Source organism: Toxotes jaculatrix, chromosome 17 (assembly GCF_017976425.1).
Source record: "Toxotes jaculatrix isolate fToxJac2 chromosome 17, fToxJac2.pri, whole genome shotgun sequence".
Classification (NCBI taxonomy): Eukaryota; Metazoa; Chordata; class Actinopteri; family Toxotidae; genus Toxotes; species Toxotes jaculatrix.
In genome coordinates this window covers 23,365,060-23,437,148 of record NC_054410.1, presented here as the reverse complement: position 1 = coordinate 23,437,148, position 72,089 = coordinate 23,365,060, and the positions used below count along the sequence as shown (strand labels likewise).

Below are 72,089 nucleotides of genomic sequence, written 5' to 3'. Positions count from 1 at the left end.
AGAAAGGGGAAATAGATAGCCTGGCAATGTCCAAAATACAAAAATATGAGTCTTACTGTATGTGGAACCAGTGCTAATGCCAGACATGTTGCACAGAAGCGGTGGATTGAAGGATACACTATTGTTTGTCAGGAAATAGTTATTCCCTCTAAAACCACAAATTGTTTTTACATTTCTGCGTTGTATTAAACAAATAGGATATGTGTTAATCAGGTAATTGCCATCTGTGTTGGCAAATATATATTTTAAAATTTTTTGAGAAAACCAGGCTAGCAAAATTTAGAAATTTTGAAAAAATTTACTCTGAAATGAAAAATTAGCTCTAAAATGACCAATTATCATTCAGGGTGTTGTAAGGTCTCTGCAGCCCTCACCCCTTTTGGAGGTGTGAAAATGCAGAAAATATCTAACATTCTGGGAACATTTCGAAAACTTGCTTCAGAAAACATTTTATGAATGTTAGGGTACAATGTTGGAACAATGGTAGTGAAAACATTTTAAAGAATGTTGTACCACTCTGAGGCCATAATGTGCACATCTGCTCTCCTCAAAGCCACCAGACTCCTTTGATAAAAACAGTAATTTTACAGTCACACAATAACACAAACACATTAATGAGGTGATGCACGACATCATTCGCACTCTAACTTAACAGAGTAAAGAATTTTGTCAGATTTTGAATAAATCCCCTCCAAGCACATAGAGTACTGATCAAACCTCCCACAGACTGCCATGTTAAACTGAGCTCTGAAGTTTGTGCCATAATCAGAGATGATGGAGCTAACGCTGCGACAACTCCTATACCATAAACAGAAGGTATACTTAAAATACACAAGTGTCTTTGTTGTTGTTGAAGCCTTGTGACTCTCGTAGTGAAAAAGATTTGGACCGGACATGTACTTTTTGAGCTATGAGGGCATTTTTGATGACAAGTTTTGCCTTATAAGATACTTTCTGCCTAAAGACAAACAGTGGTTTGCCTTTGAATTTCTCCCAGGGGTCCCCAGTCACCACAGCAACCTTGACTCAACTGCTGCTGGGTGAAATTAGATGAAGCTGACTCTGACTGTCTAATTAGACTGATTAACTCTCAGTCTCTCTCCACACTCCTTTAGTAGGAAGAACGGGAGGACACATTATTTTTCATACTTATTGCTCTGGATGGTGACTGAGGCCTCCCCTCTTTGTCAACAATGACTCAGGAGTTGCTGGGCAGAATTACAGCTGACTCTGACTCTGATTGGTTAATTAGACTCATTAACTCTCATAGGGACCATTTTTACTGTCGGCCATCTTGCCCTCTCCTAGCAGGAAATATCAAACAGCAGCATTAAGGCAGATCAACACAGACTGCTGATGATATTAACAAGGCCTTGATACCTTTAGTAAAACCGGTCATGGTTAGGTTAAGTCTACAGGGCATGAATGAAAGCCCCTGTCATGTCCTCTGTAGTGATTCAAACTGTGTGTGTGTGTGTGTGTGTGTGTGTGTGTGTGTGTGTGTGTGTGTGTGTGTGTGTGTGTGTGTGTGAACCTCTGTGATACAGTTGCTGCCATCAGTGTTTGTACTGGTTATATTATGACCCATACCACTGTGAAGTAGGACTATTAGTGCCTCAGATAACATCACTTATAGTTCTTCAGGTACTCCTGACTGAGTGCTCCCTCACATCCACTTGTACAAATACCCAGCATCTGACAGTTGATTAACCTGGATACACACTAAGCAGCAGGCACACTCACAGTTTCTCCAGAAATTTTCTAGTTGGTGTTTTAAAACTAGTTGTAACATAATTATATCTTAACTTAATACTAGTACTCTCACTCTCAGAGTGTCACTTCTTTCAAAAAACTAAACAAGACAAAACATCATGCTGCTTTTTATTTGCTTTATTTAACCTACATAGGAGAGATGCCTTGCAAAATGTCATTGTGCCTAAGTATAATGACAAGAAAGATTGTTGTACTCTATTCTAATTTTTCAGGGCACTGAAAATAAACATTTATCATGTAAATGAAAAAATCTGGGTAAAATAAGCAGAAGTAGTTTCAGTTTCAGCCAGAACTTGAAGACAAAGTGAGATTTATACATTTTAAAACTGGGAAATATAATAGCTGACTTTGAATATGACGAGTCTCATGCCAAAAACAGTTAGCAACTATTCTGAACGCTGTTCACAGACTTTATTACCAGGCCTTTCCTTCAACCTGCTACTTTCTATCCTCTCTGACCCCCGCCACCACCCCCAAACCTCCATCTCCGTCTCTCTGGTCTTCCTCCTTGTTATGGTGTGATGGCCTGTCAGGAGATGCAGCTGAGAGGGCAGAGAGACGACAAAATCAGCTCAGATCAGACCTGATCTCCTCACACACACACACACACACCCAGGCACAGCGGTGTGCTGACCAGTGAGCGGTGAAGAGGCCCAGTGTCGGTGTCTCACCTCATCTTCATCAGATCTCCCAGCCCTGACCCAGAATCCTCCAGACCTGCCACCCCAGATCCCTATGTGTGTGTGTCTGTGTGTGTTCTTCCTGTGACCACATCCATGATTACTGTGGCCCTGGCTGTTCAGGTGGACAGAGTGTGTGTGACATGATGGCTTCTGGCACAGTGGGCTCTCCTGCCCAGCAGCCTGACTGTCAGGCCATATATCTGAAGAGAGCAGAAGAATGGAGGGATGCAGAGAAAGACAGAGGATGGAGGAAAACGCAAGAGGAGATGAAAAATAATGAGCTCACCTTAAAGTCACTACTGTATCTTATGTTAGTATATCTTCTGTCCCTGGATCAGAGGACATTGCAGGTTCCTCTCCTTCTGTACCATGAACACTGTTAAACAAATTCACAAAATGCTCCTTCAGCTCCTTCTACTTCTTCAGCTCCAGTGCACCTGGACATCATTCAGCATTAGTGGGAATCAGATTTCCTTCTTGTTTATTTGTCAAAGAAATGATTCTCTATTCACATTTTAGGTGCAGCATGACATCAGGGCCAGCACTTGAGGATGTAAGCCAGTAGGAAACTCCAAATATCAGTAAATCTGGCCCTCTTATCAGCCCCAAGGTTTATAGCTGATAAGAAACACCACATTTGGGTTTGATCACAACAAACTCAGTGTACTCAGCAGCACGTTTTGTTCACTGCCTCTCAGTACAACATCTACTTGTCAGTAATGCTGTGCAAAGATGGTTCATGAATTTCAAATTTTCGAATAGTCATTTTGTTATAAGAAAATCGAATTGTTTATATGACTGTGGTCTTAAGAATATTCTGTCATTTTTGCATTACCACCTCTAGAAGGTTCTTTTGAGGAATGGTCTAAGAGTCATGTAAAGAAGATGAGATTTAGCCATGTTCCTGGTTGGTGTGTTTGGTGTTTACTGCAGTCAGTGTAGAATGATGTTGGTGTGCATGGAAGTTGTTTTAAAATGTAAATGGAGTCTTTGAGTATGCGTTGGCTCATATGACATGTATGTTAATGTGTGCCAGTTAGTTTGTGAAAAGAAAATATCTGAGAATATGCACACCATGGCCTACAGGTGACTGCATGTGACTTCAAAACTATGACATATCCCTTTGAAAATACATGTGTTTTATGCTGTGACAGCTCTATCCGTACCCCCAGTGTCCTCCAAAGTGGACTTTGTTGCTCTTTATTCTCACCTGACTTCCTCCTCTGCTCCTGTCACAATCACTACAGCTGCTGGAGGTCACCTGACAATAAAAACCCAACTTTTGGTCATTGTGACCTGCTTGCTATGAGCTATTCTGTCTGCCAATGGTATGAAATCTACCTGCACTAGAGATGCTGGGGCAGGGGGCTGCCTATAGAGGCACCCGGGGAGCTGGGGTGAATCTGTGCCTTGCTCAGGGGCACCACAGCCATGGTCGCAGAGGCAGGGGAGGCGCGTCTCCTTCACCACCATCGTATCCGTTCTTTTGCGCCTGGTCGAGGGATCGAACCCACGACCCTACGATCTCAGGCCGGTCCAAAGTCCAAAGCCGCACTCTTAACGTACTGTGCCCCCAAATTTTGATAAAGAATGTAGATATACTGATTTATGCCTCTGCCTATGTCACTGCTCACAAGCAACTATACAATACCTGCTTAAATACGGCCAAAGATGGCTGTCTGATTCTGAGATGGAGGGCTCAGGCTCACACTCAGCCGACGTTGGCTCTGGGTTCATGTTGATGTCACATGTCGTTTCTTCTTGCCGGAATCAGGCCAGTCCACTAGCTTGTGCTGCTACCAAATCATTGGACTTATTAGAGCCACCTGATTGCAAATCCAAAGTATGCATTATTATTTTTACTAAAGTAAAGTACAGATACGTACTTAAGTAGTACTTCAGAGCTTAAGTACAGTAACAAAGTACAAATACTTTGTTACATTCCACCACTGAGTAAAACAAGAGTGAACTTTGGAAGGGTGTTCCACTGTATGGAGAGGATTCAGAACCAACATTCCATTGGCATTATATATATATATATATATAACAAAACCTGCCTACTGATGAATACTGGGTATTTTACTCTGCCTTGATCATAGAACTGCTGTAGTTACACTGTATATACAAAGCAATACTTGATGTTATTACTGCCATCATGACAATTTCAATTTACCTCTTTTTTGATATTTTTGTGTCCCGTGTTGTTGGTAGTCGCTAGACTCTGAGGAAAATGGGAAGTGATGGAGACTTTGCAACAGTAATTTGCCCATTTAGAAATACTAGGGGGGAACTGTTGTCTATTGCCACTTTAAAAATGCCAGTGCTGTCTAATTTCATCATTTAAGTAAATATATATTTTCATGAACTGGCTTCAAATTCACAAAAAGACAAGGGGAGACCACACAAACATTTAGGTTGTTACTAAATTAAATTTATTTAATGGATAAATATTATTAATAGAGAAATCAGTACAATCAGTGGTGTAGTGAGTGTCTGCATGTGTGAATGTGTAGGATATAAAATGGTCTAACAGAAAATAAAATTCCCAATCAAAAGTCTACATGCTGGATTGAGAGGAAGGGGGAGCGCCAGCCTCTCCAGCCTTCTTTTAGGGCTGAGTGAAACTCAGCTCAGGTGTGACTCAATCTGGAGGACACCCCCCTGCTACTCTGATTGTCTCCTGAAGGAAAGGAAAAAAGGAAGAGAACACAGGAAACAAACCAGGAACCACAGAGTAGGAGTGTTGTTTTATATCAGAATATGTTAAATCAATCAATCAATCAATCAATCAATCAATGAATCACTGAATGTTAAAAATGTGGTAGGCTGATATAATGAAACGTGGCAGCAGCAAAAAAGTACCAAAAAAAGTATCACCAAACTGTAACATTTAGTACTAGTAAAGTACATAAAGGTCACAAAAACTTCACCATTAAGTCAAAGTAGCATAAAGATTATCAAACAATCAAATGACCAAAAATAAGGAAAAGAACAAACAACAACTTTCACTGCACACTCAGCAGAAGTCTTGGAATCTTTCAAGTCGCTGCTGTAACAATGTCAGAGGCTGATGAAGTGGGATATGGATTAAGGCTTTTTGTTTAAGATACCTTTATTGTTTATGTCCAATAGGAAGACACAATGACCAGAAGAGGGCAGTGGAGGACAGTTAACAAAGCAGAGCTGCTTAATTAACCAAGGCTGAGAGAGCGACAGAGAGAGAGAGGGGGAGGGAGACAGAGATAAACAGAGACAGAGGGACAGAGAGAGACAGAGATAAAGAGAGACAGAGGGACAGAGAGAGAGAGAGAGAGAGAGAGAGAGATGGACAGAGAAAGTTTATTTGTCACCATTTCCAGTGACAACATAATAAATTACATGAATACATACATAATATATTTATATAGGTAGCCAAATTTCATCAATACCTGTGGCAGAGGGACAGACACACACACACACACACACACACACACACACTCCTCTGCCTCTCTCCCCTGCTCATATACACCACCATCTTTGCCTGTCCTACAACAAAGTTCAATAGCTGACATTTGTTCTTCAGCTGATGGGTGTATTTAGAACCACAAATAAAACCCTGTTTTAGAAAAACACAAACAGAACTGTCAGACGAGTGAAGAGAACGAGTTAAACACCAGGGGCAGGAACGTAAACTACAGAGATATTGAGTTCACTGCTAAGCTGGTTAAAGGAGGTTTATACAAAGGATCTAAGGCCAGATGAGTGCTCCATGGGATGTCACTGCGCCCATTCAGTTTACTCTTATTCAGCCATCACTAGTGGTTCCTAGAGTCTCCAAAAGTACAATAGGTGGCAGATCCTTCAGTTATCGGGCTCCTGTACTGTGGAATCATTTCCCAGTTTGGGTCTGGGAGGCAGGATAAGGGTGAGTACAATGTGGCATCAGTGCACAATCACAGAAGTCAGTTAAAAGATAGAAGTTAATTTCTAGTTATCTTATGTTTCCAGTGTTTCAGTAACTGATTGATGACTCATGTAGATGTTGGCTGAACAGTTGGGCCAACAGGATCGTTCAACTGAGATCCAGCCAGCTCAACCACTTCAGAAAAGAAGTCCTGCAGTATGAAGTAGTCTGGACAGAGTGGGCAGTCCAAAAGTCCGCTAAACAGAACTGGCCTCTGTAGGAGCCAGTACAGAGAGTTAGTCTGGTCCTGGTTCTGCTTCCTCAGCAAAGATCACACTGAAAAAGGCTGGTAGAGATGTTCAGCTTCTTAGAGTACATCAAAAACAGAGACAAATCCAGTCCCAGACAACAAAACCACTGCAGGATGTGGCAGGATAATGTTTTCCACACCAGGTCTAAAAGTCCAATGAGCAGAGAATAAACTGAAAGCAGCAGACAGCACCCCTGCTGGTAAGATGGACCAGACCCTGTCCACTCTCCTCCTTAGGAAGAAGCACAACACTCTGAGGTATCCTGTGCAACCTGTCTGTCCCAGATTATAGAGCCACTGCTGCATCAAGGAGAGTGAAACAGTCTTTGTCTATTTTTACTCTCCAGACAAGGGAAAACTGGGGGGGCATCCATCTGTGTGATGTCCAGGCAACGTGACCTGACCAGAGCTCCCTCTGCTGCAATGCCCAGCAGGTTGAGCAGAGCTCACTTTTAAGATTTGTGCAAATCTGAAAGCCCCCAGTCTCCTGTAGAACCTGCTAAGGTTTGCGGTTCTGCTATGTGGGTTCCTAGGCCCATCATAGATGTGGTTATGTCTGGTGACAACTACAGCCCCTGCCTCAATGCTGTGCTCTTGAGGCCACAGAGACTGAAACCCTAACTCCATGTCCCCCTTCTGATCAGGTGAGTGACCTTTCAACCAAACAGGGTGCCTTGAACCTCTAAAATCTGTGCTGTCATTCAACTTCAGACATCTGCTCTACATCAAATGGGTCCAGCCAGACCAAATGTCTCTGTCACACGTGTGTTCTGTGATTCCAATCACCTGGTCCATGTTTCCGAGCCGCTCACTTCTCCTCAGCATATGGTGCCTCGGAACCACACACCGTGATGCCAAGGTAGGATGATAACTCATGCAAGAAAAACACCAAATCTGTCTTCGCCCAGAAACATCTGGACAAAAACGAGGAAAGATCTAAAGCCTATTATGACCAAAAAGCTTCCACTCAAACAACTGAAAGAAACAGAGCAAGCATGGATAGACTTAATGGGACTTCCCCATTGGTCAGGGCCCCATGTGATGACAAACAAACTCTTCCCCATCGTGCACTGGACAGAAAGAACAAAACTTGTTCAGGACTTGCAAAAAGTTTATATCAAAAAATAAATAAATAAATATTGATTGCCTTGTAAAATTGAAACAGGCTGATCTATTAAAATTCTTTTAATAACTTTTTATCTTGAGAGTGCATAGATTCTGTGTGCAAAATTTTGTGCAGATACAGCCTAGGAGGAGTTTGTAAAAGAAGGTTTTGCATATTTCACAATTTTGTGAAAAAAAAAAAGAAAAGAAAGAGCCAAGCATGGACCACATGGACCAGAACTAGCTGAGACTGCAGCATAAAGACAAGAACTATCTAAAAGTTTTTCTTTAGTGTGAGGGTTTTCAGTCAGCTTAGAGTGAGGCTGAGCTGGATGCTGATATGGATTCTTTAGTTTCCTCTCAGTCGTGGGCTCACAAACAGAGTGGTTACTCTTTAATGACTATTAAGAAGTTCCTTAAGAACACTAAAGGAGTCAGGCATAGTAAAATTGAAGATGTGTTCCCTGATTTGGAGCTCTTCCTTGATTCAGTGAGGGGTTTTCACTGGTCAGGAGACTTACTGTCTAAAAACAGAAGTTCTGAAGCCTCACAAAACAGAAGATGATGAATAGGTCTTGTAATGATTCCAATTTATATTTTATTTGTTTGGTCACATTTGTTTCACTGCTCCTTCTCTGTGCTATGGGTGATATAAGAATATTTCACCTATCTATGTTGCTCTGCAGAGCATGCATGGAGAGTGTCAAGTTAAGTAAAGCCAAGTCAGTTTTATTTCTATAGTACCAAATCCTAACAAAGTTATGTCAGATTACTTTTCAGATGGAGAAGGTCTAGACTGTACTCTTTATACCATTATTTACAAAGACATTTCCCATTTCATCCCATGAGCAGCACTTGGTGACAGCGGAGAGGAAAAACTCTTCTTAGCAGGCAGAAACCTTGAACAGAACTGATCTCATGGCGGGCAGCTGTCTGCCTCCATCAGTTGGTAGAAAATTCCATGTCTGATATTTAAAATGCATCTCAAAGTGGCACCAACTGGCCCTGGCTCATCAGGAGACACAGCCATGCAAAGCTGTGTGTCATCAGCATAATTATGGAAGCTGATGCTGTGCCTCCTGATGACATTTCCAATTGGCAGCATGTAAAGGTATAAAAGTGTAGGACCTAAAATTGAACCTTGAGCAACACCACAATGCATTTTAGAGCTTTTAAATGAACATTCATCCATGCTTACGAAATAGTCAGTAAGGTGAGGTTTGGAGCAATTATAAACAGGAACAGAGAGACCAATCAGAGTGTGAAGTATGTCTAAAAGAACCCAGTGATCTACAGTATTAAAGGCTGCACTTATGTCAAATAGTACTAATACAAGATTTTTCAAATTGCTATTGGACCTGAGGTCTTTCAGTCCTGCTGTTAGCCACATTCTGCTCTGATCATGAAACATTTTCCCATTGCTTTATGGATTGTTGTTGGTTGCTGCCACTGTTCACAGTATTGGAGAATCTTTTTGGATTGTTTAGTGAAAGTTTTTGCGCATTGATATTCATTATGGTTTACAGGTATTCTCAGAAGAACAGAGAGAAATGCCAGCTCTTTCATTTCATTCTATGGAGAGCTAAGATGGCCACATATCTTGGCAGTAAAGCAGAATACAAAGATCTGCAGATAATGAAACAGTGTTTGTCAGTATGTTGAGGACTCTTTTAAAAACAGATTTGAAATATTACAGACTGGTGAAAGATCTAGAAAGATTTTCTACTGATGGTGTTATAAAGACATGGAGAATGAACTGATCTTTAGGAGCTAATCGCCATTCTGTGAAACTGGATTTGAAAACCTTTTTATTGTTGAACTGTAACATGAATTTTTAGTATTCTTGAAATTCCAAATTCAAATTCAGTCTCTCTCTCTCATACATCACAGTGATAGATGGGCTCTCACCACCCTGACACAGAAGTCAGCTGCAGTTCAGCCTGATAAGGACTGATCCTTTGCTTCATTTGCATGGAATAAGAGTGAGTGCTTGCTCTGTGTGTGTGTGTGTGTGTGTGTGTGTGTGTGTGTGTGTGTGTGTGTGTGTGTGTGTGTGTGTGTGTGTTGTCAAACATTTTGACAACTCCTTTTCTTCAGTATTGCCTCTAAAGCCTTTATCTGACTGCTGTGTTTATGTGCAGTGCATGTCTTTCCTCACTCATAGACTAAATTATGTCATTGTGTTATATTACATTTTCCAAAATTGAACCCCAAACTCCTGCAGTGCAGGTACAAGGATTTAAACTGTGAAGATTTCCTTGCCTAAATGGAATATGATGATATTTTCATTTCAATTTCCTCCTGAAAATCTGTCATAACTATGAGATTGTGCATCTTTGTTCTTCCACCATGATCTCCTGCATGATCTCCTTGAAAGAATTAACTTCTATGAGTTTACATATTCATCTATAACACTAATGCCCTATACAAGAAGGGTCAGAGCAGGCTCTACCTTCTTAGGAGACTCAGGTCCTTTGGAGTGCAGGGGGCGCTCCTCAGGTCCTTCTTTGACTCTGTTGTGGCATCAGCCGTTTTCTATGGTGTGGTCTGCTGGAGCAGCAGCATCTCTGCGGCGGACAGGAAGAGACTGGACAAACTGATCAGGAAGGCCAGCTCAGCCCTGGGTTGCTCCCTTGACCCAGTGCAGGTGGTGGGAGAGAGGAGGATGGTAGCAAAGCTATCATCAATGATGGTGAATGAGTCCCACCCCATGCAGGACACACTGACTGCACTGAGCAGCTCCTTCAGACAGTGAAGGAGCGTTATCGCAGGTCCTTCCTTCCTGCGGCTGTTAGACTGTACAACCAGCTGTGCTGAGCAAACCACATGCACAAAACCACTTGCACACATACTCTGTTCTGGACTTAATAACTGGTGCTTTATGTGCAGCCTTCTTCTTCTTCTTTTTTCATACTGTTTACTGTTTATAGTATTTATTATTATTGTGTATTATTGTGTAAATCCTGAGTGTTTTTTCTGCTGCTGTAACAGTGCAATTTCCCCATTGTGGGACTATTAAAGGTTTTATCTATCTATCTATCTATCTGCTCATAGCATGGCAGAACACTTTGGCAGCCCAATCATATTCTGCTATCTTCTTTCATTAATTAACCTCATTAAACCTCCTCCCTAACACGAAATGTAAGGACAAATTTGTGTATTTTGGCTCTGGAAATTCATTGTCCTGTTGTTCGCTGTCCACAGCAGGATCAAGTTCCGGGTTAGACAGCCAAAAGTCCTGTCAGCATGGGAAAAGAAAAAGGACATAAGAGCTTCTTTAAAACAAAAGTGTGGACTTGGCTCACTTCTGCTGGGTTTAGGATGAGCATCTGAGGACAGAGCTAATTGTGGTGAATACAGAGCTTTGGCAGCAGCGTGTTCCTCTATCAGATGCCAGCGTTTGTGTGTCTGTGCTCTGGGCTGTGCATTCCCTCACTCGTTTGTTTGCTCACTGTCTCTGCTTCCTCAAGGGACTCTGGTGGAAGTAGGCCTGCCGACTGTCTGCCAAGCAAACCTGATTTAGCCACACTTGGCTGCCATTTTTCGTTGACAAAACAATCATGTTTGGCCCAGTGTCCAGTGGCTGGTGGCCGACCATTGCTGGGCTGTGGGATCCTAAACTGGTCCGCTTGCAGGCAACACAGCGCTGTCCATAGTAGGACTCTTCAGTGATTTAGCTTCTTGTGTTTCTGATGGAGCTTCCTATGCCTACAGATTTCTACTATTACTGCTAAATTTAGTTAGTATGGCAGTGAGAAGGTGAAAATTGTTAGATCACTGACATTCATACGCCAAGTTTAGGATTAGACTTTAAGCACAGTTTATGATATAGACAGCGTGTGCTCAGTCACTTTATAGCCCTTCTGTGTTGATCAAAATCTGGGTGACATGTTCTTTCATCACTGTGAACACAAATACACTGTTGTTTATTTTTACTCAGTTCCATACACACCGTCCTGCAGCCCCAAATACTCATGAGGGTAGCAACTTTAGATTAATGCGCTGCTAAAAACAGTCCCCAACAAATCCACCAGTTTATGTAATAATTAGTAAAAACTATAGTGAGCTGCTTTTTTAAAGGAAATTATTGAGCCTTATTTGGAAATGAAACTATGCACTTGAGCTGTTTTTAAAGATTTACATCTTCAGTAGGAACAAGTGGGCTTCAAGCGAGAGGAGGCAGAGGAGGAGAATCAGAACGCATTAAGAGGCGGACTAACACACTGTTGGTTCTGGTCTCTTCAGTTGTATTAATTCCCGAATCATTTACCCAGAATTCACTGAACTACATTTACATATGTAACTCTTACTTTATTTTAGCATTTACACATGTCTATAAAGCTTATTCTTCACTTGGATTAGTGTCATAATAAATTGGAAAGCAGTGACAGTCTACTTGATTTTTACTGGTAATTAGCTATTATTATTATTATTATTATTACACTAATTGTATAATTTATACATGTGCATAGTTGTAAATGTACATTTTCTGGCTAAAAAGAAGTACCAGCCGCCCAGGTAGCTCAGTTGGTAGAGCTTGAGACTCAGTGTCTCAGGGTCGTGGGTTTGAGTCCCACTCTGGACAGCACCACCTCCCATGGGCTTACCACCTGTGGGAGGTGTCGTAGGACTTTGGTGCGTTGTGGACTGGGCGGCAGTTGCCCTCGTGACCTGGGTCTGGACCCAGATAAGTGGCAGATGATGATATGACAAAGAAGTACCAAGTAATTTAGTGTGGAGTTACTCTTGGACCATTCAAAACGTTCTAACACTCATCAGTGTATCTTGCTAGGGGCTAAAAAGAGCAACTGTCTATTGACTTCTTGTTTTGCTGTTTTCAATACAAAATAAAAGCAGTGATGAGCTTTGTTAACAAAAAGATGTTAGCTTCACATTAAGAAGAGTTTCAATTGTCAACTACAAGTACAGAAATCTATTTGCACAGGGGCCCAAGTCCCCCTGTGCAAATTTTCCCCCCCGTGGTCAATTGAGGCAATGCAGTTCGGACCTGCAGGCCCACAGGTACAATACAAGTCTCAGGTTGAGAGAAGCACAGAGCTTAGAAAACATTCCACCAAGGTTGATGAGTTACTGAGGGCTATTCCAGTGTGGTATTCAAGAAACCATAGATAACCTAGCCTGGTGTAAAATCCTGGACTTGCTGTCGAGTGAACCTGTACTTAGATGCTACGTGCAACTAATCTATGTAGATTTGACTTCAACCTAAGATGAATTTTTTAAGAATGATTTTTTTTAACTTTGTGTAAAGTGCCACCTAATGGACAATATGTACCAAATTTTCTACCAAACCTCAATGTGGCAAAGCAAACTACTGACCAAAGTTTCGTGTTAGTTGGACAGACCTACAGAAAGATACAACATCACTTCTTTTAAATAGTACAAGTCTTTCCTTTACAAAAAAAAAACTGATTCCTTGTTTGGTCCTGTTTTCTTCCTCTCTTTGTTTGGGTGTGTCTGTGTATGTGTTCTGTCATGGGTGTGGCTACCTACGTCTTTCTCCCACCAATTCACCCGCAGCCTTAGCTCTCAACAAAAAAATGATCCACAATATACACAATTATACACAATACGTCACACATGCTAACTGCTCTTAGAGTGCAAAGTTAAATTTGACCCTTGATGTTTTTTTTTCTCCACTATCTTTTATATAATTTCCCTGTGTGTTCTATTTTCTCCTGTTGAATTTATATTGGTATTATAAATAATTATAGCAAATAAAAATAAGACATTTTTAGTAAAAATAGTATTTTTTTAGCTATTTTACTAGTGTCAACATTAAATAAGAAACATAACATTTCTTGGTATTAGTATTAGTATCGTTTAGTACCCTTTGTGAATGTGGCTCCAGGTTTCCCTCAGCATATAAAAATTAAAATGAAGCCATCTGAGGGCTGGCCTTCTCATCTATAGTCTCTAATTGAAGGCAAGCCTAATTAGGATGAAACACTTTGAGTCAAGAACGGAACTTTTTTTTTTTTGTTTGGTCTCTGTGCCTCATTACATGAGACTCTGAATAATGACCAACATATACATTAACCACTAGTATAATTGAAGTGGAATTAATGATTCTGAAAATAAATCTCTTTGAAAAGAGGGGAGGAAAGAAAAAGTGAGAGTGAAAGAGTACTAGGTTTTGAAGTCAGAGTGCACATGTTTGTGTAAGAGTGTGCGTTGGTAATGAGAGCACAGTGCTGCAACTAACTTGCTCTAAATAAAGCTATGATTAGCATTTTTCCTTTAAAAGAAATAATTTCAACTTTGATATCCATAATTGTGCTTAAGGGCTTGTGCGCTCTTTCACTAGCCCTCAAACGCTCCCTCTTCAGCCCATGCAGAAACTATCACAGGAGCATTTTATTCACTTAACACTTCATTCAGAAATAATAATGAGCCTCACTGAATGCTGTTCTGAAGAAATGGCTTGTTTTTTTAAATAAGCCATTACAGCATTTACAGAGAAGCTTAATCCAGGTATGGAAACTAATAAAATCAGAAAAAAAGGTTAATTAACTTTGGGAAATATATATTACAAATCTGCTGGAGCAGCAGCATCTCTACGGCAGACAGGAAGAGACTTGACAAACTGATCAGGAAGGCCAGCTCAGTCCTGGGTTGCCCCCTCGACCCAGTGCAGGTGGTGGGAGAGAGAAGCCATGGTGATGAGCAAAATGCCCTGCCATGCCAGGCCACAGCCACCACGGGAGATGAGCAAAAAGAAGAAACAGAGGTATGGGCAGACCTGCATATGTGAGGGGTGCACGACACCTCCCACAACTCAGTGCACCAAAAGGCTGGCACAGTGCCATATAGTGGCAGGGAGGGAGGTTAAAACTGTCCATCAGGGCGTCATGATAGTTCAGATTAACATAATGTTTAGGTAAATGAAATGTGGTTAAAACAGTAATGTTAATTTTCTACATTAAAATTAGGTAGTCATGAATAACTGCAAAATCTCTTTTGGCAAAAAAGTTGTACTCTTGCTAACTAAAATTGTTAACGTGGTGTTGTACAGCTGTGTACAGCCTGTTGTTTTTGTAGTTATGTAGGGTAGACCTGACACCTCCATCAAGATCTTCTTGTATGACTATGAATACTTTGCATGTTGCCACTGTTAAAATTGATGCCAGATATACAACATAAAAACCCTCAACAAACTTAGGGCAAGAGCTTCATAAATACCTTTACTGCCCATTAAAAACTGCATTAATTTCCACAATTTCCACATCCATGATTAATCTGTGTAACGTGTAACTTCAGGCACTATAACAAGGTTACTCCTCATATATGTAATATTTGCTAATTGCTATTTTTGGATGAAATTAGCTACTAGGATTACTTCAAGACTGAGCTATAAAGTTTACCTGGAATTATAGATGCTAAATACAGCTAGCGTCAGGCTGCTAGTATAGGTGGATGTGTCTGGTGTTCATAGTCAGACCCGTGCCTGACTCCTCCCCAGCTCTTCTCTGTTATTCAAATATGATCACTTCTGGATCCAGGAGACATGTTTGATCACCAAAGCAGTTCATAGCAGTGCTTGTTCACAGTCTGATTATTTGCACTTTGGAGGAAGGAGAGTTTTGGTGCCATAGGACACCAATTGCTTGTCTTGGTCATATTTCTGGAATAGCCCAGCACTCAGGCAGCGGTTCAAGAGGCCTGCTTCCAGGTGGAATTTTCTGTCTGGGTTTGGTTAGGTCAAACAGGGTGAAGAACACAAGAGCCATTTCAGTTGCTGCATTGCCTGTTCATGTTCCTGCTGGAGTGGAGCTTCCTTTTTGAGGGATTTGGTCAATGGACTATTGCAAGTGTTCGGCCTCCAGACATGGTTTTGATTAAGGTTTACCGGTCCTCAGGCATGGTGTCATCTTTATATGTTGCTGGTCACAAGGTTGAGTCAAATGTTTTGCTGTGGCCTTAACAATGTTGAACTCCACTGGGGAGCTGGCTTATGCTAAGGAGCACCTGGAGAAGACACCCCTGGCATCTCGAATAGGGGGGAGACAGTGCTGCAGCTGTTGGGTATGGAGGTGAATATTCTTTTGTTAACAGAAGAAATCCATTGCCATTGCATTCTAGTGATCGGCTTTTATTGGACTTGGAAAGTTTAGGAAAGCGACTCGGGGGGAAGGATCTGCGCTTGCCTCCCAGGGCAGGGTCAGTGTTCACCTCCCATCTAGACATATTGTCCAGTGGAGGTCAGAGGCCACATACCTAATTGTCTTACATTTAAAACATTTTCCTAAAGAACCCCAGTTTGTTAACTAAACTACTACAATGACCAAAGATCTGCTGTCCTTGTTCCCAGGTGACCTCACATGTTTATCTCTAATGGTTAAAGAAGTGTTAATACATATGTTTGACAGACAACCTATAGAATTTAGTTATAAATGATGGCAAAAGTAAGAATACAAGCATTCACATTCAAACAGGAAGAAAATTAATAAAGTAATGACACTGCAGTATTTTAGGAGCAGAGATATTTCTTTTGAGTTTCTTTGGAGAACAGTAGAGGAAAGAGAACAGTGCTTTTGTTACTCAGAGCGAGGTCTGAAATGTGCCGGTGCAAAACTTGGCGTAACACTGGTGAATCTGTCCGTGGATTGCACAAAAATGTTGAGTCACAAGCTACTGGATAATGTTACTTGCTCACTAACTTTCCAGGTACTACTCTGGCTGTGTGTGAGTATATTAGCTGAAGATTACGTGGTTCATAATTTGGTGAAATCTGGACTCTTCAGGGCTCTGGATTGCAGGTCACGAGCACAGCCAGATCAGAGCTGTACAGCAGTCAGAGAAAAGTCATTTCACATGACGTGCTCTGAAAAGTATAGAAATATAAAACTATATTGCAAAGGCACAGTTCATCTTGGAAACATTTACAATTACTGAAAGCAGCATCTCTAATCTTTAAAGAAAATTGTTAAAGAAAACACTCAGACATCCACACATCAGTTTGCTTTCAACATTTCTACAGAAACAAGATCTAGCTATGAAGAAAAACACAGAGGAAAGTTTCTTCTTGAATGGAAAAAGTACTGTTCATTCATTGGATATGATTAAACTGCAAAACATATAGGAGCTATCCAGCTCAGGCAGGGCTGAATAAATAAATAAATAAAATATAAATATTTCTTTCCTCATCATTTGAATGGTATTTTTATGGTGCCACTGACAACTGCAGATGATAACAACAAGTTAAAGAAACAGCATTCTGATTTTAGGATGGTTCACATTCACTTCGGGATAGCTCACATTTTATTGAGCGTTCTGGGGATGATGGTGTTAAATGATGGTGTGTTGCGTGTTAAAGTTAAGTAATCAGATGCACACATTATAGTGTGAAAGTTTCCTGTTTGGTTCTGTTGGTCTAACAGTTATGTTGGATCTATTTTCCTTTTTTGATCCAACCTTGAAATATCCCACTCTTCTGTATGGTGTTCTATGTTAGTTGAACGAGAGTCCAGGAGGCCAAACAGCAGGCACGGCAGGGCAGCGGCTCCTCTGCTACTACCTGTGTAATCTCAAACATGGCCCTCCAGGGCCATAAGCAGGCACTTGTTAAAGCTTTTGGGGGTTGCCTGGAAGGCATCACAGGAATCACAGCAATATCAGAATCTGTTATTCTGCACAGAAAATATCCTTCAACAGCATGTAACAGTGTGTGTAGATACAAAAAACACAAAGCAGAGCAGACCCTGTGAGTGGTCTCTCATCTACACACACTTTCAAACAGGCTTGGACACCCAGAATAGAAAAGTGTGCTAATCCACTGCAGGCATGCTCCTCTGTGAACACACACACACACAAAATTTAATACAAAGAGGTGTACACAACACTCACAAACAGGGCAATGCGCTCCCAGCGACACACAGGGGCTTGTTATTTGCATGTGGCAATGGATAACCAATAGAGGGTAGTGTTGCATTGCGGGTCTGAGAAAAGAGGGCCATCATGTTCAGCTGGGAGCTGTGCAGAGCTCATCACATCAACACCTGCCTTTCTAATCTGCTTTTCATTACTGATGACTGGATACGGAAAAGAAAATCAGCCCTTTAATGGATTATGCTGACATTAAGACTTGATGGTCTCTGTTAAAGAGGACTTGTCAGCTGCTCACTGATAAACAGAGGTCTCATACATGTAATATCTGGCATCTGAAATAATGTGTCTCTTTTTCTATCACAACACATCAGTAAAATATTCAGTTGTATTTTTAAATATACTTTGACTTAATTAAAAAATGAATATGCTTTCTATTAAGGAAATATTTCATTTTGTAGCTATCGTGGATCTTCATATCAAACATATCATGTGATCTTCTTCAGCCACCAAAAGGCTGTTCCCAAGGTCAAGAACCCCCAAAATTTTCACATCTACAATTCCACAACAACATGGAAAACAGCAGCAGCTGATAAAGCTCATGTGATATGATTTAAAGCTCTTGCACAGCTGGTAAATGGATGCTTTGGTGCTGTTTCCAAGGTCAAGAATTGAGTTTGACCTCAGCTAAAATTTGTCCTGATTTTACAGAAAAAGCTCTGAACTAAAATTCCACCTGCTAGCTTTGTTAAGATTTCAGCTGCATTTTTTCATCAGCATATGGGATTTGTTCAATTTTAAAAAATAAAAGCAGCTCCATTAACAGGGCATTTATCAGATACACTGAATACTAGAGTCTGATTGCCCTGGTCTAGGCTCTGGAATAGAAAATCTTGATAAATTTAAAAATAGACTAAATTTAGCATTCCTATCACAGCTTCCCTGTAACATCATGAATTGTGCAGATTTGTTTCTCCCTACATCCTGCTTTATCTCCCAGCATGCATCTGAACACATAAACATCAATATTAGCAGTTTAGTGGTGAACAGTTGTTGGGAAAGTGATCTTAAAACTCTAAAGGACAACACCACGTCCCTCTAATTAAAACTTAACCGCCCAGCCGAGGCGATGGGCGATAGGAGGGGGGAAGGAAAAAAAGGCTTATTTAGCATTAACATAAAAACAAACAGCCGCATATATATATGCAAATGAAGGACGAGCAAAAGCAGGATGCCAGGAGCCATCCACCATAACTCACACTGATGGCCTTTAAGTGAGAAATCGCCTTTGAAAAACGTCCAATAAGAAAGTGGGAATGATGCACCTGTCGCCTGTCTGACTAATGAGCCAATCAGGTTGCAAGGACAAGGAGCACATCCGGGTAGTGAAGTTGGCCTGGAGAGTCCCTTCACACAGAATGACCTTATGATTCCACAAAAGTGAACATTTCACAGCTTATATGACATAAAAATGGCCCAAAATAGCAACAGTACACCTTAAAAACATTAAAGTTGAAATTATTAACAACTTGTTGTAACATCGCCAGGACTTAAGGACTTAAACTGATAACAGTGTGGACCTGAAAATGTAGTTTAGTAGCAGCCATGACATGTGTGTGTGGACTGAATATGAGCGACAATGAAGACAGCTTTTTCTTCTTTCCCTTCGTCCATCCGCCAAGCTGCTCAAAGCAGCTTTAATCCCATATCTTCAAGAAAAAAAAAATCACTGGCTCTGAGTCGCGCCTTAAAAATGACAATGATTTACATTTCAACATAATGCTCTCTGTCGGCTGTTATTGTGACAAAGTGCTGCATGTATCCCTCCCAAATGAAAGTGGGTGTTCTGTTATGTGCGCAACAAAGACATTTGGACGAACCTGCCATCCTCTCCTTTTTCTTGTAAATGAGCATGGGAAATCTATTTATGTCCTCCTACAGTATACTGGTGAAATAAGGAGAGGCTTTTGGCTTACTGGGAGACAGCCCGAGCAGCCGAGACGAGCCCCCTTGAAGATATATAGAAAGAAAGAAGAAGAAGAAGGATGGAGGAGAGGAGCGGCAGCACTCGAGGCGATGCAGGAAAAGTAGCAAGAAGTCCAAACACAAAGCCGGGTGGATGAGGGACGAGGAAAGGCGTTCTCATTGGATGATCTGCCGCTCTGACAACACCTGGCCCAGGAACAAACTACAGGCTTGTCTAGATGCGAGGTAGGGAGAGATAAAAAAGAACCCTGAGGCCTGCAACCCTCCCCCCAGCCCCCCTTTTCTTTTGCAAGCAGCGGGGTTGAAAATAGAGATGGAGCCACAAAGTTGAAATGCAGACATGCAGATGACGAAGAAAAAAAAAAGGAAGGGTTTTTGGAATGTGATAGCAGCTAATCCAGCTCAGATGTGCCACTGTAGGGATGAAGGGGTTGGCAGCTGTAGTTTGTAGTCATGGCTGACTGGCCACTGGTTCAAACCTCTGCTTTAAAAACTGAGGTTCCTCTAATATAAATCTGAGCTATGTGGGGTTTCATCACAGAGATGCCACCGCTCACCTACCACAAGTTAGACATTCTCTCTCACTCACTTTCTATCTGTATGCACGGACACACACACAGACACAAACATACACACACTCCCCTACATGTTTCTCCAAGTCGCCAAATTTTACTTTTGCCTTTGAGTCTCCACCTCTCCCACAGGGACGTGTGAGGATAAAAATCAGATGCTCCTCACTGTACCTGCCTCTATAAAACAATGGGTACTGCTGGGAGGCAGTCAGCAGCCTGCATGCAGAGATGCTGCGTTCGGTCACCAAACTAGTTATCCATCATCATCAGCCGCAAACACACACTCACTCAACAGGGTGTGAATGCATGTGCACACACAAATACACACACACTGTGCCAGTACCTGCATCTGCATTTGATGATGTGATGCAGATGTGTATGTGTGTGTACGTGTGCGCGTGCGCGCGTGTGGTTGTTGCAGCTTTCTTGTGTTTTAACTGTAATTTTACTAAAACTAAATTATTTTCATTACTCACACCTGGGAATGATTGTTCACCTTCAGTATAATTTTCATCTGCCACCTCAACTACAGTCAGTTTGGTTCTCTAAGGTCGCCATAAGGTCACAAACACGCCGTGTAAAAAAGGCCACATCTTTAAACGCCTCCATTCAGCCTTAAGTCTCTGCTATTTATATCAATTTCGGTACTAATTAATAGGAAAAAAACAATTCAGAGAGAATGCTGTCTATTTTCATAAAATACGAACCTCACGCAGGTTATTGTTAAATGATTGGAATGCCTTAATATATTGGAATTGTGCGATCCATAAATTTGTGCGTTTATCTAGACCAAGACGACGCATTCATTTGACTCCGAGGTGGATAAGAATACAGCTTAATATACGAATTTAAGATGTGATGAAAAACATACAGACATACCAACAAATAATAATATCTATTGATTCAATTAGTCGATGAAAATGTTAAAATAATTTAGGAATATTTATGTTTTTTGCGCATTTAAATGTCAAAGTTCAGTTGATTGATGAGGAGAGTGGTTTACTGTCTGACGGGCCTTTATCAGTGAAGGTGTCTGCGCGCGCATGGCAATGGTTTAAATGGGTCAAATGTTAAGTTTAAACAATATTTAAAGGGGAATTTAAACACGCTGTGTAGCAAATTGGAGAAGTGTGTTATGAACGGCACATAATCACACACTGCACATAACACACTACAAGCATGCATGCATTTTGAATGTGAACACAAGCTCGTGCGAAGTGTCCAGCATCCTTTGGAACGGTACGGATACCCCTCAGGTCACACTTTAACACAAATAAATCTCCTTCTAATTGTGATGGGACAACGACGGAGACTCAAGTAGAGCGACTCTGACCACTGCCTTCGTGCGCGCCACGCGCCCGAGTGTGTGCGAGGGTGTGAAAGTGGCGTGTGTGTGTCAGTGTGTGTGAAAGCCACCACTAGTCGCCCCCAGTGCTCTTCAGTCTCCACTCTCCCTTCTCACCGCAGACTGAACGTCACGTCCGCACTTGAACTTGAGTTTTCTCCCATTGTAGAAGCCAGAGAGCCGCATAGAGCCGCACAGAGCCGCACACACCCCGGGGATGCGGGACTCTGCAGCTAGCACAAAGAGAAAAGAGGGTGGCAGCCTGTCCTCAAACCGGCACTGGGCTTTGACTTGAAGAGTTAAAGTCTAACCCGCCCGCTTGGCTGGCACTGCCAGAGCAGCAGAAGAAGTGCCCACCACTTGGCGACACCCCGTTAAGTGCTGAGGAGAAAATTGGATTCCTATTTTGCACACTTTCCGACGTTAATTGGCGTCCTTTCACCTGCTTTCTCCGGACAGGGGCGCGTGGTGTCCAAGGTGGCCGGAGAGTGGACACAGGTAGTGACCTACCATCAGGAGCTGACCGCCGACCTCCCTCGCCTTGCCGCGTCTCTCCTCCACTCCTCTCCTTTCTCCGCTCTCCTCTGACAGATGGTGTGAAAGCAGCGGAAGGCAGAGCCGGGCTGTCCCCCTCCCTCACCACCGCCGCGACCGAAGAAGGGAGGCGCACAACCACTTTGGCATCGAGCTGCGACCGAGCGCCCGGCCGCCCAGCGCTGCGCCACGGCCGGTCACCGCAGAGCGCAGGAACCGCTGCCCGCTGGAGGGAGATCCGTCACGGAGGGGTCAGTTCGAGGGTCACATTTGGGGCTCGCGCAGAGCGGTCAGTTTCGGGTGGCCAGCGAGCGGCCGGTTTTGGGGCCAGATTGCGGTCGGTATTCAGGAGCAGCAGGAGGAGGAGAGCCGACCCTTCCAGCGCCGCTCTCCGGGCGATGCCAGTGTAAATGCCAGGGCGATGTCCCGACGCAAGCAGGGGAACCCGCAGCACCTATCCCAGAGAGAAATAACACGTAAGTATATCTGCAAATATTCATATATCACAAAACAGCATTATTATTATTATTTTTATTTTATTTTATTCATTTTTTTAATCTCCGTTGTCATTCTGAGGATTCCCCCCTTCGGATGATCGGTGCGTAAAAATCACCATTTTCAAACTTGAACAGAAAGTTTGCCAAAGTGTCTCCTGAAGGCCTTTTTGTTTTCTCTTGGTTTATTGACAAAATTAGATAGAGGCCTTCATTTCCTTGTCACATCTTTACGGCCTATAAATAACCCGCTATTATTTGGAGTAAATTGACACACCGAGCACAGACAGTGGAAAAGTCTTGGACTGCGTGTTGGACTTTACTGTAAAAGCAGAAGTCGGGTATCCGTCCTAGTAGTTTATTGAGAAATGCCTTTTTTTTATCAGAACATATTTATTTTTATTTGAATTCAATTCTAAACAGTCGTGTTATTAGGGAGAAAATTACACTTAATTTTAAATGACAATAAAACATAAGTGTTGCCTCTTTCCTCCAATTTAAATCGGTTATTACTTTTTGATGGAAATAGATGAACGTATTAATCAGCAGCTCTCTTACATTCAGAGAAGATGAACATGCAAAAAAACAAGTCGTTAATCAATTTAATTCGAACAATCTGTAACTTCAAGAAATGACTGAAACGCATCAGACTACTGTTAAAGTCGATTCTTTTACCAGCTGCGGTAAAGAGAAACGATGATGACAGAGATGATCATCTTCTCTCTGCGCGGGTTTAACAGCTGTAACAAGAAGACCCTCTCTTTTTCTGCTGCTTATTGAATCTTTAACAGACACATTCCAGCCTCCCAGTGTTTAGTTTAGCGAGTTTTGTGCTGCATGGATGCAAAGTTTACACTTCCCCTGGTTGTAATATTAATGCTGGGTTTGGATTATTTAACACTCTGCACGTCTTGACAGCGAAAAATTCAAGGGCTTCCCTCACGGCACTTTAATGCGGAGTACAAAAAGCGATGGCAGTTAAGGTCAAAATAGCTTTAAATGAAACACTTCTTTTCATGGATCATATTCAAGGCGTTTATGGGTGGAAAATAAATGTGTTAGTAAAGATTTATGTATGTATTTATTTATTTATTTATTGCAAAGAAAATTAACTAGGGAAAAAAAAACATGAACTTTTTTGTACATAAAATCAAACGTAAATTATACAAGTGAATCCACACGCTTCCCTCTTATTTGACGCAAACTCTTGATGCTTTTGCGCAGACACTTTAAACTTCTCAGGAGTGATAGAATTTTTCTGGCCTCAGGTCGGTGTAGGTGATGTGGCTGCAGCAGGTTCATGTGTCCTGACAGGAGCAGTAAATCTTCATGCAGGACTTTAACTGCTGAAAGCAGAAAATATCAGTGAGGGATAAGTCGTGCTAAAAGCTGCTGTTGTTGATTTACGTATTTTGCTTTACTTAGTCCAAATGACAAAGGAGGAGGTGTAGATGAAGGATTTTTAAGATGCAGCTCAGTATCAAGATTTTACGTTTTGTAAATATTACCACACTCTTTCCTCCAGCTTAAGGTTATTTGGGGAGACTTGTCTTGTGAAACCTGCCAGGTTGGATCACTTACACTACAGTGTGCTCCTGGTGGCCTAGCGCTTATAATCTAACAGCCATGTTTACAGTAGAGACTCAGCATGGCTGTACACTAAGTGTGCGTACCCAGGTTTTGGGCCACTCTGCCGGTACTGTCTGTTGGTTCCGTGCTCTGCTGCGTGGCCTGGCTTTTCGGTATCGTACTATCAACCCACACAGTCGTAAACGGAGGCACACACAGACTTAAAGACAGTGCATGTGGCATAGATGTCAAATCACCCCCCGACAAGTGGAGACTTGATTGCTTAACAGAGCTACAACTTGTGCGTGACAGCTCCTATGTAGGCCTGCAGCGTGGACTCGGTTACCTTTAGAAATGGGTCACATTGTGCATGCAGCATGCTTGACATTAGCTTCTGCAGCAAAGAGAAGGTAGATCGACAGGTAGACAAAATAGACAGTCACAAGATGTGGAAAGATCAGAGAGCATGCAGATGAAGGCTAATAAATAAGTTTATTGCTTGCACTGTGTCAATGCTGTCTTACTCTGATGGTGTGTGTGTGCATGTGAGTGTGTGTGAAGTGTAAAATGCAGTTTGGTATTTGTGTCCTCAGAATAGTTCTGAACTCTCTGATTTATGCTGTAGATCCTATAATTCAGGTGTAGGAGATACTCCCCAGTTTAGTATGTTTGAGTGTGTGACACACACACACACACACACACACACACACACACACACACACACACACACACACACACACACACACACACACACACACACACAGAGAGAGAGAGAGAGAGAGAGAGAGAGAGATATCAGATATAAATGTATATAGGCTTGTGTGGACATCAACACACTTACACCTAAAAATGGACATGTGTGAAACCACCTTGCCAAATTCTGAGTAATTCTCCTGGAGCTGTCAGGACATAAAATCTGTTTGACCTTTGTTTTAAATTTGGATTTTTGCATCACACACTCCAAAAAAATGACACTGTACATGAATTCTAGATTTCAGTAGGAGATGTACAAGAGTTTCTCCACCTCTTTTGTCTTTCAGTATATTTTTCTGAGTGGAAGAAAGTGTGTGGAACAGTGAGGCAGATTTTCTGGAGGTTAAACTGCTGATTTTTAAAATACAGTTTGGCCTCAGTTATAAAGCAATATTCTTACACACAGTGCTGACAATAGTAGGGACATCTTCCTCACTGAGTTACAGCCCTTTTCTGTTCAATCTTCATCCCGCATAGTCGTCTTACAGTTTTAACATTTCCCCTCTAATTCATCTGCTTTCCTTTGTTTCCATCTGCTTTTGTTTGATTTGAACAGGTTTTTTTGAAAGTAATCAATAAGGGATCACAGTTTGGCCTGGAATCAACCATTCAGTGTCCTTCACGAACACTGAATAATAATTTGCATGTTAATTGTCCTCTTCTGCAGTAAATATGTCTGATGCTGCACCAAATCCAGCACTGTACGCCTTCCACCTCCCCTAATTCACTCTCATTTCCTGCTACATTCAAATCAAACCATCCGTCCTGAGTGCGTAATCTTCACATATGGGAAAGATTAATCAGTGGAAATCTATATTTTTGTTTGTCAGGCAGATTCAGTGTGTGTTGGTGTGTTGCCACGGTAAAACAGTTTACACCCAAAGGTGCAGACGTGCCTTCTGCTTCTCATTCACTGCAAATAACCCCAGCTTTCCTCCGTGAGGCTGATTTAGTGTGAAGAGACGCAAACAGGACGAGAGCTCCCATTGTAGCCACACACACACATGCAAAGAGAGAGAGAGAGAGAGAGAGAGAGAGAGAGAGAGAGAAGGGGGGGGGGGGGATGTGTGTAAATTGCAGTCGCCCATTTGAGATGCATGTTTCCCTTTGGCTTGTCAAATAGCCGTGCACCCTGCTGGGCCTAAGTATTTGTTAGAGAGGGAGGGAGAGAACCTGCCTCTGCTTCCTTTACATGCTGCCGTAGATGAGCTGTTTTTAAAATGCTGGTGATTGGAATGAGTACATGATGATATTCCAATAATCAAATCATTCATTGTTTTAACACATCCTTTTTACAAGGTTTAGAGGTCAGTCCACAACATATGTTTTTTTTTTATTGTAAACAGTTTTTATTGTAGCTAAAGGGACAGTTCCTATAAAAGTGTTGACAGTGAAGTCAATTGTATTTACACTGAGTAACTCAGATGCTGTCTGGAAAAATGTTTAATGTCATTTCTGAAAGCTGTAACAGCTCAAATGAAATTTTACTCACCACAATAGGTAAGTGAGGCATGTTTAAAATGCCAGTTTTTGTTATTTTTGGTTTCCAGAAAAAATACACACAAACAGACATAAACAAGGTGCTACTTTTTAGAGTATGTAAATATGTGTGTGTATGAATCCTCAGGACGAGGGTTTTCAGTTCCTAAAGAGCATGCCTAAACTCATGTTGTTGATTGGCAGGCTGTACACTCTCTGCCACTACTGATACTACATTACACACACACACACACACACACACACACACACACACACACACACACACACACACACACACACACACACACAGCCTGCCATAGCCTGCATACCAGAGAGTTGGTTTGCTCAGCTGAGGCTTGGTGAGCTGTCTGTTGTCGCTTGCCCTTCAACACCCCTCCCTCTTCCCGCCAAACACCCTCTCTTTATTTCTCTATGTCTCTCTCCCTTTCTCTCTCTTTCTGTCTGTCTCTACGTGTCTCTCTCTCTCTTCCTGCTAGGGGGAGCTCTCAGGCTGTCAGTGCTGCTCTCGCTCTGCCTATGAGAGGGGTAGCAGAGTACGAATGTTGTCTGTGTGTGTGTGTGTGTGTGCTAATCAGATGACATCAGCGCTGAAAGACCACATTCACCTCTTAACTGTCAGCACCTGCACACTCTGTACTGACTGTCTGTCTCTCTGCCCCACTTTTAATTTACAGCCTGTACTGTAAATACATGACAGTGGCTGACTGACATCTACAGCACTCTGTATGTGTGTACACTGTAGTGTATTGATATAATGCAGCAGAGGAGTCATAGCTATAGTAAATGATCTTTCATTTTAAGTGGATTTTTTTCCTTTGGTTTCAAGCTCTAAAGTCTCTTTCCTTTAATGATCAGTTGCATTTTGTATCACTGCTGTGACAGATATACACACTACATTTAGACACTATTATTCATTTATTGATGGTTATTTTTTAAGCATAAAATCTTTTATGCAATTTTAAAGCTACTTTAAATCCTCCCCATAATTTTGGTGAGGAAGAACTGCAGGTACATAGTTGCTCTGCTCTTTAGAGGAGCGCTTCATTCTCACCTGACTCTCACACATTCCTTCCTCCTCTCGTCTGAACTCTCTACCACTCTCTCTGTCATCATGTGTGAGTTTAGCTAATACCACAATCAGACTGAAACAAATGTTTAGAATTATTTGCACATTTGCCTCCGATCCATGTGTCACAGATTCAACGCAGTAATCCTGACTCCGACCAGAGCGGGGGATTTACCTCGTGATGAACTTGAATTCGCTTTGAGGTAAACAGGTTTTTATTTGAAATCAGGTCAAATCTGAAAATAGGCCGTGAATCATAACGACGGAAGGTGTTTCTGCTTGAATATGAAATGATGTTTTACACACCAAATATCTGTATAGAATTAATGTTACTGCAGTGAAGGTGAAATTTCGGCTTTAGGCTTTCTTCTTCAGGTATTATTTTTAAAGTTGATAGGTGACAGGAAATGAGAGGAAAGCGAGGACACGACATGCACGTTGAGATTACATGATTAGCACCTTAACCACCTCTGCCCTCGTACAGGGTTAGTGGTTACATTTAATCATAAAAAGCGAACTCTCTTAAATGTACAGACAGATTCAATGATTTATTTTCTTAAATAAATAAAAATATATTCTTTCTTAAATAAAGAAAACAAATCATCAACACATCACAAACACTCCTCAGTACAGTTATTACAGATTTTCAAAATACGCTTTTGGTGAAAAGCCGCTTCCTGTATAGAAAATTGTTGAAGTCATTTCTTGAATTTAACAGTCAGATGGCTTATCAATTCAACAGATGAGAGTCTTTCCTTTAATGTCACCATCATGCTGTATGTGTGTGTGTGTATGTGTATGTGTGTGTGCAGCACCACAGCTCTGCGATCTGCTCTTTATTTGAAGCCAGTTGAAAACCAGGAAAAAACTGTGATAAAATATTCAGATTCTAAAAGTAACCTTATTTGCCAAAAATGTAGTTTTCACCTCCAGGTGTGTGTGTGTGGGGGCAGACGATGTAGAGGGCCAGCTGTGTGTGTGTGAGTGTCTGTATGGTATGTGGTAACCGTCAGTTTCTTTAGGTTTGGAGAAATGTCAGGGTGTGGCAGTGATGAATGACTGTGATGCTGCAGGTGTGTGTGTGCGTGTGTGTGTGCATTCTGTGAGTGTGTGACAACTCTCACCTACAAGATCTAAAAATCTCAATTTTAGACTGTGTGTGTGTGTGTGTGTGTGTGTGTGTGTGTGTGTGTGTGTGTGTGTGTGTGGTGGAAGTGTTTTTAAATTTTTGATAAACTCTTTTATTCTTCTCCTGACTCCATCCGCGCTCACGCACAGACACACACACACACCTACACCTACACACACACACACACACACACATATCATTTCCACTGCTCTTTACTGAAAACTGTTCTGGTTCTGGGAATAATTAGCAGGCTTTCAGTTAAAATAGGGAAAGTTTTGATGCTTGTAGAAATTGTAAAATTAAAATAAAAACTGTTGAAGAGAGAGGAGAACAAAGAGAGCAGGAAGGCTCGAGATGGATGAACAGCTCATTTACAGTGAGGGGTGGTAAACAAAGGAAGTCAAACCCCAAAGACCGAAGCCTTTTGGAGAAAACTTCTCCCTGATGACAGGAATCCAAAACAGTGCCTTTGCCTCTCTGGCCTGGACACAAGCCAAATGCTGTAGTTGATGCTATTATTATTAGCCCTCCACCTGTTTCTTTAGGCGTTCTGCAGAGAGTGAAGATTGGTTTGTAAAGAGCCTTATTTTGAGCCGTTCATTTTTAGACATTGTTGTTCTCTAGCTTCTCTTTTAACTGAAATCCTATTCAGGCCAAAGTCACACTTCTTCCTTTGTGTCTGCCATTTGTAAGCAGTCTGTTCACTGAAACCACAGTCAAATGCTCACTTTGATTTTTGAAGCAGTCTTTGGATATCTCCTGACTGACTGTGAACAGCATGGTGTTTACAGTGTATTTATAAGAAACATCAGCATTCGAGTGTGTATGTAATAATATATGTGTGGTTTCTTGTTCTAGTTGATCAGTGCATCTTCACTCACTCACTCATACACTCACCACACACTCACTCACACACACACTCACACACACACACACCACACCACACCACACACACACACACACACACACGCACACGCACACACACACACACACTCACACACTCACACACACACACACACACACACACACACACAGGCACACCACACACAGGCACACACAGGAAGTCAGCTGTGTGTTTGAGGTCTGTCTGTAATTATTTTTTTCATATTTCTATAATTGTTTTATTTCTCAGATGAAGTCAGGTTTGCAGGGGTCAGTGTGACTGCAGAGGGTGTTTGTTCCAGGTCAGCTCACTGACTTTATTCTCTCTAATGTTTATGACTGAAGAAACACTCTGCTGTTCATGGTTGTTCATTTCAATAGCTGAGGACAGATGGCTGCAGCCTGCAGGCCATACACACACGCACACACAATGCATATGTGTGTGTGTGTGTGTGTGTGTGTGGTGTGTGTGTGTGTGTATGTGTGTGTGTGTGTGTGTGTGTGTGTGTGTATCCACAAGGTACACATTGACATACAAACATGATTCGATCCACAGTGCATGCAGTACAAACATGCAACGCATACACACATTCAGAGGGAGGGGAGGAGTGTGTGGAAATGTGGGCTGAAAGAACTCACATACTGTACACCTACTCACACACACGCTTCCTGTAGCCATAGCAACAAAATAAATAATAATAGAAGGTGAGAATGATTAAAATGATTCAAGAAGTAATTCAGTTTACTGTATTTTATTTTTATTTTTTTATATGATTTTCTTTAGTAATTACTATCTGAATGATATTATGATTTATTTTAATATTTTTAGTTTGGAGACACTTTGTTTTCATTACTTTGTCACCCACAAACCTCTTTACATATATAGTTTTATGTTAGCAACAACATTTGTGTATGTAGATGTATTCATATACTATACATATGTGTTTATATAGCAGTGTATAGTGTCTATAGTGTGTACAAGTGTATATATCTGCATGAATGTATTTATGTATACATTACTTTTTTCTCTATCCCCTGTTCTCTTGCTTATTTTTATTTTTAATTTTATTAGTTAGTTATTAATTATACTACAATAATAGTAGCACTAACCTTAATATTTCTATTACAACTACAAGTAATAATATCTAATAATCTGAGCCATATTACATAGGGCATCCCCAAATTAATCTAAGGGGTCACATTCAGTTTTCTGTTTTTTTCTTTTTTTTTCTTCTGATAAATACAAGATTATTAAACCTCTAAAAATCAGTAAATCATGTGGGTAAAACCTGTTCTGTGTGATTACAAGTAGACATTTTTAAGAGGCCACAATCAAAAAGCAACTGCTGACATGCAGTATATGTGGAAGATATTGAGAGGGTTCAGAGATGTGTTTCCAGTGTGAAAATCAGTGGTGTATTTAAAAACAGACCTAACACAGGTATGTGCTGAGGTGGACTGCTCCATCTGGAGCCTTCATCTGCATTTGACACCCCAAATCTGTTTGCATTTCTAATGTGGAGGCTGAGACAAATGGCCAACCTGCTGCTAATCCATCATCTTGCATTAGGGAGAAAGAGAGGCAGAGAGAGAGAGAGAGAGATGGAGAGGTGATGATGATGATGATGATGATTTTGCTCATCTTCCTGTTTACCTCCTTTCTCCAGCCTCTTTCAGACATCCTAAACCAATCCCTCATTTACAGCCTATTCATAAAAGCTTTTACATTTGTTATTGCACCACACATCTGCTGTCTGACTGCTGTTTTCCAGCAAAACTCCTCAGCGGCTCAGGAGGGAAGGTGTAGTACCTTTACAACAGCGGAGAACTGCTCTTTGCTTATATAGTATATATATAGTAGCTTATATAGTATAAAATCTTTGCTTGAAACTTTTACTAGTGTCTTAGTCCAGCGAACATACAGTACAGTTTGTATAACTGTAGTGTACATGCATGGCATCCATATCACTCAACATACAGTAATTTCTGCTAAAGAATTAGCATAGACCACTGTGGTTCAACAATTTTCCAGCAACACGTGGACCAGTAGTTCATCTTTTTGAATCATCATGTATCTTGATTTCTGCTTCCCAAAATGATTCTTAAATTTTCACTCTAGTTTTTTGATTTTCTGGATCATGTTCAAGTAAAGAATGAAAAATCATGGGTTTGTTAGACATATACAGGGTGATGAGAGGTTGACGTGTTTTAAGCCAGATTGTTTGGGAACCACTCAGTAAACGTAGTTCTCTTCAGTTCTTCAGGTTTCAGCAGAGTGCAGGTTTATCATCATGTTGGTTATGTACATGTATGTGTGGAATTCTTTTCAAGGCTGAATAAAATGCTCAGTACACTTCTAACAAACTAAAGGCAAAGGTGTTCGCACCTGTTCTGACTGGCGTGCTATCACAGAGAGGGGCAGGTTGTGATGAATCATACAAACAGGGATAAGGGCGCACATTTTCAGACAGTCAGACATTCATATTGTTGCATTCTGTTGTGCACACACAATCTTATGGGGGTTATTGTGTGAGGAGGGCAAAAGCTTGAGAGGGAATTTCCAACCTTTTCTTCTTTTAGACATCTACACTTCGGACTGTGATCTGACAGCATATTTGCTGGCTTGTTTTGTAAAGTCACACAAGTTTTTGGTGATTATACTGGTGTATCCTGCTTCATGCTTAGCTTAGGAAACAATAGAACTGTCGTACAGTTATCCAGTGTGTTGCTAAAGAGCTCCATCAGTGTCATTTCCCACCCACCATTCTGGCCTGTCCAGTAATTCAATGTGAGTAATGTGAGAACACAACACAAGTCCAGGTGTTAAATCATTTGACATGTCTCTTCTGTTTCTCTTATCGGACAGCAGAGGTTGAGCATCCAGATGGCTGCCTGCTCTCCGACTCCTTACCCCCCCACCCGCTCAGCCTGCCCTCACACCCGCTTGGCCTCCCTTCCCACCCATTGGAGCCCAGCCTGGCCCACGCCCTGCCACCTGGCCTCCATGCTGACCACGACCTGCTGACCTGTGGCCAGTGCCAGATGACCTTCCCTCTGGGTGACATCGTTCTCTTCATTGAGCACAAGAAGAAGCAGTGCCAAACGCCACTGCTAGCCAATGGCTGCTACGACAAGATGACTGACCGGGGAGGAGGAGGAGGGAGTCCCACTCTGCATGGCCTTCATCACCACAGTCAGCGGGTAGAGCTCAGGAAGGTGGTAGAGCCAGTGGAGATCGGCATCCAGGTGACACCCGAGGAGGAGGAGGAGGTGGGAGGAAGAAGAGGGGAAGGAGGTGAGAGGGGAGAGAGGACGCCCACCAAAGGAATTTGCCCCAAGCAGGAAAACACACCAGCAGGTAGGCACAATGAACACACACTGTAAAGGAACAGTTCAACATTTTGGGGTATATGCCTATTTGCTTTCTTTCCAAGGGTTAGATGAGGAAGTGAATATCAGTCTCATGTCTGTGTTCAGTACAGAGCTGGAGTCAGGACGTGATAAGCTTAGCTTAGAATAAGACTGGAGGTAGAAACAGTGAGCCTGGTTCTGTTCAAAGCTCAGACACCTGTCAATAACTCTAAAGTTGTTTTTGCAAGTTATATGTTGTTTGTTTAAGAACAGAAATGTGAAAAGTTTTTTTTTGTTTTCAAGTTGGAACAGTTTCTTGACAACAGTCAATTTGCCCAGCTGTAGCAGATTAGGCTAAAAATATTTTTAAAAAAGATGGTGGGCTTCTTGTTACTCACAGTGGATGGGTGTGGTTCTAGATGAGAGAAGCTTGACACCTTTAAGGTAGCATAAGTTCTGGGGAGGTAAACTTTTTCGGGCAAAGCAAAGCTGTGCCGCTTTAGCTACTTTGCCAAGAAAGTGTAGCTTATTATTAGCGGTATCACCTCTTTACAAGCCAAACGTTTGCATCTCATGCGTTCAGATCTTCTAGATATCTCATGACTTCTTAAAATGTTGGAGGTGTTTTTACACTGTGTTTTCACTTTTAGCTTTTGGCTTTGGAAGCCACCACTTTCTTTGCGATTTAGGTGCCCAGGTTTAGGTTCTGGGATGTTTTCACACACTCACTGCACACAGCTGTTGTTCCCCCTACAACCACAAACTGTAGTTTTTACATGAGATAAACAACAAAATACAGCGTATTAATCAGTGAGCTTTAGAGATGTGGGCTTAATGCACAGACATGACACTGGTATCAAGCTTCTCATTTTGCTTTCAGAAAAAGACAATAAGCATATTTACCAAAATGCTCAAGTGTTTCATGAAGGATGGAGGGAAGGACCAGAAGGAGGTAGGGGTGGTGAGGTGTTGGGGACCGTACCAGACATGTGGTTTATTTATCACACTAAATATATTGGACTTTTTGAACTTAAAAAAACACACGCACTAATGTACATTTTCAGCTTTTGTGGAGGCATTGTGTTGAACAACAGCCCATCCTCTCCAGCTAGAAAGAAAGACGTTCATTCCATTAGAAGTAGAGGACAACAGAGAGAAGGGAAAGAGGGGAGAGACAGGCACATTACCCACTCAAAGCCCTAAACCCCCTCAAGGACTCGGCTAGTTGAAACAAATTGTGCAAAACATGAGAGAGACTCACCCCGACTTTCATGGAGAAATCCAGCCTAAGCCATCTGCTTAAAAAGGTGAAAAGCTCATTAAAATTCAAATAAGCAAAGGAGGAGAGAACACTGTGAGAAGAGAAGGAGGAGGAAAAAACCGAGAAAGGGGGATTAAAAAGAGGCTAGTTTCTCCCCCGTTCAGTTTGGTAAAGAAACATTTTAGCAGGGGAGCATCTGCAGGAAGAAGAGCAGCAGCAGTTATCTCTCCAACCAGTCAAGACGCTCACAAAGAAGCCAGAGGGGAAGAGCCGAATTTTCAGTCTTTCAGTTGTCCTGCCCTCCTACAGGTCACTACAAGTCTGCAGCTCGTGACTGGGCAGCAGGTAGTCCCAGCAGGTGCTAAAATTACCCACAAATCAACGGCTGAACACAAACCACTCAAAGATGGACGCATATATAAAAAGAACATTTGTCCAGTCTGATGTGTTCATCTGCTGTGTTGCAGATGAAATAAGACACATATCTGTTTACTTTCCAGTGCTGTCTGGATATGACGGCACACACTAAATCTTGAAGTAACCATTCAAATTCATAGTTTCAGGGTAACATCAAATCCATGCTGTATGGGTCTTTCATACAGCCTCATGATCCTTTTCAGAAAACTAGAAAACACTGTCCATTTTAAGCCTTTACAAGGCGAGCCATGTTTATTTTTAGGACAAAAGGTGCTGTGCACAAAGAATAAAAATACAATATCTAGATGTAATAAAATGACAGCTCCAGAACATTGGACTTCTAGAGCTTCTGCTATACCTGGATGATGATTCCTACACAAACAAACCTTAACTCCTAACCCCTAAAGAAAACCCTTCACCCTAATGAAGGAATATTAAACAGTGAGAAGGAAATCAAACAGATTGAAAGCTAAAGTGAAATTAAAGTTAACAAAACACAAATAGACAAGGAACAGATTAGACAACCTCACATATGATAAAACAAATTGAATTTTTGAGCTATTTTTGGGCTATATTTTGGTTCAGGCCCCACACAGCAGCTTTTGTTCCAGATATGTGGTCCATGAGGTCTTGGTGGGTTCTTAACACAGAAGCAGTTCTGGTATTTTAAAATCAGTCTGTTGACACAGAAGTATCCATCATGTGAGAGCGGCACTGAACTGAAAAAAAGACAGCAGCATTTTTTCATTTCCAGAGGAATGATTGCAGTGATTAGAAAAAAGTATGTGGTAAATGATTTGATATCACTTTAACAGACGATTCAAAATTTACTGCTTCTTTCCTAAAATTCATGATATCAGTAACTTTCACTGATAAATAAGTAATCGCCGTCTGCATTTTGTCTTCAAATGGATGCGTGAAAATACCATCAGCATTAAAGTTCAGCCAGTGATGATGTGCTCTTGTGTAACTCAGGAAGTCAGTTTATTCTCATTCATGGGGCAGAGATACCTGTGGTTTGGTCTGTTTATAGCACCATTTCAAAGGTTTGTGTAAAACCTTCCTGACATTTGGACAGAAACATAACTAAATTCATCAGTGGCACTGAGCTAAGCGTAGCAGAAAAGGCTGCCCTAAAGCCACGAGACGAAGTGCTCTCACAGGTAACGCTCCTGATGCTGTTTCCCATGCAGAGCGCTGGAGCGGGACAGAGCTCCTCGGAACATGTCAGTCTGCGGTTTGGCCTGCACTGTAAAACACTGTGTTTGGGCCTGAACCTCATCAATATTTTACCAGGCTGTTACAACTGTGTCAACTGCGGACAGCACAAGCACCTGAACCTCTGAAAGTATGCCACTTAGCTGTGTAACTGCACCGCAGGTTTATATTGAACACATAACATCCCAGAGTGTCTGCAGAGCAGCACTTGTGTGACTAACTGACTACATTGGCCATATTATTAGGTCGGCATCATTCATATTTATGTGCATATGGATATTTTTTTCTCCTGTATTTAAATGCTTCCAATTTGTCAAACTGTAAGCCTCCTGTGAAACCAACTCCACATGTGCAGCTTTGGAAAGCTTCAAATTGTAATTGCACAATATTTCCTCATAACAGAACGCACAATAATTTTCACATTAAAAGCAAAAACATATTAGCGGCTCAATTGGACATGCACTGCGGCAACTGTAAACTATATTGCTGCAATAACATTTTATGTTTCAAAATTACCCTCAGTATTTCACAATTTCCACATGAAATATGTTCAACTAGCACCTTATTAACAAGAGGAGAGGACAGAGGGGTTTATTAATGGAGCTGGGGTTTAATTTGGAGAGAACATGCTCAGCCCTGCTCATAATCACCAGGGGATTGAAATATGGCAGGTGGAATTTTCTCTTTGTAACTCAGACCGAGCTTTTCCTCCCGTAGATTTTTACACCTTTCATTACCTGGTGGAAGGGGCGAAAAAGAGTAAGAGACACAGGGGAGGAAGTGAGAGAGCAGGGGAACGGAGAGTGAGGGGAAAAGTGATCAGGGAGTTTGAATGTCAGCTCAGAACACGACTGACGACAACGCTTCGTAATTGGCTCCCAGCAGGTCAAACTACTGCTTCATTCTCAAGCCTTTTCACTTCCATTTGCTCTCCATGTTAAACGGAACACACACACACACATTCACACACTCACATGTGCATCAAGACAAGTTTTTTTGTATCCCTAAATTAGAAGAGGTGTTCTTGCTCTGTGAGTGTTATTTCTATTCTCTGTCTCCGTCTGCAGGAGGCAGGAGCACAGAGCCTCATTCAGTTTGTGCAGCCTAAACTGGATTCAGTGCAGATCAACGCTTCAAGCTGTAGAGTTTTAGTAGAGAAAGGCCTCATTAGCCTTCTCTCACTCATAGGTCACAGGCCATCTTGTGTTGTTTTGTCTTGTTATTCTGAGTGCTCTTCGTCAGCAGTGATAGCAGCCGTAGCCACACTCACTGATGGGCCACAGACAGGAAGGTGTACTGCGGTGTGTCTGAGTTGTCATGAATTTGTTTGCATCAGTTGATGGTGTAAGGAAGGACTCCTTTTGATTTAGAAAAAATAATCAATCAGATCAAATCCTTTAGATTTCTGTAAAAGTATTAAGCTCAGCGTGTTTGTGGACATTATTTCTTAATATTGTAGAAAGAAATGGGCTTTTCATGTACCTGATGGCCACTGATTCAAAAAAATTCAGCTCAGTTGAAAATGGCAGTTTCACTCTTTGCCCTTGACCTAGCATAAGCACTGTATTCATGTGACAATTTACTGAGGAAACACTATCTGACTAAAGGGAACATAGATAAAGCAGATGTACCATTTATGAAAAGGATGTCATAGTTTATACAAGTACACATTTTAATGCTTTTTCACCAAAACATGAATGATTCATGTTTCTTTAGCCTGGACTTGTAGCAACTTCATCATTTAAATCTTTTTGATTTTCTGTCTTGATTTTTCACCGCCGTTAAAGTGATTTTGTTTTGAAACAACGTGACTATTAATGATAGTCATCAGTGTCATGGGCAGCTGTGTATGGGTAACACTGTGTGTGTAAGTGTATGTGTGTTTGTGTATGATGTTCTAGTTCAACACAACCACAGCCTTCTACTCTTTAGCAGGCTCTTGCTGATGTGCACCTTGTCTTTGGGTGTGGGGATTTGAACCGGCAACCCTCTGGTCCCGCACCCTCCAGACTCCCAGCTGACTGTTAGGTTAGCTATAAACTCCATGACAGTGTGGATTAGAGAAAAGAGAGGGAATCATGTCATTTTTAACTGTGAGGTGTGTGTGCACGCACACACACACACACACACACATAGGTTCACACATCACTGAGGAGCGTTTAACACCTCCTGACACAGTACTGTGCAGCCCTTAAAGCCTTGTCAAGCAGGGTTTAATTCAGACATTTTACTAAGTCCAGTTGGAGTGCTGAGGAACACACACACACATACATACACACTTGTGCTTATATTTTTGTGAGGACACTTGTTGACATAATGCATTCCCTAGTGCCTAACACTAACCTGAACCTGAAACCCTAAAACCAATCATATGAATGTATGTCAGAAAGTGAGGACCATCTAAAATGTCCTCACATAAGACAGGTCCTCACACTGTGTAGCCATACACTCAGTACACACACTCATACTTTGCCTATCAAATGGCTGTCAGATTAAAAAGGTGTCATCATGAGTTCGTCAAAACTACTCACACTGTGTGTGTGTGTGTGTGTGTGTGTGTGTGCGTGCGTGCGCCAGCTGTCTAGCTCTACCTCTGCTTTCACACCTTTTCTTTTGTTTCCCAGCTGACTTTTTTTCAGTTTTTTCCACTTCATTGTCTCAGTATCTCGGTCTCTCACTGCTGTCTCTCACACACAGATGGATACGTGAACACACCAACACACATCTCTTTATTTCTTTCACACACACACACACACACAGATGATCAGGAAGATAATAGAATTAATACACTTTACTTCACACAGGGTGTGCAATATGAGTTACACACAATTATAAAAAATGATTTTCAACTGTGCATGTTTGAATCTTATGTAAACATTTTTCACATGTAGACATGCACACACATACACACACACACACACACATCTTTAATAAATAATGACTGAGCACAGTAGTGTGTCTTTAAAATATTTACCATATGCTTATTTATCTTTCAAATGAAAGCGCACAAACTTAACAAAGAGCCACGGCACAGTGTCTGTCCGTGTGAGTGTGTGTGTGTGTTTGATTTAACAGCCTGTACTTTAGAGGCATTACGGCACCCGCTGCTCTTGTTTTTTTGCGTTGTTTCAATAAAGCTGGGAGGCCTCTTGGATGGAGCGCTGCTCTTTTTGAAGTGGTAATTACTCTCTCTCCCTCTGTCTCTCTCCACCTCTCTCACCCCCTATATCCTCAGTGCTTTTGGCTAGTTTTGGTTTTGTGTGTGTGTGTGTGTGTGTGTATGTGTATGTGTTCACACAGTGCAGTAACTGATGGATTTTTAATAGGCCTGAAAGGATGTGGACACACACAGTCACACACACATATATATATATATAGACGTGAGGAAACTACACTTGATGTTTCAGTCTTGAACAGTTTTGGACAAGTTACTTGTAAAATGTGATTGATGATATAACTCAAAAAGTGACAAATGAAGATTACTTCACTAACTGCTCCTCTCATTAGAGTATTTGTTACATGGGTGTGCTCCTTCAGACATGTCTTCTAACTCTAATGCCACCTCATGTGACATATTGATGGGTGCAGTGTATCATGCCTCAAACACAGAGCATCCAAAACTATCCCATGCTGAACTCTAACATGGAGCGCCTCCTTTCCTCATTCTTTGATCAGATAATGGCTGATTTTTTTTTTTAATATCAGAATTTAGCCAGTTTCAGACAAGTCTGTTATTCAGGCAAGCTACCTGTGTTTATAGAACATTTAACAGAGCCTCTTCTGTTAAGAAAGAAAAATTTGCAGAGAAACATGTTCATATTTAATGAAAAAAAAAATTGGTGTCTGCAGAGAAATTCAGGCATTGCATTGGCAATAGTATCAAAAGATTTCAAACCACACCCAGCCCCACCCGTACTGAAAATGTAGAAATAGAAAATCAGACTCTTTACAGTTGGAGGTTTCGAGTGTTGGTAAATAAATAGTGAAGCTGTAAGTTCACACAACCTTCCAACCTGCTGATTGTGGGCTGAGCAGTGATTAGCTGAGCCCTCTAACACAACAAAAGTCCAGGTAACTCTGAAGTTCCAATATTCCTCCTCTTATTGGTTAGGGGGATGGGGTGTGGGGGCTGGGGGGGTCTGTCTGGTTCCCCATGTGCAGTCTGGTCTTTTGCTCAGTACAATCAACCCTTCTGAACTTCAGATCCACACTGTGTGTATTTGAATGTGTGTGTCTTGTTTTTGTCTCTCCTAGCTCATTCACTTCTAAATGACGCTCCACCTTTTTCCTCTGTAAATCCAGCATCTTGGACACAAACCAGACACTATGAGCAAAAACAAGTGAGACGTGAAGGCTGGAAATGACAGACAGAGCGGGGTAGAGACATACAGAGACACAAGGAGAGAGAGTTTTCGGCATTAATAGAGCATAAAAAGGCAAAGCAGCATCTCATGTGCTTCTTAGCATTTTCAAAATCCATTTTTGCGATTTTCGCCTCGTCGCCTCTCTACTGCGTTAATCACTTTGCATGCACTCATTTAAATATTAAATTTTTTTAATCATCAAAGCCAGTGAGCATCATGCATATTCATATCTCCCCCCTTCTCCCCCCCCCTTCCATCCCTCCATCCCCTGGATCTCAGGTTCATTACTCTGCCGTGTAGCCATTAGCCACTTCCCTAATCACACAGTTTACACATGCAGACTAACCGGTGTATGTGCGTATACACACACGTACAAACACACAGCTAGCCACCAGCGCTAACCAGTGCTAATCCGCTAACTAGACTAAAACACACAGGCATCCCTCCAGTCTAAACTGAGCGAGCAGACTTGTCATCCATCCTGGCTGCTAGATGGCTGGAGCTGGGAGTATTTGTCAAGAGGCTCGACGAAACCCTAATTTGCATAATGACTTTGTAGTTCTGCATTAATAAAATTTGCATATGAAGCCATGTTAATTACTCCTGATCAGCCTTTTTTGCATTCATGCATAGTAATTTTCGGCGACTTGCGAAAATTGATGTCCTGGCGTCAGGGATGAGATTGTGGAAGAGGCTCTGTGTGTGTGTGTGTGTGTGAATGACGAAGACAGGGTGGAGATGATGAAGGGGGTGTTGGACAGTGTGGGCCAGATTGGTGTGGTTTTGTTTTTCAGGCAGCATCCTTCTTTCTATGTCTGTACATAACTTTTCTGAAATCTCCTCTAATTGTTGAGAGTGACTGGAGAGGCTTTGCAGTAAAATCCCCTCCTCATTTTGTCGTACAGCACACACATTCAAGCTCACACTCATGCTCACACATACTCACAGAGGCTGGCTGGCAGCCATTTGTGAACCTATTGTTTACTCTCAGTTCTTCATTTCAAACAGCAGAGACTATTTTGCTCTCAGACTCTTGATTCACAGGATTTTAAACATGAGAATTTGGTTTTAATTTTGGTTCTAATGAGAATATTATTACCCTCTTCCATGTTTCCTTCTTTGAGATGCTTTTTTTGTTTTGATTTTGAATGTGTGTTGTGGTTAAACATGGTTAAGTAGATTTCTTTGACATTTTTGATACAACACACCTCTGAACAGAACCACATGTGAATAGATTTAGTGCCATATGATTCACATTGTATTTATTGTATTGGAGGTACCATACCCTCAGAGGACTTCTACTTCTACTAATCAGCTTTTCTTTGATGAAAATGGCATCTAAGTGAGCGAAGGTTGATTTTAGAAGCTTTCCATTTATTTAAAGCTTTTCCCTCAAGGACAAGCTCATTTTAATTCCCCACAGGGCTGATCAGGTTTAACAAACCTCCTTCTAAACCCAGTTAGAGAGTTTTTTCACGGTCCCTCCAGAGTTCAGCCATTTATTCATGGAATCTCTGGCCTTTTGCTTGTGGTGTTGGCAGAGGGCTTTGAATGTATGTGTCGTGTGTGTATTACGTAGATGCACAAAAATCTAGTGAAATTGAGAGCCCTGGTGAAAAGGAGAGAAAATGTGTCTTTTTCTTGGTGGTCTCTGATTCATTTCAATGCAATGACAGAATTAAAGCCAGAAGCTATTAGTAGAATGGAGAGTCCGGGGCGCCGGCCAACGCAGAGACATTTCCAACAGGATGGACATGAATCACAGGCATCCATGGATAAAGGTTTAAGGTGGTCAAAGTAAAGATTCCTCTGTTTTGTGTTTTTGCGCTCCATTTTTAGTGGTGAGAGCTCACTCGAGGTTTCTGTCCCAGCAACACAGAGGACACACAGTTCAGCCACAGTAGCTCTCACTGCTCAGACTAACCACCTAAACCCTTCTATGTTCATGTCTGACTAAAAGTGTAAAACAGAATTTCCTGTGCTTGCGGTGTCAGTCTGTAAAATAAACACAAAATAGTGTAAAAAAAGTTTCACATAGTTTGTGAACTGGCATGTGCTATTTTCTCTGTTTCAATGAGATGTTAACCAGTTCCACTAGTGTGTGTAAACTGGATGCAAAAGTTAAATAATTCATTTGTTAGCATTACAAAAACTGAGCTCAGCTATGATCCCATATATTCATGTATAATGATGTAACATGAAATAGTTGTACCAAGAATTGACACTGGGATCAATAAAATCTTCTCAGTTCCTATCCTTAGACATACATATATGGAGCAAACCACATACTGTTGAGCAAGTGTGTTCCAAAGCTAGATTTGTAGAAATGCATTATTAGAAATGTCAGTGTGATTTTGTGAAATAGAACCAGGAAGTTCACTTTTTATTGTTTTTATTGCAGTTACACTTCGCTCTCTGTCATGGACGGTCAGCGCCTGAAAAACCTTGCTCACCTTAACCTTTTACAAAGTAAGACCTGTGTTGATGTTGACTTATTGAAGAGTCATTTTTAAAATCTACTAATAATGTGTTAAAGATTATTAGTTAAATTAGAAAAATAGAGACATACCAGAAAAAAGTTCTTTGGGTTATTCAAGTAAGTTACAAATAAAGTTCAGTCACAACTTTGTAAAGCCAGACTAATAAAACTGAGCAAAACAGACGTAGTCACATAAGAGCATCAACACCTGATGCTATGAGGGAAATGTAATCTCTTAATAAAATATAGGTTCCTTAGTGAATAATCCCTCTGTGCATGGGAGAGGCTTTCATACAGCACCTTGGCTTTTGTGACTCTGAGTGATCAGATCAGGTGATAAAGCACGAGGTGCAGTTTGTTTCCAATTGTGTGCCTGAGCGGGGAGCTGTCATCAGGCAGGTTGTACGAGTAAGTGAATAGAAAGAGGAGAAAGGCTGAAGGAGGTTGATTGGGGAGCTTTGTGCAGGTGACAATGGCTGGATGCAAAGCTATACTTCTCTCTGCATTCATCTGGACTCACTGCTGATGATATTTCAGGTCACAGGCCCCCCAGGAAAGGCTGCACCCCACACTCGTTCTGAATTCCATTGTACACTTTGTAGGCTGCAGAGTGTGTGTGTGTGTGTACTCTGAAACTGTGCCTGCTGTTTTCTGTCCTGTGTATGTGTTTGCACGTGTTTTGTGGATACTCCTTTATTTTTGTGCATATCTGTGTTTACACTGCAATTTTGCCCTAAATAAATTTGTAAACTGTGTGTTGTGTTGTTTGTGCAGATGTGTTTGTTCATGTGTTCACATTGCAATCTGAAAATTTTAAATCTCTGAGTGTGTGTGTGTGTGTTTGTAAAAATGTGGTATTTTTTCTAATAGAAGTAGAAAAGGCAATGAAATAGATACACAACTGCAGTAATATTACACTTATCTTTTTACAGTGTAATATTACATACTAGACTTTGTGTAAGTGCAGTTATACATAAGCATAGCTGTTGCAATCCACACATGAATAAAACTGTTGCTGCAGTAGTTTTTTTTTTTTTTATATATATAGTCTGAACTCAAGGTCAACTTTTTCCTTCAGTCACATCTCCAGCTGAGTAACGTCGTAATAAATGGACCTTATACAAAGATTATTTTCTGACTACTATTTCCAAGGTCAGTGAACTTTGACACTTAAATTATAGAAATCTCTGTAGAGAGAAAAAGGGGGGTTTCAGATGATTAAAAGAAGATGAAAGTATAAAAAATATTTCTGCTACACAAAGTTGTGCTTATTTTTTCAAACTTCTTTCTTGTAAATTACATGGCAATTTTATTTCCTCAGTACCCTGAAAAGTATTCACATTAAATGAAGACATTACTACAAGGGCAAGAAGGTACACATTGCTTTTCCAATGGGTCATAAGACAAAAAGGTTATTAAAATTTAAATATAACTATAGCAAAGTGGATTATGGATAGAGGGGGGCATGCACATAAACAAAAGAAAAAAGAATCTATTTTTGTCAGCCTCAGTTACAGGTGTCTGGAAGGTTAAACTGTGAACAGGAAGTTCAATTTCGATTGGAATAAATAAAAAAAAAGGGGGGGGGGGGGGGGGGGGGGGGCTGGGATGAGAAGATGTGAAGCAGCAGCAAACATTCAACAGTGATGATGGAGACAAAAAAAATTCAACACAAAAGTCCAAGAATACAGCTCTACATGCAAAGGTGAACTTGTCTACACACTATGTCCTGTCTGAGTTAGGGTTCAAAGAGTTATCGTTTTCCACACAAAGAGATCAAACCCTCTGTGTGGAAGTCCATGCTCAGTAGAACTGTGGTATCTTTCTACCACAGCAGGGGAATAAACTTGACAGTCTGGCCTGGGATTGGCCATAAAAAATGTTTGGCACACAGGTCACTGCCAACTCTCTCTCTAGCAGCTCTTATGTTATCTTCTGCCTTTTTTTATTGCCTGAAAATATCTGTTGCCTTCCAGCTCTGTTTTAACACCCTGCCATTGCAGAATTCTCAGAATTTACTCCTGAGTTTTGCTCGGACTGAGACCAAGTCACAGGGCTTTTCTGTGGGAGATTTCTCCCTGCTGAGCCTCAGAGATGACGCTGTTCTTTGTCTTGTCTCCTCCTGCCGGTACAGCCTGCCCTTTCTCACCAGCTTTAAGGATCTGAATCCGCAGCTGTTTCTTGTGTCATCTATCAACCTGACATTGGTGGCTTTCACTACATCTCTGCATGCAAGATTTTGTAAAGTCAGAGATGGCAGCAAGAGAACATGGTGGTGTTTGTGAGGCTCGTACACACTGCAAAACACACACACACAACACTTTAGAAACAGGTAGTACATACTTTAAGCCCTCCTATCCGCACTGACATTTTGATGCTTGGAAACCTCTTTAGACAAACAGAGAGAGACATAGCTCTCGACTAAAAATAACTTGGCAATATTGTCACTGCAGCTCCAGCCTGGCCACATGGACAGGATGGGATTACCACAGTATTTTACTGCGTTGGGGGGACTCATGACTGCCCCTCTCCTCTACAATGGGCTGTTGGCGTTTAGCACCGGCCAAATCACCACTTAACAAAAGCTAATTTCTCACTTGGTTAAACTGGGAAGGATTAGGGGCCTTGTGTCGGTGCAATCCATGTTTGGTGAAGAGTGAGGGCTGGGGGGGATGTTAGGAAGGATTTAAGCCTCAATTACAAGGGACTGAGGGCTTTTGTGTGTCTGTGGCAAAGGTGGGACACTGAGGTTTAGCAACTTTGCTGGAAATATTTGCTGCCTTGCCGTCCATGCGCCGGTGTGTGTGTATGTATGTGTATGCAGCCAAGGGTGGCATAGCTTGACAAATACATGTTGATCCCATTGTTTAGGAGGGTTTGAGCCTCCACAGTTTCACATACTAACTCTACTCAGGCTACACACAAGGAGGGATGACTTACAATCAACACTAATGACACACAGCAATTTAAACCCTTCCTTTTTGTCATGTCATGAGCACAGCAGATGTTCCATCCCTTAAAACCCTTTAAAGACCCTTTATTAACCTTAAATATTCAGCGTACCACCCTTTACGCCATTTATAACTAATGCGTACGCTTTATACAAAGTGTAGCTGTCCTCAGTGCTCGTATCCATCTTTTTATTTATTGTGAGGGACGTTCCTGGTGGCAGTGCAATAAAACCAGAGCAGTCCTCAACCTCCATCTTTCACCTAGAACCAGGTTTTTAACTGATTTCAGCATCTCTCATCTCAGTGAAACTTTTTTTGGGAAGAAGAGGGGGTTTGATTTCCCCCCTGAACAACAAACCCTTTCGTTTGTATCAAAGCTTTGCCTCACCCCCGCTGACACCCCTGAATTATTCACTTAGTGGAAAAGATAAACAAAGCTTGCTAGATACAGTTGTTCTATTGATTTCTCTGGGCAACATCACAGATAACAAAAAGAGGGCCGGAGGAGAGGTGCTGTGCTGCTGCCGTCTCTTTTTTTTCATCTGTAAATAAATCAATAACATGCATAGTTTTTCTCCTGAGAAAGCAGCCCATGTCCTGTTCCCCAGGAAAGCAAGTAATGCATTTAAATTGTATCTACTTTGTTATTTAGGTAGTTAGCTAGCTAACTTGTGTCTTTGGATCAGGGGTCTTCCCATGTGGGAACAGTCTTTTCTACCTGTTGGTTTGGTTAAAATTGCCCATCACTGGCTGAATTTGCTGCTCTGAGCGAGGCATGGGGTTGATATAGTAAATAATGCTGGATAAGGGCCAACAACTAGTAGTACAACCCCTCTGATTAGGCAGATCCTTTCTTTTTCCACTGAGAAAGCTGGAGTCAGAGCTTTGAGCTGCTCATAACCTGCTCACTTCACGTATTATGTTACTGAAAACACACAGAATATTGCATTACAGTGACTGTTAATTTAACTAAATTCTTCACATGCTCTCTCATACTCCTAAACCTAGAATACTTGTGTGCTATACCAAAGATGCACACACATTTCTACATGCGCATTACACACAGCAAATTTTTTGGCCCATTTGGTGACATTTAGTGGCCAGCCACAAGATCCCTTAACTGCCCCTTTGGCACAACTTGATGGCTTGCAGATAAAAGGAACCAGGGAGGAAATTGCAGGTTGGCAGGTGCAGTGTTTTCTCTCTCACTGTCGAAGGCTGCTTAATCACTGGAGGCTTCTGCATTGTTTTTGCTCCCCTGGGCCTATAGCACCTTATTATGTCATCAAGATGCTTACGTACTCTATGACCACTCATGCAAGCATTCACACCTGCCCCAGGACCCGAGACATTTTCTTCCTCTGCCCAGCTGTGATTGGTCAGTGGATACAGTGTGACTGGCGGCCAGCAGGACTTGGCCCTTGGCAGACCTCCCATCATGGCTGCCAGTACAGCACCGCCATCTGCCTGGTTGTGGTGAGAGGTCTCGTTAGCAAGGGAAATCAGATCAGTGCATCCTGGGTAGCTTGATGTGAGCTCGACTACCACAGCTAGACAATGCATTCACACAAACACAGAAGCACTAAGACAAGCAGAGCAGATCCAGCAGTGGCTGTCTTGACCTAAATGGTCAGGACATGAGTCTAATGAGCAGTGAAGGAGGCTGGAATCTCTTCTCTCACCAACACTGCCACTAGCCACACCACTCTGTGTTGTGTGTGTGTGTGTGTGTGTGTGTGTTATGGGGTGATAGCGTACTGCAAAGAAACATATTTGACCACCTAGCCTACAGTGAGGGGTTTAAACAAGCTGCTATTACTGATAAAATCTCTTTCTCTGCCACACACTCAAACACATCTCTAACAAACTGTCTCAAGAAATAAGGAACTTGAGGAACTAAACAAAGGAACTGGAACAAAAACTGAAATTTTAGGTAAAGTTAAAGCAATTTTGCTTGAGACTGAATTTTGGTACGTGACAAGACAACTACAGAATTGCTTGGTTTCTTGTTTCTTTAGAAAGATTTGAATTAAAGGTATGTGCAGAGTTGGAAAGGCATGGAAATGCCAGAAAGGTAAGGTGCATGTTTATAAAGCGCTGATCATCTGTGTCTTGTTTATTTGTCTATGTGACCGCGCTGAATCAATTAGTAAATAAGACTAAGGCTAAGGTTATTCAGACTGTTTAAATTATTCAGGAAGTTGTAGCTTTTTAACTGTCATTCAAACATGAATAGCGTTACATGAAGTTAGATCAGACAGCAATGTTCAGCATGTAATCTGGACCACATTCAATTGTGGAACTTTTGAAATCCCTGCCTCAAGTCTTGTTTGTCGGGCAGGAACTAAAGAACTACAAAGCCTCAGTGGGACATGTGATGGACAGCAGGAATGGGCCCAAACATAGAGTCGCAACTTTTCCTTAGTTTTGACACAGCTCTGAAAGTGTGTGAATATTGTGTTCTTGGGCAGGAACCAGGCCCAGGAACCAACACTGCCCCTGGGTTCCTGAGTTCCTTTAAATAGTTCTTGCAGTGAAAAATGGCAGTGAGAAATTACCCCACAGACCAGTCAGGCTTAATTTCTTTGTAACCAAAGTACTTTTTTCTTAACTTGTGTCTTAAAGATACGTTAGAAACATTCTTTCTTTACTCTCCTACATCATGTCTTTCTCCACTTTCTGTCCACGTGGTTGTGGTGTTTGGCTGCTGTTTGACTGCTGACATATGACTATGAGTCTCTTAGAGAGTCATGTCCTCGCATGACATAGAGCTTTTTCCAGTTTTTCTAGTTCCTCTTTGTCCGACACTTCATCACCTCCTTCCATTTGTAGCCTTCATTATACTGCCTTATTTTTTAAACTCACAGCCAAATAGTGCTGGTGTGATGCAGCATATGGTAGGATGATGAAAGCTGCATGCTCTGACTTGTCTTAGCATGTCATGTCATGGCACTGGACCATATTGCATCTTGTTGCAGCGTGTCCCAGCATGTCACAGATCGTACATGCACACTGTAGCATATGGCAGGATGTGGCTGCATGTTGCTGTGTGTTACAGTGTGTGCACTTATCCCTGTATATAACATGTAATATATATCTGTAATCTTCCTCAGATGTTATAGAGGTATGTGTACTAAATCAGTAACAGACTGTTACTGTCTGACTGATTTTGAAAGACTAAATACTTTTACTTATTGCTGTTTGTGAGTCAATTATATAGCCAGAACATTTCTGCTTTAAGAGATGAGGCAGCCTTGTTAAATTATGTTTCAGACTGTGTGTGTGTGTGTGTTTGTGATGGTTTGAGACGCTGCAAATGAAAACAGATTGGAATGGTTATGGGAGCAGGCCTGCTTCTGGTTATTGTGGTGACAAAAGGAGCACTGAGAAGCTCCTGTCCTCCCCTCTCCTGTCCTGTGCTGTCTTCTCCTGTCCTGTCCTCTAAGAAAAAAAGTTGAGGCTTTATAGAATAGTCCATGCATCAATTATGTCTGAGGATTGACTCAGTTAGTGAATAAAATGTAAAAGGTGAACATATATGTAAAGAAATTACTAACAATACCCTGCAAAAACATGAAACTGAAAAAATATGGATATGGGTTGGTTATGTTAGGTTAGGTTTCAGCAGCCAGCCAGTGTTAACGGTAACATGCAGTTGTTAGCCACCATTAACCCTCACCACATAATTTCAGCTATTCTACAAAACTATAATTAGCTAGACTGGCTGGATTTATGTCTGACTGACTAGATGTAAAGTTTAATGTGTGAAGACTGGTCATCCAGAAACCTACTCTCGCTCCTCGTCCACCTTCTCTTTATCTCTATGAAATCATCATTTTTAAAATCATTTAATGAACACAGCTTGCAGATGAGTGAATTTATCACTTTGCTCAGAAATCATCAAATTTTGGGCACCAGACTTTGAAGAAATGCAGATGAGGAATGCCTCATGATGCTAAAAGCGTGAGAGTAAAGAAAAGCTTGAAGACACTTAGTCAATCACGGTCGTGATTCTAATCTAACACCAGCTCAGATGATCACAGTAGAGGTAGAGAAGGAAAACCACAATATGGTACAAGAAAAAATAAATTACCATAAAAATAAGGATAAAAATAACATAAAAAACAAAGTATTTACAAAGTAACAAAGTAAGTATTTTCAGCGAGACTGTGCATAGTGGAGGTTGAGGATGGTAAGAATATTGATCATCATTATAAACCAAGCAGATCATGAAAAATCACATTTGAATTTTTTAACACTAGTTAGCACTGTTGCCTCACAGCAAGAGGGTTCCAGGTTCAAACCCTGGTCTGGGCTCTTCTGTGTGGAGTTTGCATGTTCTACTTGTCCCTGCGTGGGTTCTCTCTGGGTACTCCAGCTTCCTCCCACAATCCCAAAAACATGCATGGGTTAGGTTAATTGGCTACTCTAAATTGCCCACAGGTGTGAGTGTGTGCGTGTGTGGTTGTCTGTCTTTGTGTGTCAGCCCTCCGATTGACTGGCGACCAGTCCAGGGTGTACCCCGCCTCTTGCCCATAGTCAGCTGGGATAGGCTCCAGCTCCCCCGGGACCCTGACGGATTAAGCGGTAGAAATGAATGAAGACCAGATGATGACTTGAGAGAGACTAAGACAAAAGAACTTTGACTCTAGGCCAAGCTGTTTTTAAGATAATTGTGAAACATAAACTTATTACAGCGTCACCTTGACGACAGTGTCAATTCATGCTCCACAGTAGTGGGTGGAGGTTGTAACCCACCTGCTTATTTTGGTGTTTCTGGTTTTTTCTGTGTAAACACTTGTAGCAGAAAATTTTGGCGTTTGAGTTGACCATAGATTGCAATGAATCACATACAAGTTTTGTCACCATTCAGTGGATGTGCTGAAAAAAACGGAAGAATAAATATCAAAAATATAAACCTGAGCCCCCTCGGGCTTGGACTCTAATGAGAACAAAAACAATAGGGTTCCAGCAGTGAGCAATGCTGCTTGAACTCCTAAATATAGACAAGACTGTTATTAATTCAACTTAAATATAGTTCTTTATATAATACATATTAAAATTAAAGACAGGGATTTATTATTTATGTGCATATCAAGTGCTCAGTAAAAATATAAATTTGATAAATGGGCAAACTTTTGCTGATGAAAAGCTGCAGAATAGCTACCAAATAGAGATTCCCCAACAGGAAATACACGTGATTTAGGGTGACAAGAGATGTACCTCAGTGAATGAATGAATGGTGTCTAAGCAAACTTCACTGTCTTTATTCTGTGAGACTGTATGAAGGTTGAAGGCAGTGAACTCATTTCAGTTGTTAGTTAAAGTGACTGTGTGCTGCTTCCTCATGGGTCCCTGCCTGCAGGTATATGTTTCTGCAGTGTCTCTGCTGTCTTTCCACAGCTCACCAGTCACGCAGGCCTTATAAGGGCCTCCAAGACAGACCTGTCCCCTCATCCCTCCTTCCATCCCTCCATCCATGCCCTCCTCTAACCTCCATCTGGTCTGGATCTGCTCTTGTCCTCGACCCCCCCCATCCCCCCTCTTCCCCCAGCTCCTACTTCTTGCTGCCATTCCTGTATAAACAAGTGGAGTCTGACCATAACACTCAGACCCCAGGCTACACTCCTTCATTTTCACCCGCCTCTCTTCCCTGCTTCACCTTTTTTTCCTCCTCATCAAACTGTTCCTTTCTGCATCAGTATCTCTACAGGTGAAGTTAGTCAACTCAAATATGGCTTCTTTTAATTTATAGGAAGGGAGATGTTTAAATAGCTAACGAAGGTTACATTTAAAAGAAAAGATTTGAGGTGAAGTTGATCAGAGAGCATAATGTTGAATGAATAAACCCGGGCATACTCTCAACTTTGTGGTTCACTGCTGGTGCGAGAGAGAGAGAGACGCCGCTGTCAGGCAGCATTGTAATATGTCTTATTCAGACAGGAGGGGCACTGCTACATCACAGTCTGGGATGGGGTTGTGGTGTGTGTGTGTGGTGTGTTCCATGAGACTCCCATTTGGCAGTGTACAATTTGGACGAGCTTCATATAAGGGGAGGGAAGGAGGGAGAGGATTTGGATGGGGCAGGCGACAGGGAGACGTAGAGGAGAGAGAGGGGGATCCAAAAATGTGTTGGACCCGTGTCCAGGTCAAATCAGGCTCATGGCAGAGTTTCTGTATTGTGGCTACAGAGACCAAGCCAACTCTTCACCTGACAAGATGTCAATGACTAAAGCTTTGAGTCTCCACAGAGGAGTCGTCCTCACAGGACACTGAAGATCTGCTATTGAAATAAATCACAGTCAAGTGGAACTGCTTTTCTTTCATAGACTGCCCCCCCCCCCCCCCCCAAAAAAAATTAAAAACATTAAATTACTGTGACTACTGAGTCTACAAAAAATGATAAAAATATATTGCTGTCTGAATGTAATATTTCTAATTCAATGTTCGTCACTTTTTTTTTCAAAATATATTTACAAAGTAAGTTCACATTCATCAAACAGCAGTAGTTAGACAGGGATCAGTGACATTATCTAGATAACTATAGTTCAAGGACCACCTTATTGAGATAACTGTCATTAACACTTAGAATTATGTTGATATGAGGCAATTGAGATTTACCTTCAGTGCCAGTATTCAGTGACAGTGCCAGAAGTAATGTAAAAGGACAGTTTGGGGTGGTGGATGGCTGCATAGGAAATGGGATTTTCATGCACGAGACCAGAGTGGGAATCCTGTCACAGACTTGAATGATCTTTCCCTAATCTCAACCAAAACACAGCTGCCATTATACTGAATAAAATTTTTAGAAACACTGTTATTGGATTTTAAATAATGTAATTGTAATTTTTCAGAATCATCTAGTATTACACCCATACAGTATGTGATGGTACAACATCTTACACCAAAGCTGTAGATGCTGCAAAACACCAGATAACATTCAGGGTTCACTCTCTACAATATCTGCATATGTCAACTACTGATGAATTTGTGGATCTGGCAAACAAAAGTGTGGTTAAGGTTAAACTTTGGTAATGAAAGAGTTTGGTTTGGTTATGGAAATAACAAAGGCAAACTCTAATTACTCTAATGTTTAAGACAGAACAGATGCACTACACGCTCATACACTACCCCCTGAGCTCCACCCTGTCCATAAAAGAAACTACTTCCTGCAGGTACATTGAACTTTGGCAGTGCACAGAAATCGTGAGGTGTAGAACTGTCCAAAATGGAAGGACTTCCTGGGGTCACCTGAATCACAACGTGTACCCAAAGATAAGCTATGACTCCATGAGCACACTCTAAAATGTGTTTGAGTGTTTGAATGAAATTATCACCAAAGGCCCCTTGAACTGAGCTTCAGTGTCTCATCAGCAACACAGCAGTGACATGAACCAGGTGCATCCTGTGTGCTCTGTGTGTCCAGGATTAGGGAGACCACTGGCATCAGGGGGTGTGTTTTGGGGTGGACGGTGCCACTACAAAGTCCCTTCCTGCCACCACACCCCTCACATACACAGTTCGGCACATACACACACATGCACACAGGTGCGGTGATGCGGGCCAGTACGTGGGATTAGCTGCTATGCTCTGGCACTTTCTTCTGGTAATCCCTCTAATTTGTTAACGGGGCACAGACACAGGGACACACACACACACATACATACACCTGCTGCTGTAGTTTGTGTTGGATTGCATCGCCCCTCCTAATTCAGGCTGTGGTGTGAGGGACGGAGGATCTCTTCTTCCTCTTCCCGCTGCTTTTCCTCATCCCTTAATGAGCTAAATACATTCTAATTTGGCTATGATCAGCTAAGCCTTCCTTTAAAATTCATAACATAAGCATGTCAAAGCCCCTTCCCTCCCTCCCCTTCCTGTCTTGACTGTCAGGGCTTGTATACACACACATACACACAAACCTTGCACAATGATAATCCTTTGTTGGCTGGATAACATGCAGAGAAGACGGGCTAATGCTAAAGTTCAACACATGCTGGGAAGAAAGAAGGTTGTGTAGACTGTGAAAGAGACAGAGTAAAGGACAGAGAGATAAAGAGAGAGAGAATACAAGTAAATTCATCTCATGTTGATTCTTTTGACATTACCTGTTAACTTTAGGGTTGGGACGATACAAGTACTAGTACTTGTGAGTTACCAGCACTTGCTTTGTTTCCACCCAGCTCTCAAGTCACGTTCATCATTTCAGAAATGTTGGCAAAATTCGAATTTTAGTGAAGCAGTTGTCCTTCAGCCGCATATAAAGAAATACATTCTCTTGAATCTTCCTGTGTGCACATGACAGACTTTGGTTGAGGATTTGTTATGGATCTTTCATCTGACGCACATCTGCAGGTCTGGTGTTGTATTCATTGATCACTGTTTTCCTGGTTGGAAAAACAACAAAGCCAATCAGAGTTTTGTAGGCAGGATTAAGAATGAGGAATGTGTTCTTCCTTCTAAAGCCAGAGAGAAAAAGCTACAGCTTGTTATAAGTCAGCTTACAGAAGCAACAACGTGCTACCTGAAGCTTCTTTGTCAAATGTTGGTGAGATGCATACATCAGTCACTGCTCTTTAGTTTAGTCCTTTCAAACAGAAACTGTGGAAGATGAAAACAATGTCAGACTGAATCAGGAAGCGGAAACAGTGATACGGTGATAGACAGCTGAAGCCCTGACATCATCTCCAGGTTAGCTGCCAGGTTAGCTGCTGTTTTGGAGTTTGGAATTTAATCTTTCACCCTTCATCTTGATCCCTTCGTGATTTTAGCAAAGTAAAAAAAAAAAAGATTTGTTTGATAGCATACAAAGAATAGCGTGAACTCTGCACCATCGCAAGTGTCACTTACCTGTGAAATCACCCCACACTCTCTTCTGTCCTCTTTGACATTTTCTCTGCTGTCTGGCTGTTAGAGCTAATGTCTGGATTAGCCGTAGCCACTCAGCTGGCTTCTCATGTCAAGCTGTTGACATTTAACCTGCAGAGGTGGGAAATGGTTTTCATTAAAGGCCCTTATCTAGACTCCTGAGCGTGGTTCTGTTCCAGGGCTGGATTTTTAGTAATCTGTGTACACGTCAGTGTGATTTCGAGTGAGGATTTCCTGGAGGTTTTCACCAAGATTTCTGACAAGGAAAGAAGAACAACTTTCCAGCTGTTGTATACGGAAGCACATACATACTCTGATTTTTATTTTCCCAGATTCCTTATTTTTTCCAAAACAATCCTCAGAATAAATGAGCATAAAAAATCTTCAAAAGTGAGTACTGAGTTTTCCATTCAGCTTTTCACTTTGGACACATCATAATTCACAAAAAGAAAAAAGAAAAAAAGAAAGAAAAAAAAACAAACGTTGGATGGAAACCCAGCTCGTGGCATGTAGTCTGACAGTAACAGCCTGTATAGCAGCAAGAGTTTGGGTTATGCCTCTTGGTCTTTAGCCAACAGCATCTGCGGTGAGCTGAGCTCAGAGATGACTCAGTTTCCCCAGAAGGAGTTTTCAGTCTGGCCGAGCGGAGCTGAATCACAGACACAGACACAGCAGATAAAACCTGTACTGATGCTGGTGTAGGACTCTGTCGGTACTGACTTGTATAGGATTTTCATTCCTGTACAGTTTGGGCAATTTAATTAAAGCTGCTTCCGTGTGGTCCTATAGCCATTTTAGTTGCTATTAAAGCCAGTTTAAAAGCCTGTTGGATGATGTTCCCTGTATTCAAACCACTTCATTCAAACCTAACAGACTACTTAAAGAATACCGGCAACTCACTTTTTGAAACAGTTTCATTAGGAGGAGACATGCACAGAATAAACACTCTCCACAAACTAAAAAAGACTCTAGCAGATGTATGTACAGCATATACACATGTAGGAGTTTGTGATGTATCTGCAGAGATGGAAACTCACACACCCATTGTCTGTTTTGCATGGAATTGTCGCTGTGCTATGATACTGATAAACAAGACATTAGTCATGCAGGGTGAGGAATCCTTGTGTAAGTTGAGTGTATGTGTGTGTGTGTGTGTGTGTGTGTGTGTGTGTGTGTGTGTCTGTGTGTGTGTGTGTGGGTGGTGGGGGGCACCTCAAGATCACTGCTGGCGTAATGATGAAAAAAAAAGAAAAAAATGTCAGGAAACTTTATACAAGTGCGACAAAAGGCCAAGAGGGTCGCACACACATACACACACACACATGCTGTACCCTTGGCTCACGTCAGCTTTGTTCTGTATGTAAATACCTCAGCGCTGACACTGTACCCTCCACAAACCCCCCACCCTCCAACCCCCCACGCCCCATCAAGACCTGCTGCTGCACTTCCTGTATGCAAACCAGCTCAGATCTCTAATCCACTTTTGATTGGATGGAGGGATTGGGGGCTGTTGTATAGTAAGTCCTCTTGATTGAGAGACGAAGGTGGAGAACAGTACTACTAACACACTAACCAGAGGGATGAATCAGGATCAGATCTGTGGTCAGTCTCTTTCATCACCTTACTGGGGAAACATTATATCTCCACCATTCTCTATACTGTGTTCCTCCTCATGCTGTTTTTATCTAAGGCTGACTGCATATGATTTTTTCTTAGAAACTGTCCCAGATGGTTGCAGGAAGCACCTGATTTTTAGTAAGACGAAAGTGAAGCCACTGCCTCTTAGCCTTTAGTTGGTTTTTAAGGATGATATAAAAGCTGTGACAGCCCTGATCTCCTCAGACAGGTCATTCCAAAATCCAGGAGTCCTGACTGCAAAGGAAGGACGTATCTGAGGCAATCTTAGGGAGTGGGAGGGGACACAGAGCAGGAAGAGATTTGATAAATAAACTTGGGGTGAGGCCACTCAGAGCTTTGTAAGTAATCAATAAGATCTTAAAATCTATTCTAAAAGCAGCAGGTAGCCTTTGAAAGGAAACCAGGATCATGTTTCTTAGTCCAAATTTAAATCCTGGCTGCAGAGTTTTGGATGAGGTGGAGGGTTTTTTTTTTTCTGATGCCAAAGAACAGGGAATTATAGTCTAATCAACTAGTAATGAAGGTGTGGACAGTTGCCAGATTTTGGAAGAAAGAAATGTTCTATTTCTGGAAATGTTTCTGATATGTTGGAAGCAGGACTGAACCATGGATTTAATATGTTTGTCAAAGGTGAGATTTTCATCAAAAGTGACACTGAGAGTTCTGCAAAGCTGAGATACTGAATAAGGCAGTGAACCAAGGCTATTTAATAAGTGAGTATTTGCGTATAATACAAAAGCAGTTTCACAGATTGACAGTGCACTGGTAGTTGTTTGTAAGGTCAGTTCTCAGTATCATCTGCATAAAAAACGTATTAATTATGAATATTATGTAAGGAGGCCAAAAGGGAGAATGTAAATGGAAACAAGGACTGGATCCAGCCCTGAGCTTTGGGGCACCCTAAGTTGCTACACCTGTAGTAACTGACCTGGCATCAGCGATAGCAAAAAACAACTATCTTTAGGTAGGACATAAACCACAGGAGAGCAGTGCCACTGATACCCACCCAGGTCACAAGACAGTTTATGATTAAAAAGCAGTAAAGCTTGAAGTAAATAATAATCACGGCGACGGCAACCACGTTCAGAGGAATCAAAATATAAAGAAGAGCGAAATTGTAAATTAAATATAAAAGCATCCGCGTAAGTGAGAGAATTAAAGAATAAAGATGAGTCCGTTTGGCTGTCATCTGGCTCTTTATCGTCCACCCTCTCAGCACTTGTCTTCTCCTCAGCCACCGGCCACAGACAAAAATGATCTATGCAATAATTTGACACAGTAATCCGGCGCTCTTCCAACACTCGCTACATTAATCGTACACTTTGAGGCGATCTGCATTTCCTCTGTAATAGTACGTATTTGACTCTGACTCTCCTCCTTTTTCTCTGTCTCTCTCTTTCTCCCTCCCTCATCTGTAATAGCTGTGATTTAATTTAGCTATTTAACCTGTAATTCCAGCGATATTTATTGAGGAGTGAGGGGGAGAAAATTGGGCCATTAGCCGCCCCAGATGAATACACTGAGATGAAAATGAACGCTGCTAACTGCCAGTTGACCTTCGCACTGGATTTCTAGCCGTTCCCTCTCTTCCCTTTTTTATTAGCGACAGCCACAGTAATTATGGCAAATTGAATCATAGTGGAAACTGGAATCAGTCAGTAATGAGAGTTTTATACTGTGTGAAACTGAATCAGGAAGGAGCAACACACAGGAGAGAATACAGAAAAGCAAGAGCCACTGAAGGATGAGTATTGTTTCTGTTTGGATGTTTCTCCTCCATATGGCTGCTGCTGGACGATACTGACACACACACACAATCAGCACCGGAGTATTTATAATGTCAGATTCTTACACGCTGTGACTATCACATTTTTTTTTCTCAGCAGTGCACAACTTCAGCTGTCAAAATATGTATGCGTGTCCATAAAATTATCAACCCTTTTAGAGAAAAGTGAAAAAAAAATACAGTTTTTATTATCCACGACAGCACACATTTTCCTTTTTACTCACACTTGTCCAAACAGGTTGTGCTGCCAGAGTGTGTAAGAGTGTGTGGTGTTTGTGTGGTGTGCACGCATGTATGCGTGCATGTGTGTGAGAGAGAACGTGAGCCAAACAAAACACAGGCAAAGGGCCAGACCACACTTCCACTGACAGAGAGCGGGGCTTAAAAAAGCAGCAGAGACAGAGAGCGATGTGGCGAAGGTTTGAACAGTCTCCTCAATGACGCGCTGAACTCACTTCTCCTCGTCAGCACCTGCATCTTTTATGTCTGTGATTATTTCTGGCTCTGGAATGTTGCTTTCATGTCCAAACATCCAAACCCTTTTGAGCATGTGTGTGGAGGGTTTAGTGGTTGTCTCAAATTCATTATTTGCCAATTTTGAACCAATTACTGTTACACAAACAAAGCATTGTTTGCTTTGTCTGTTTTATCCAAAACATTGTATCAGCTACATCTTTGTCAGCTACAAGATCCTGGAGTAAATAAACAACTTCATCAACAAGTAACACTGCAGCTAATCTCAGTATGCTTTTTGCTGACTTGACATGAATCTGTATTTTGCCATTTTCAAATATTTAAGCAGTGATAGCTTCTCCTAACTGTCATGTGCTGGCCACTGTTTTCATTGCCTGCTGTCTTCCTGTTTGTCTCTAAAGCCCAAAATGTGACAACACATCTTTTCACATTATGTCCTTTCTGCAGCACAGAGCATCACGCTGAACATCATCAATCTGGCAAAACTAAATGTCTGATAAGACTAAATAAGGTACTAATGTATTTCACAGAGAGAGAGAGAGTTAGTGAGGTAGCATTAACTTGATTGATGGACTTTGAATACCTAAACAGCTAACATGATGCAGTGATGCCATGGGAAATAAAGGGACCTAATATTATGTATAGTAAGCAATGGACAAGAAGTTTTTCATGGCAGTTCATATCTCTGTGAAGAGAAAGATGGATGTTGGGAACAGAGGATGAACTGATATAAACTTTACATACACACATATACACACAATACATGCACACTGTAAATTCACATACAGTAAGTCATAATTCAAACAGTGTGTATGTCTGTGTGTTTAAGACAGAAACAGACAAAGGAGAGAAAGGGAGAAAGTATCTACGCAGATGCTGAGGAGTGTGTTTTCTCATTCAGTCCCATACACACACACACACACACACACACACTCCATAAAACATGGGTCTCTGCATTTTACCAAATCCAGTGATGAGCAGTTCTCGCTCTCTCTGTTTTTTTTCATATGGAAATAGGAAATAATGGGGTGATTAAATAGAGTCATATATTAAAGTACAGCTGACATTAGAATTAGCATAATGTGCTCTCGCCTCGGGCTGCATACTTTATTTGCCATCTGCGTTGGACTCCCTTCCCCCAGGAGGGCACGCACACACACACACACACACACACACACACACACACACACACACACACACACACACACACACACACACACTTCCCCCAAACAAATACCACGACCCGCTCCTTCCACTGTGGACAGAGAGAAGTAGCGTTTCAGTGCAGAGACACACACTATCACACACACACTCACGTGCACGTGCGCACACGCAAACATGCACACCCCTGCTCTTAATTGTTGGGCAAAAATGAACATCAGCTGCCCCCACAATGACTTCTGTCGGCAAATGAAGTTCAGCTAAAAGACGGGATGGAGGGAGGATCCTCTCCCTCTCTTTCTTTTACTCACGGATCAATGGGTAGTGTGAACAGAGAGAGGGAGCAAGAGAGAGAGGGCGGGGGGGGGGTGAATGTTTCTGTTATGGACTGTTCTGGATCTCAAGATTCAGCAGTAAAACAGCTTCTGTGTGTATGTGTGTGTGTGTGTGTGTGTGAAAGCATAGAGACAGAGAAAGGTGCAGACAAAAGCCGAGACATGGGGAGCTGTTATTTTCTTTGTGTGTGTGTGTGTGTGTGTGTGTGTGTGTGTGTGTGTGTGTGTGTGTGTGTGTGTGTGTGTGTGTTGGGGGGGATGTCCACTATAATTAAGTCAAAAGGCTTTACAGGACTGTGGAGGTGAACAGCTGTTCCGCCTCTTGCCTTTCCTGCTGAACTCCTTAACACACACACACACACACGGGTGAGCGAGAGAGAGAGAGAGAGGTTTCAGTGAAAGAGGTTAACTGTTAAAGTTTCATGTCTAACGGGAAGAAATGAAATCATTGAGCTGCTGATTGCTTCAATATTTAAGAAAATATTTGAACAGACTTACACATACATTTCAGCATAATTGTTATTTTAATGCTGGATGAACTTTCAGGCTTTAAACAGATTTAAATAAATTATACATGTCTAACACATTTATTGAAAATTATTTTTTGGCATGTTGCGTAGATTTAGGGAAGAAGAGGGGACACTTACTGTAGATGAGTGAGTAAACATTAAATCAATGTGCTTTTCATAGTAGTGAATCTTGTCATAAACAAAAATTTTTTATACAACATACTCACGCACACCCACACAGACACAAATAAGAGAAACAATTGCAGCAGCGAATATCTTCTCTAGTATCTGAAATTAGTGCACTAGGTATAGACTATTTTTTGCCACTGGTGGTCACACTAGCAACTCACTCCATCACCTCAGCAGAAAAGTTGCTGGAGTGTATGTAAATACGGTCATTTGAAGGCATTAGCTGGTATACAAAGGCTCACACGTTGCTTGCATTTTCTTGAGGCATGCAAGCAGTGGAGCAACAGTATGAATGCAGACTATCAAGAAAGACCCAGTCAAAGCAACCAACATTAGACCAGCAACACCAAGCAGTAATTTTTCTGCAACAACTCTGGTTTTTACAGAGAGTATGTAAGATGTCTGCATACAGAGTACAGTCAGTGCATGCAAATAAGTTTTTGGTGTCAACTTGAACTCCTGAGTTCAGACTCAGACATACCTAGTAGATGCAATCATGACAAAACGTGGTCCAAGACTGACTGAACAGGAGTCAGCCATAAGTCAGGTGTTGAGAGCTGACAAGAAAACCAGGCACTTGGTGCCCAGCAGGCAGGACATGGATATGCTGGAGGCAGAAAAGTGTTGAGCCCACTTCAGGAGTTCATAAATGCCTTGTCCGGTCAGCGCTATATTAGTGTCTCATACCTTAAGACTTGAAGACAACCATTCTATAACCTGTTTGAATAAAAAGTATCCTGGCACAGATGGCCTGTTGGATATGGCTTCTCCTCTTGATCCCTGTTTCAAAACTACCTACATCAAGAAAGAAAAAGTGGATGACATCAAAGCTCGAGCAGTGGAAGAGATCAGATCACTGCTGACAGAGCAACAGGCAGGCACCTCTGGTACTTCACTAGCAGCAGGAGCAGCCAAACCTGAGGTAAAAGGAAAATAGACTTTGGCCAGGTTTTTCTAAAAGCAGGGCAGCAGCAGTACAGCTGAGAGCAGAACCTCTCTCTCAGTTGAGGAAACTTTTAATATGGAGCTGAGAAGCTGCCTACAGCCTGTGGAGATTGATGGTGACACTTACCCTTTGGAAATGTTCTTGGCGTAGCAATGTTAGCCAGGAAGTATCTGTGTATTGCTGCCACCACTGCCCCATCTGAGAGAGCTTTCAGTACTGGGGGAACAGTGTCACTTTCCACAGGTACATACTGAAACCAGATGCTGTGGACAGACTGATTTTCCTGGCACAAAGTTTGTAATGTCTTGTCTTGATTGTTCATGTTGCTAATGGAGAAAAAAACCCAATATAGCGCTTTTGAATACTTGAATGCTGTAGCTTAAAGGAGGACTGATGAACAGCCTTTTTAACACTTGAATACCTTGGATTGAATGATAACATATTGTGAATTAGTACTAAGCTTGCTTCTTGTGCAGTAGAACATTTGTGAAATAGCTCTGACCTATAACACTTTCAGTATTATAGGTCAGTGTATAATGTTTATGCAACTATCTTAAAATATTTTGCTTTGAAAATGTTATGTTAAAGTTATTTGAATATCTATTTTGAGTTTTGTTTTTACTACGTGGCATTTATGTGTTGCACAATAAAAACTAATTAATGCATCACGATTCCATCATATAGTGTTTCATTATGTGTGGCCAAGCAAACCTTATACTAATCAAAGCCTTTATTAAATACTGAATGAAATTAAAATCTTTTATATGTTCTCCTGACAGTATAATTAGCCACTACAAAAACCCCCAAAACAAAACCCTGATATTTCACAAAACCACCAGAATCTTAAAAAATATTGTAATACAATTCACTATTTGCATTTAGAGTGACACTATTTTATCTGCCTTTCTCTCTCATTTATTTTGTAGATGTATATAAGCATGTGTTCACACTCATGTAAGGACACACTCTTACATACATCTACCATCATACGTACTGAACGTGTAAGCCCAAGTGCAGACGCACACACAGTTGCGCACACTGTAATAATTCAGCAGTTTGTAGTGGGAGATTCACTCCGTACTAAGTGAGAGATTAAGCACCTCTTAACATCCAGTGTTGGCCAAACCAGTGGAACTGTGAAAATGTACTCCTCAAAAGCGTGAAGTACGTAGCATTTATGTGACAACATGATGAGCAAAGGTCTTTCCAGTTACTGGGAGTGTTAGGCAGGGTACAAAGCACACATACATATCACATCTCACTGCCATTCAGCCAAACATTTACATACTGCAAATAAGCTGTCATTAGAAATAATACTGTTAATGACAATTTCAATCACAAATTAAGTTTACTTTGACCTGGTAAGGTCTTTAAAAAAAAGGAATCAGTGTTTAATTTTCTTTTTGAAATTCAGAAACGCTTCTTATTTCAGAAATGCTTTTCCATCGCTGACTCAGGTTCTAAGAGTGTAGTATAAATGAATAAGTCTCAGCTGAAATGTGTGTCTTTCTTTCTTTGTGTGTTGCAGGTGGCAGGGATGAGCCTTCCAGCTATATATGTACCACATGTAAGCAGCCCTTCCCTAGTGCCTGGTTCCTGCTACAGCATGCCCAGAACACCCATGGCATTCGCATTTACCTGGAGTCCAACCCCTCCAGCACAGCCCTCACCCCACGCATCACTATGCCTCCGCCCATGGGCAACGACTCAATTCCGCCGTCCCCCCTCACCAACTTTCTTGGGGACAACAATCCCTTCCACCTCTTGAGGATGACAGGTCCCCTGCTCCGAGAGCCTCCCCCAGGCTTTGTAGAGAACCGCCTCCCCAACACTCCTCCATTCGTCAGCCCTCCTCCCCGCCACCATCTGGACCCCCACCGGCTGGAACGCCTTAGTGCAGAGGAAATGGGCCTCATCTCCCAGCACCCCAGTGCCTTTGAGAGGGTGATGCGGCTGACACCCATGGCCATGGAGTCCCAGTCAATGGACTTCTCCAGACGGTTACGTGAGTTGGCAGGGAATACCAACAGCACCACACCACCGTTGTCACCCAGCAGGGCCAACCCTATGCACCGACTACTAAACCCCAACCCCTTCCAGCCTGGGCCAAAATCTCCCTTTCTGAACACGCCTCCATTACCGCCAATGCCCCCAAACAGCACCACCCCTCCACAGACACAGAACAAGGTCAAGTCCTGTGAGTTCTGCGGTAAGACCTTCAAGTTTCAGAGCAACTTGGTGGTGCATCGTCGCAGCCATACTGGTGAAAAACCTTACAAGTGCCAGCTGTGTGACCATGCCTGCTCTCAGGCAAGCAAGCTGAAGCGCCACATGAAGACCCACATGCACAAGGCTGGATCTCTGACGGGGCGCTCAGACGATGGACTGTCTACCACGAGTTCCCCGGAGCCAGGCACCAGTGACGTCACAGGTGAGGGGATGAAGAATCGTGATGGGGACTTCCATGGGGAAGGCAATGAGGAGGAAGAAGAGGAGGAAGAAGAAGAGGAACTTGAGAATGAGAGTCGACCAGAATCTAACTTTAGCATGGAGTCTGAGTTCTACCGGAACAGGGAGAATGGTTCTAAACCGCCCTCAGAGGAGAAGTCATCACTTGCCCTTGAGAAGATGGTGGAAGGTGGGGGGCTCAACTCTATACAGCAGTACAATAATTTGATAGTTGACAATCGTAAAAGGATGCCCTTCTCCAAGAGGGGTTCAGATGGCCAGCGGGACACTGGGGATGAGGACTCAGTGGCAGGGGAGATGGACCACCACCACCAGCAGGAAGAGAGGACCACCATTAATGGCCGGAACTGTGGCTCTGGTGACTCTTTCGCAGGCCTGTTCCCACGTAAGCCCACCCCCATCACCAGCCCCAGCCTGTCCAACTCTTCAAATAAAAGGATCAAAATCGAGAAGGACTTGGACATTCCTCCAGCACCCCACATCCCTTCTGAGAACGTCTATTCCCAGTGGTTGGTGGGTTACGCTGCCTCACGCCACTTCATCAAAGACCCTTTCCTAGGTTTCACCGACTCCAGACAATCTCCTTTTGCCACCTCCTCTGAGCACTCGTCAGAGAATGGCAGCTTGCGGTTCTCAACGCCTCCGGGCGATCTGCTGGACGGTGGCCTGTCGGGCCGCAGTGGCACTGCCAGTGGGGGCAGTACGCCTCATCTGGGTGGAGGCCCTGGCCCGGGTCGACCTAGCTCCAAGGATGGCAGGAGGTGTGACACCTGTGAATTCTGCGGCAAGGTGTTCAAGAACTGTAGCAACCTGACGGTGCACAGGCGCAGTCACACTGGTGAAAGGCCCTACAAGTGTGAGCTGTGCAACTATGCCTGCGCCCAGAGTTCCAAGCTCACACGCCACATGAAGACACATGGCCAGCTTGGTAAGGAGGTCTACCGCTGTGACATTTGCCAAATGCCCTTCAGCGTGTACAGCACTCTGGAAAAACATATGAAAAAATGGCATGGAGAACATTTGATGACCAATGAGGTCAAAATTGAACAAGCAGAAAGAACCTAAAGCAGGTTCTCTATTTCCATACTCTGCGCCACACTTTGACTTAAAAAATAAATGGGGTAGCTGGATACTCTTTTTCTGAAATATTAATTTTGGGTTAATTTTGTGTTTTTACCTAAGAAACTGCCAACTGAGAAAAAAGTAAAAACAGAGATCTTAACACCAATTGAAGCTGTCTAAACTGCCTCATTTGGCGTTCCTTTTTAAACAATCAGTCAGTTGAGTTATAACATATGTGGAGCCTTTAACTGTGCAATAATTTCTGTATTTATTGGAGTTTGTATTTTGGCATGTGCAGGTACATTTTTATTTAGGCATCTTTTTTTAAAAATTGTTTGACTTTGAGTTAATCTGTTTTTTAAAAACCCACATGATATCCTGAGAGTTTTTCTTTTTTTAGAAGACAAAAGTCCATTTTAAGTAAACTTTTTGGGGCCGCTACATGTAGGAAATTGTATATTAAGCTAAACGTGATTTCTTGAAGAGAGTTTGAATTCAGTCTTCAATTTGGAAGTGGCGTTAACTGAGAATGCTAGAATTAGTTTATTTTGTGTGATCATACGCGGACAACAATCCTTTGGCATTGTAGCATGAACTGACTCTAAAATATGTCAATATAATTGGATATGTAGCACTGAGTGTCACATTTAACAGTAAATGTTAAATCAAAGAGGTTTCCTCCTAAAAACACCATAACCAGCCAGAAGAAACTGATTCTAGATAAGGCAGCTGCTGACTGGTACACAGTACCAGGCCTTGACAACGCTACGACAACCATCCCTCATTTCTTCTGCTTTCCACACCCCCCTCCTCTTACTACCGTCTTACCTACATCCACACTTCCATGTATTATATTTTGCATGAAGCCATATGATCTAGGCTATATTATTTATTAGGAGTAAACTGAGCATGAAGCCATGCAAAACAAGTATATGTAGACAGAGATGGAAGAACGAGGTATGAGAGTGAGCACAGGGACATCTCAGGGTGAGCTATACTACTTTTCTTTATTTATCCACTCATTCCTACGTTCCATTTCCATTTCATCATATGTTAAAATCATTAGGGACACACAGTTATGTCCTCTTGCCTCCCTCTGCCCCGCTCTATCTGGCCAGTTTTCAAGCTTTATCTTCATTTCAAAGTTCACATTTATATTTGAAGTCACGGCTTCTAATCATGAATTTGTTAAGAGAGGGTTAAATATATGTGCATACATGGCAGATGCGGCCACTTTAACTGGATTTCTGCAGAAAATTTATGTCTCACATTTTATTGTCAAAATTTATAAAAAAATTAACACCCCTATGCATTTTTTGTGATAAAAATGCGTTACAATTTGTCAAAATGGCATTAGTAGTAAATTTTGACTTGTATTGTTATAGTGATTCTATAATTGTATAATCTGATGAATGAAGTCACCTCTCCAAGAATAAGAATCCTTCAAAGTTTCACTGTTACTTGTGGGAAGATTGCGTAGAAGAGGAAAAATGTGTGTGTGCTGAAATAGTAAGACGAATGTTAAGACAAGCAGCACCAGCTCGCGTCATGCTCCTTTTGTAATTTGAAATATCATAACCCCAGTTTTCTTTCATAGTGGCACTTTTTTTTAATTTCAAAATCAGATTTCATTTACTGTTGTCAATATACAAATTCAAAGCTCTTAATAACAGACCCGCACTTTATGATTTTCTGTCCAACACACAGAAAACTGGACGGAAAAGGTACTAAAAGGGTCTAGAGCTTGGGATCTGCTGACACTGAAGTGCCCAGGGTTGTTAGGCTTGGCTTTCCCAATGCTGGCACTATAAAATAAAATAATAATGATAATAATAATAATTTATCCGTGACAGTTTTTGTACTGCCATTCAATTTGACATGAGTGTGCCTTGAATAATGATCTTCCTATTTATTGTCTCAGACAAATGCAAGTTTTTATGAAGCAACAAATTGAACAAGAAAAAAACTCCAATTTTATTAATTTTGATGTGTAATTTGACATTTCAACAGAATAATTTCAATTCATACAAATGAAACAAAGCCGAGTTTGGGTTTAGGAGTACCCAGCACAATAATGGTGTGTCTGTTTGTGTATATATGTATGCATATGTACATATAAAGGCACAAACATATATACAGATATATATCAAATTCCTCACTCATAAGGACCAGAGTCCCTCAACAGAAAATTTCAGGAGTGAACAAAAGCCACACAAAAGTCAAGGAAGAGACTGGACCGAAATCAGGAATGGCAGAAACTAAGAAAAAAAAATTAGTGCACTCTGTCTAAAAATAAGTTTACAGTATTGAAACAAGTACAAGGGTGAAATAATATTTGTGTGTATGTGTGTTTTGAAGAATCAAGTATTTTTTTTCTTTCAAGTTTGCTTCTACAATTCCTCTAAATGCCGTGGTGGCAATGTCTGTATTATTTTTTGTTCTTTTTACTTTTGTTTTTTTCTTTCTTTTTTTTTTGGTGACGGGGTTTTAGTATATATATAAATATATATGAATATATATTACATTTTCTTGTTTACTGTAAAAGTATACCAGTATTTGTAATATTGGAGAATGCCTGGGCATTTTACAAAAATAGAAAAAAGATTGTTTTTTATTATTTTTTTTGCAGTCCAATTTAAATTGTGGGTCTCTTAAACTGTTTTTGTCACTGTAACTGTAAAAGTCTTAAGTTTTAGTAACTTTTATTCTGCCTTGGGTGTAATGAAATAAAAAATAAATAAATTAAAAAATGAATGAGCTGTAACACACTTGGATTTGGTGGGGAGTTTTGGGTGCGGGCGGGTTGGTGCTCCTTTAACAGATGGAGGTTTTCTCCCTTAGAAACGATGGAACATTGGTTCTGCTTTTCAGGAAAATCACACTGAGAATCCTGACTTGTATCTATTTTTCTTCTTCTGGAATGGATTATTCTTCATGGATGGTTTGAGATACATGTGTAGACGCTTGCTGTCTTTCCTAAGGAGCTTGTATTTTTGAACTTGTAGGCTATGTGCATCCTTTGTGAATAGGGTACTCTGAGTACCTTGGGACGTCTTGCTCTTATACTGGGTGCAGGGGGAGGGTGATATAACTTACAGGCTGCCACGATCTATTTTTCCTCTCATTGGGCAGGATAAACAGAACCTGATGAATTTGTACTGTTGTAATGAATCACATTGTACAGAGGGGAATCAAAAAGGGTTGTTTGACAACCTTTTAGTGACAAAAACACAAGTTGATGTTTTGTTTACGGCACCATTGGTTGTACATAGTTTTCTACGACTACACTGTTTTCATTTTGTTTGACTTTTTATTTTTATTTTATTTGTTTGTGATTTCTAACTGGCACTGGCATTGAATTCCTGTGTTGGGGTGGGTTGGGGTGGGGGTGGGGATTCTTCTGTTTGACCTTTGTGACCTCCATGTCAGTTTTCAGGCACATGCCTCCCCGTTGATATTTCTCGGCATGAGAACAGAGCACAAATACAAGCTGTTACAATTCTCCATCTTCTGCTTGTTTGTCTCATTTTGTTCTTTGAACTGATCTGACAGAAAAACAATTACAACAGAAATCTAAAATATTTTTCTTGCACTGGTTTTAGACACAATACAGAACACAGAGACAATATATTACCTACCAACACATTTATAGCCACCGAAAATGAACAGGCATTTCTAAGCAGTGCTGAGGTGATGAAGAAACAAAACAACCTGCTTTGTATTTTGTTCCTTTAATGCTTTTTACACTGACAGAAAATGCTTGGTGATTAGATAAAACCCTGAAAGCTACTGACTTTCCCCTCAGCAGCTCCCCTCTAAAGGAAGCATAAACTAATCCAGCAAAGTGGCATTTCATAGTTTCCTTATGACAGCAGACTTTTACTGTCAGCCATTCTTCCTGATGCTTTCTCGTTTCCTGTTTTTACTGGCTCTCCCTCCAGGTCCTTCCAATAAAAGTCTAATCACTTTCACATTCCATACTGACAGCTTACTTTAGATTTCCTCCTGTTTGAATAATAACAATAACAATAATAATAATAAGCAGTGTTGGGATGAAGTTGAGTTTTAATAAGTAATAATGTTTAAATGCTGAAGGGTTGGGGTACTCTGGCTAGAGGTGTGGCCGGTTTGTGATGTCAATTATTTTTATTGGCTATCCCTCCAGGTCCTTCCAACCACTGTTTAAATACATACTTTTTTCTTTCTTTCTTTTTTCAGTTCAGTCTTTGTTAGCATGCAAAACAAAACAAAACAAAACAAAACAAAAACAAACAAAACAAACAAAGAAACAAAAAAATAATGTTGCCAAAGCATCAAAATACAATTGACCAATGAACTTCACCAGAGGCTTAGCAGGAAACTGATGAGTTCAATCATCATAAATCTTGGTGGATATTTTCAGTCTGTGTGTGGAAATAACATTTTGATATTGATTCATAGGGGGCACACCAGCTATAAAAAAAAAAAAAAAAACCCTGGTGTACAGAATCTCACCAATTAACCAAGCTCTCAAGTGTCATATTGATAGTTGAATGTGGGTGTGGCCTGTTCTTCCATACCATCTCAATTTGCCATAAGCTACCTAGAGACATAAAGCTTGGCACTGTAACTATATATGACCCCAATCAGCCTGATGGTGGCTCTATAATTGAAAAAACTGAAAGGCTGGTATTCTCACAACTTGAGTCTAATTGAGTTCATCATTCCATTTTACCATCTACAACTCAATATACTTTACAAAAAAGCCTCTTTGGTAATCAAGGCCAGCATGATGGATTTTAGCTAATTTACATAATGTGAAATATTGCAATTTTTGGATTAAAACTCAACACCAAAATTGGTATACAACCTTGTGGGACTGAGATACACAATTCTAGTGTAAATAGGCAGATCAGTCCAAAAACATGACTGCCATCAATCAAAAAACATTGCCTATGGTGGGGCTTTGCAGGAAATTGGCAATAATATCATAAATCTTGGTACATGTCATCAATCTGTCACTGGGAAAAGTTTACAAAAGTTTTTTGAGTCTGACCTTCAGGCAGCACCATAAATGCTGTAAACGTGTGTCTGAAAACATTCTCCAAAACTGGTGTGCATGCTTAACCAAAATCTGATAATACAACAATACAAAATTGATTGGTGAAAGTGGGCGTGGCCGATCACATATTTGCTCATAACTCAACATGCTTTTGGACAATCCTCATTAAACACACTGGAGACACCATGCATGGCTCCATCTCCTGTACATACAGTACACATGAAGTTTCATTCTAATAAAGGGAGGATGAATGGTGGAAAGCTGAGAGTGCAATAATTCAAATGCTGCAAGTTCCTTCCTTAAACAGAATTAAACTAGCTGTCACTTTGCTCAGCTCAGGTCTTTGCCAAAATATTCACCCTATGAATAGCGTCAACTTCCACTGGGACATGCAGGCTCTGATCTATGAATAACCAAAATCAACTGTGAGTTATTTAGAATTTCAGCTTTTGTGAGATTTGCCAAAAAATGTGAAATTCTATATCTATTATATTCTTATAAAGACACCTGGTTGCTTGTATTATTGATAATTAAATCAAATCGTTAATAAAGTAAACAGGACTATTTTTGCTCCCCAGACTCCAGTTAGGTTAACATCCAGTCATCTCATCTGTACATCCCAAGATCCATATGATAACTCTACAGACTGGACAGTTTCATTACACATATTACACACAATATCACAATTTACACTAAAACATACAGTGTTAAATATAATACATCAATACAAAATAAATTTTAAAAAATAAATAAATAAATAAATATAATTCAATAGTATAAGAGAATAATAAAATACTATAGTATACTAACACAATACTACATTAGTCAGGGTCATTCCATTCCAGCTCACCCAGTATTCAGAACTTTCCCAGTTCATCTCGAGAATTTCCTTGAAAAAGAAATCCAAATGAAATCTATAAAATTCATCAGAGAGAGGTGAGAGGTGCTCACTGTATCAGCCTTGGTCTGTAGCAGCAGAACTCAGGATGGTTCAGGGCTCAGTGCTTCATCTGGAGAATGACCTCATGCTGAATGTCAGTAAAACTGAAGACATGATGCTGGACTTTGGCAGGAAGCAGCAGAGGAACTACCACCCACTCAGGATCAATGGACCCTATAACTAATGTCTCAGTGTCCATATGACACAGGACTTGTTGTTGGTCCTGCTATGTCTATCTCTAACACTTCAGATGCCTGTAAGCTCCCCATGGGTGGGGAGCAGCACTAAACAGGACTGTTTGGCCCTCAAAAGTGTGAGCGAATCACCAGAACAAATCTCCCTGACCTGCAGGACATTTGTAACAGGTGATGCAGATCAAAGGTCGAGAAGATTGTTAGTGAGCCCAACCAACACCAACAGGCTGACTGTTTCCTCTGCTGCCCTCAGGGGGGGTGGGGCCAACAGAGAGGATGAGGAGGGCCTTTTCCCCTCATCTGACTACTAAACAAGAACCATGCCCAGCCACCATGCCCTCCACTTTCAAGTCAGTTTGCACTAGTTGCACAGTTCTATTTAGTATATGTACATTGACTGTCCTCCACTGCGTTGACACATGGCATTGGAGTAAGTAACAACTTTAATTATATTTGGTCACAGCGTTATCAGACCGATACAGACTTTTTTCTGTGTAGTGCTGTGTAGTAACTCTAACATTACTAAAAATGATCAGAGAAAAGATTATGAAATATGTAGTTTCTGTGCCACACATCAGAACAAGATGGAGGATGAAGATAGTAGAACTTTTTTTGTGTTTTCCAGCTTGGGGGTGAAAGAATACAGAGAAAAAACTGTTGCTACCAGGTTTCAGTAAAACTAAAATAAATCCAGCTGATTATCGTTTATCATCTGCCACCCTTGTTGGTTATTGGAGTTTGGACCAGTTCCAAGATCGACAGTAGGAATTACACTGTGATGTAGTCCTTAACAAAATCAGAAACTTTTAGTGACAATGTTTTGAACCCTCCAGTTCTGAGCAGTCAGTTTGTACAGTAAACTTCAACAGGCCACAGTTGACACATTTTCCTTTCCATGATCCCGCTTTGCAGTTCAGTCACTGACAGGACACTTTTTTACTTCCACAGTAAGTGTGTTTGAATTCCTTTTGTATAATGTATAATTAAACCTGAGGTCTTCAGTGAAAACATTA

At 41.4% G+C, this 72,089-nt stretch overlaps 1 protein-coding gene and 1 non-coding gene across 3 annotated transcripts; both read left to right on the top strand.

The window, feature by feature from the left end:
* Nucleotides 1-12,265: 12,265 nt before the first annotated feature.
* On the top strand, nt 12,266-12,338 carry trnal-cag. The gene has a single exon. It is a non-coding gene; the product is annotated as a tRNA-Leu (tRNA).
* A 10,040-nt stretch (nt 12,339-22,378) lies between these two features.
* On the top strand, nt 22,379-67,655 carry bcl11ba (BAF chromatin remodeling complex subunit BCL11B a). Of its 2 annotated transcripts, none has more exons than XM_041060677.1 (3): nt 22,379-22,509; nt 32,293-32,784; nt 62,899-67,655. In XM_041060677.1, the coding sequence occupies exons 1-3, from the start codon at nt 22,455-22,457 to the stop codon at nt 64,902-64,904; spliced, it is 2,553 nt and encodes an 850-aa protein (XP_040916611.1). In that variant the 5' UTR covers nt 22,379-22,454; the 3' UTR covers nt 64,905-67,655. The 2 variants fall into 2 exon arrangements, with proteins under 2 accessions (XP_040916611.1, XP_040916612.1); XM_041060678.1 differs by having other exon boundaries at nt 22,415-22,509; nt 32,296-32,784.
* Nucleotides 67,656-72,089: the final 4,434 nt, after the last annotated feature.

What these genes read in the sequence shown, in the direction of transcription:
- bcl11ba (XM_041060677.1), top strand. Translation starts at nt 22,455, where the DNA reads ATGTCCCGACGCAAGCAGGGGAACCCGCAGCACCTATCCCAGAGAGAA. An exon ending in ATCCCAGAGAGAAATAACAC is followed by an intron (nt 22,510 to 32,292) that starts GTAAGTATATCT and finishes CTTATCGGACAG; the next exon opens with CAGAGGTTGAGCATCCAGAT. An exon ending in GCAGGAAAACACACCAGCAG is followed by an intron (nt 32,785 to 62,898) that starts GTAGGCACAATG and finishes TGTGTGTTGCAG; the next exon opens with GTGGCAGGGATGAGCCTTCC.